Here is a 72,089-nt window from a genome sequence, read left to right as displayed (position 1 = left end):
TTTTATAACTCACCCGTTTAAATGTTATTAAGCCGTAAAGTTCTGCATAATGAAGGACATGGCTGCTTTGAGTGACAGGTCCGCCAACCGCTAGGTGGCTTGTTTCAGCCGTTCGGCCCCGCCTCTTTGCCTATTTTGGATTGGCTGGGAGTTAGGCAGCGTCACGCACTGCCAAGATGGCGACGGCCGGAGCGGCTCGCTTTGAGCTTCAAAACCGCTCTTCAGAAACCAACGGGTGACGTCACGGTAACTACGTCCATATTTTTATACAGTCTATGGACAAACTTAATTCTAAACTCTGTGATCGGCTGTTTCTTGTTGAAATGCTCCTTAAGAGTCGTATTTAACTTCTACTTTTCTAACACAGTTGTTCATGTTTTGTTCTAATGATCCTCAGGAGAGTTTCATATCGTTTAAAACTGTACATGTGCTCAAACTGAGTCACGTAACGTTGTCTAAAGGGACGATGAACAACAACAGGAGTTTTGCTTACAGAACCAGAGGGATGCCTGAAATAGCTTCTCTTACTTTGCAACTCTATTGCATCAGGATGCACCACTGTCCTATTTTCTCAGCTTAAACACCTGTCAGCTTGTGTCTTACTTGTTCAACAACAGAGGCCTCAAACTTACTCACCAGAGGAAAAAATGGTGCCTCAGTTTAGCCGACTGAGATAAGTTTATGATATTATCTTTTTGTTTTGAGTCGGGATCTCTGAGGATATTTTTGAGATATGGCCTCCTTTTTTTTTTTAATTTGTTTAGAAAATAAAAAAGTGAGAAAAGGACTCATGTTATGAGCAGAATCCTCCCAGCTGGGGAGATGAAATGAACACTTCTTGTATAATACACTGTTGGGCTCTTGAGCTGAGCATTTTGTCTGTGCTTCTTTGTATTTTGGTTAATTGCTGATTTATCCTTTTAGAGTTTGATTTGAACAAAAAATACTACTAATAATAGTCATTTTTGTCAGAATATAAGTGACTGACATCCATGTTTTAAGTCAAACTGCTGCAATAATATGTTAACATGATCTAGTTAACGAGTTTAGATGTTTACATGCAGTATTTTCTTATAAATCAGCCTCTTTGGAAACTTTAGGATGTAGCTGCCTTGAATCTTAAACTATAGTTCACAGAGTTTGCAGGGAGTGCGGACGTGCAGCATGTACAGCGATGGAGCCACCGGTGGATCCGGAGAGAGAGGACAGAGATTAACCGCTAACGGCAAGAAAACTGACCTGAACCGGGGCCCCCGAGTCTCCCAAGGACACACACGTACCTGAAACTCATATCTTCTGACTCAGTGCTCATCTCAGTGAAAGAAGTTTTCCTAAAAGCCTGATCATCCCAGCAGCAACAGCAACCAGGCAACCAGAGCTGAACCCCGACATCCCCAAAGCTGCTTGAAGTGAACCGTTAATTCTGCAGTTCGCACGTAATCATTTCACGTTAGCAGAAGAAGAAGAAGCTGTTCACAGTCTTTCCCCTTTCTCCTGGTTTTGTGTTTGCAGCTGCTGTTTGTTCACACGTGGAGCAGATGGTGGATTTATTTTTGGGTTCACTGAACTGCAGGTTTCTTTTGGCTGAAAAATGTTAAAAGTTTAATAGATGAGAGCTGCATCCCGATTCCACAGTACAGACTACTGCACTGTGTGGACGTTTTCATATTTGAACTGTTTATGCAGATAATATACAAGAAACTAATGTGCTTTACTGCCTTGAACTAACAGATGAAAACTTTCAATATCTGAAAAATAAAAAATATATCAAAAAAATAAACAAAAACAATTAATTGATTAGTCGACAGATAGAAAACTAATCAGTTGTTCCAGCTTCTCAAATGTGATGATTTGTGTCATTTCTGTGTTTAATATTGTAAATTTAACTAGTTTGGATTTTGGACAAGATATCTGAAAACCTCAAACTTGAGCTCCCAGAACCGCTGATGGTCATTTTACACTTTTACAGGTTTCTCGTATAAAACAAGCAAGGCAGTGAACGCACCACGGGGGCGCAGAAAGCATGTAGCCACAATGTCCTGATAGCTTTTATAATTGTTTTCAGTATTTAGAATTAAAACAAGTTGCTGGAAACCATTAAAAAAAAAAAATACTGATTAGAGGTGAATTTGTATGCGACACTCATCCCTGCGTTTACAAAAGCACAAACCACCTTTAACAACGTGTGACACATATTCCAGTGAGAAACAGCAGCCAGTAGCGGTATTAATGCTAACACAGTTAGCACACACGCAAATATCATCAGTATGGAAACAATAAAGTAACAGAAAGCAGAAAGATACATAATACAAGAATATAAATTGAAAAAATATTCAAAAAAAAAATACATCATTAAAACATTTTCATCATAAAAAATATATCATAAAAAAACGCTACAAAACCACATAAATAAGATTTAATTAAAAAAACATACAGAAAGTCATTAATTGTGAAATCTTCATTTATGCTCCCCGGAGATAAACTTTGGAAATAGGAAATCCAAAATGCTTCTCTCCTCTTGGGCTTAATCACTTCTATGCCTGTGAAAAATAAAGATGAGATGTTGCCCCCCCCCACTTCCCTCATCACCTGCCTTGACGACATCCAGAGCTGGATGAGCAGGAACTTCCTGAAGCTGAACGGCAATAAAACCACTGAGGCCCTGCTCATCGGCTCCAAATCCCAACTCAACCCAGCTACACCCATCATCATCATCGATGGATTTCCTGTACCCTTCGCCCCCTGAAGTCAAGATCCTCGGCGTCATTCTGGACAGCATCCTCTCATTTGCACCCCATATTCAAAACATCATCCGGGCTGCATTCTTCCACCTTCGGAATATCTCCAGACTCCGCCCATCACTGTCCCGATCCAGCACCGAAATCCTGGTTCACTCATTTGTCACATCCCGCATCGACTACAGCAACGCCCTCCTCACCGGACTCCCCACCAAACTCATCAACAGACTGCAAATGATTCAGAACTCGGCCGCCCGGATCATCAACCGTACCAAATCATCCGACCACATCATCCCTGTTCTCATCCAACTTCACCGGCTCCCTGTACAACACCGCATCTGCTACAAAAACCTCCTCCTCCTCACCCATAAAGCTCTCCACATCCTAGCCCCGACTCACCTCCAAGACCTCCTTCATGAATACACTCCCTCCCCCGCACCCTCCGCTCTTATCCATCCCCACGTCACACCTCAGTACCATGGTTGCCCGAACCTTCAGCTGCTCAGCACCCAGGCTCTGGAACTCCCCCCCCCCCCCCACATATAAGACAGTCAGACTCCATCACCTCATTTAAGTCCCACCTCAAAACTCACCTGTTCAATCTGGTATACTCTCTATAACTGGACACTGTGCACCTCACCTGTTTTTATGCTGATGTTTTGTTTTAATTGATGTTTTTTTGACTATTTTATGCTTTTATTTCTTGTAAGGTGACCTTGGGTGACTTGAAAGGTGCCTCCAAATACAATGTATTATTATTATTATCCTTTCTCTTAATAGATATGCTCTTTAAGAGAACGAGATGACTCACCTATATAAATTTTACCACATGGACACTGTATCATATAGACATATTCTGTTTTACAGGTAATAAAATCGTCAATTTTGATTGTGTTTCCATTGGTAGGATGATTCAAAGACTTAAGGTTTCTGGTATATTGGTAATTTATGCAGGATCCACACTTACAGTTGCCTTGAAGAGGTTTAGTTGTGAAACCTCTTCAAGTTACCAAGTTACTCATGTAAAAGTTACCATGAGTAGATCTTGCATCCTGGTATTAGTTCACTTCCTGCCGCTGACGGCGCCGTTAGCCGGAGAGAGATGATCACATTGGATGTTAAAGACGCTGGTACGCGTCTGTTTAAACAGGAGTTTAACCGACTTGACTGTATTTAAAACCAGAGCTGAAAACAGGAAACAGTCACTCAGCATCGTGCTGTCCTCTTGTTTCCATCACAGTTATATTTTTAGGTCATTCAGAGACAAGAATCTGTAAAAGCGTACAGTCTGTCACGCTGCATTACTCTGTGTATAATGACACGGCAGAAAAAAAGGGCAGCGATTCAACTGATAAATGCAAGTCAACTGAAGCCTTTATCGACTGATGCATGGACTCAGCAACTTTTAGGGGGGCAGGCCTAGTTTGCACCAAAGAGACAACTTGTAAAAGTATGTGAGAAAAAGCCAAAAAATCATCTTAAATCACTCGTTTGTGCCACTTAAGAACACGGTTGCTCCTTGCACGAGGCCCAAACTGTCAAACCATTTAAATAAAGACGTTTAATTACAAAGAAACTGAACTGGCAAAGACATAAACCAGAATTTCTAACCAGTTAATAAAGAACGACACCAGCATAGATCATCTGTTGTCCACCCGCCTCCCAAATACACCACGTCCAGATACACTGCATGTGCTGATTGAGATGCATTCTCCATCTCGTTACAGCTTCCCGTCAGTCCTCCAGACCGCTGTCACTGTGTGTGTGTGTGTGTGTGTCTCTCTGTGTGTGTGTGGACTCAGTAGGTGGTCTTAATGGCGGCAGCATATGTCATCGTTAATCTGATTTGGGTGATTCACTGGACAGAGAAATGGGTGGATGGAGGGAACAGAGAGAGAGAGAGAGAGAGAAAAGAACATACATAGAAAGAGAGGGGAGGGTATTATGGATGGATGGATAATAAAGGGATGAATGAAGGGATGGAGGATGGACGGTGTTATGGATGTAGTGGTGAGGGGGTTAAGACAGATTGTGTTTCTCTCTGATTTGCAGGCCGATAAAGTGTAATGTGGGTCAGCTCTCAGTCTGGTGGCTGAAAGGATCAGACACGCTGACACGCACGCACACAGACAACACGGCTCTGGAGTTGTTGGAAGGTGTATTTTTTTTTCCTCTTCGGATGGAGCTAAGCTAGCAGTTTCCCTTTTTTGCTAAGCTAGGCTAAACAAACATTGGGTTTCTCTTGACCAGTTGCAAATTAAACGACCAGACACCTGGTTTGACCACGTGACGCCAGAAGAAGATGATGGTTTGGGTTAAAATGATCACTTTAAGGTTAGAGAAACATGTGGTGTGGGTTAAAGGTACTACTTCCTTGAAGTTAGGTGACCTTTGTCGTCATGGCTACAATAATAACAACGGGGTTAAGGCTAGGGGACGATCATAGTTGGTGAGGAAATGAGTCACCTTATATAGACGTCGTCTGGTCTGCTTCACTTCTCTACAATACAGGAAGAAATGAGAAGGTCTTTTGTGGAAATAACAATAGCACAAAGTAGCATGCTGCACTACAGGAAATTAAACAAAAGAAGAAGAAAAAGAAGGTCTAATGGCATCACTTATTCATCACATTCTCTTTTTTTATATAAAAACTTTCCTTCCCCGGCTGAGACGAAAAAGATTGAAAAATATGCTGTAGATCAATTTTTCACTTATAATTTTTTTTTGCTAAAACCATTATTGAACTCGGTTGACGAGTCACTTAAGTTCAAAGTACAAAGAGAGAAAACTGAAATAAAAAAAAGCTTTAACAGTAAAACCTGACATGAAATACTTCAAGAAAGCTTTATTATCGTCTCCTACAGCACAATGTTCAATCTAAAAGTACCAAATATCAAATATAACAAGAAAGACATACAAAATACCATTTAGATATATTCAAATATAAATAAAAAAAACACTGTTGTAGATAATCATAGTGAGCTGTGAGAAATAAATATGTGGCTGAAAATAATACATAACAGTTCACTTGTATTATGTCTGTTTTTCTCTGCGGAATAAAATGTAAATAGAAACGGCTTCCTGGTGATTTCCCTGCTGTTATTTCCTGCCCCGCTAATGTTTAACCAATATTTTTCTGACCTGTCTGTCATCTCGGATATCGTTGATCCCCACCCCCGACAACCCCTGACCTCCAACAAAATAAGCATCTGGATTAATCATCCCCGTGGCAGGCAGATGAGGTGGTAATCCGCTCTAATCCGCCACATTAGATACCAACACACTCGTTTTTTTTTTTTTTTTGGCAGCGACGTGGCCATTCTGCTGTAATGGCCATCGTGAGATTAAGTGAGAGCGTTAAGCCACTTCTCGCTGACAGAGCGCCGTCAACTGCAGCGTGAACAACAGCGGTTTAAGACCTCAGTGGGAGGCGGCAGGAAAAAACAGACATTTAGATTTAATAAGGTGACACAACAGGAAAACAGACAGTGTTTACAGTTGGAGATTGGGGGGTGAGGTGGGGTGGGGGGGAGGTTAAGGTACAAGGCGTAATCCTGCCACAACAATACGGCTCACACAATTAAAACTACAACACCGTCTGTCAATATTAGTATGAAGACAGATAGCAGCCGTCATGTCTCTTTAATCCCTGATAAACCTGCCTGTGTTAATCCCTCATTAACTGCCGTCACTCCCAATACACAACACAGCCGTCCACATATGAGTTTATTTACTTTTGTTGTTAAGTCCAGAAAGTTTAGTTTTAAATTTAAATGTTTCTGTTTTTCTTTACTGGAGTGTTTTTTAAATTTAAAACAGGTTAGTTTCATTTAGCCAGGGCGCTTTGTTTTGAAATTCTGGTCAAATCTAGTGTGTCGTTCGCAAACATTTGTTCTTAAAGAACGGATCTTTTGGATGAACGGACTGAACTGAACATGTGAGTTTATTTACTTTTGTTATTAAGTCCAGAAAGTTTAGTTTTAAATTTAAATGTTTCTGTTTTTCTTTACTGGAGTGTTTTTTTTAATTTAAAAAAAACCCAAAACATCAGGTTAGTTTCATATAGCCAGGGCGCTTTGTTTTGAAATCCTGGTCAAATCTAGTGTGTTGTTCACAAACATCTTTTGGGTGAACGAATTGAACTGAGCATGTGAGTTTATTTACTTTTCTTATTAAGTCCAGAGTTTTTTTTTTTAATTTAAAACAGGTTAGTTTCATATAGCCAAGGTGCTTTGTTTTGAAATTCTGGTCAAAACTAATGTGTCGTTCACAAGCATCTCTTTGGTGAACAAACTGAACCAAATCACTTCCTGAAACAATCTGCTCATTTCTCAGTCAGCTGCGAGCGAACGTGAGTCGTTGGCGGGGATACACTCGATTAATGAGTGATTCAAGTCATTTGTTCGTAGGAGGAACGGCGTCTGTTCAAGACAGCAAATACACAGCTGATTCAGGATGCTAACATTTAGTCGCAATGATTCAACAACATTGGTCTTGGACTGCAAGAGCTTAGCTTTGTATTTTGTATGGTGTATTCTGAGTGGTTTTTTTTTTTTTTGTTTTGCTTTGTACTGTTTGTTGTTGTGCTGTTGTATGTTTTGATTATGGGGCGCCACGGATGCAAATTAGCTTCAGGCTAACTCCGGTGCAGTGCATCTTTTATGCTTAAAACTGCACACTGTCCCAGTCAATAAATCAAATCAATCAATCAATCAATCAATCCAGATATATGTCATTATCTGGATTGATATATGTGTTGCAGCCAAGGACTCAGCAGATGCAGGACTGTCTTGCAACTAGCAACATCTTTATTTTTGCTTTTAACAATGAAAACAAAGCAGTATATGCTAACTCTCCCAGTCCAGCAGCAAACTTTCTCTGCTGCTAAAAACGATTGTCTTCTTCTCTCGGCTACAAAGGACAACAACAATTTTCTTCTTTTCGTTCACAACTCGCTTTTTTCCGACTCAACAGCGTAACCTGGTGGCGGGAGCCAGACAGCGCATCCACAAACAATACTGAATGAAATACAAACTCACAAACACTGTATCCTGGGAAGACTTTTAGGATTATCTACATCGTCTGCAGTTTAGATTTAACCCATTAGATTAATTAAATTCTGCAAAATAACCTGTTAAACTCTAAATTACAAAAGAAAATAAATTGGGGGGGTCTCTGATTTAACAGTAGGGGATGCCCTCGTTAACAAATATAAAATATCTAACTGATATCCATTGACCCCTCACATATGCATAGACTAACACTTAAAGTTACTGCACGCCGTGTTGCTTGTGGGTGCACACAAACACGATGTTACTGTTTTGAAAAGAGGGCAGCTGTAAGCACTAGGTAATATGAGTTGAGATGCTATCTACCTTGTTAGCAAAACGTCTGAAATAACCCCCCCCCCTCTCCATCCCCTAGTAGCAGAGAGAGTGCAGAGGCAGAGGGGTTGTTTAGTTGAATATGTTGGTCTGCTCTGCCTGACTCATTGATCCTTTATCTGACTGAGGTTTGTGCAGGTTAGAATCTATGGCTCTGAAATATCAGTAGCCTAACTGTGCTGTGTATTGATAAATCCCGCCTGTCTGTCAAGTTCTTCTTGGATCTATAATATTCTCTAAACTATATGCTATAAATACTGATTTCTGCACTATATTGCAGCCTATACGCTCTATAGAGTGGTGTCACCTCTATGATCAAAGTGACAAGTAGCAACGTGTCGTCGCAGAAGAGCGAGAGGATCATAGAGACGCACTGCTGCTGCCTGGTTTTCACAGAGAACACAAACTTGTTGTTTATTTATGCTGCCTGCTTTATATTTGATTTTTGATCCTATGGTTGCTTGTTTGCTTATTTTTATGGATTACATGACTTTTTTTGTATTTGCTTATAATATGTGTTCGTTCTGTGAGGCCTCTAGGGTTTTTTTTTTTTTTTTTTTTCTAAATCTCACCTGCACAATTTGCTTCTTCTCTTTTGTTGTTGTTGTTTCTGCTGCTTTGTTTTACAGTGCAAATAAATAAATAAATATTCATGGATTACACTCCCTTTGCTGGTTATTTTAGGGGTGTAAATATTTCATGTTTATTTTCAGTAATGTTCAAGTTTTTTTTTTTCTGAGAAGAGTTTTTTTTTTTTCCTGACCTTAACTAACTTTAACCGGCTATATTAGGCTATCATGTTCTCTTTTCTGTTTTGCACAGTGTCATTATGTGTCCTTCAAGGAATTTAGATGGTAAAATATTCCAAGGGGGTCATGTGGGTCATGTGATTTAAAATAGCCCTGCTTGTAGTGTATTGTGAGAAACATGAGAAAACCCTGGCTGGATAAACTCAGTCTGTTGAATACAGTTTAAAGGTATATTTACTCATTATGTTAATACACAGTTATAGAAAGACAACTGTAGTAGAGAAAGAAGGAAGATAACAGGATAAAATGGAAGAATTAGAAATGTCACAGTTATGGTTAAGGCCTCCTGCAACAATGTCCTTTGGGAGACGTCTATGGGTGTGTGTGTGTGTTGGTTGGTGGTGTGGTGGCAGTTGGGCGCTCCCATTGGGTAACCCCCCCCCCCCCCCCCCCCCGTTAAAAATGAACAAATCACCGACTGGCTATAGAACAGTGATTCTCAACTGGTGGGTCACGGACAGCTGGTCAAAAATAAATAAATAATATTCAATGCATATCTGATGTTGGACTTGTCTTTTATTTTGAAAAACACACAACATTTTTTTTGACAGGCATGCGTGAGAGACGTGCAGCAGTCTCGCGCCGTAGCCATGGTAACCATCATTTGAAATAAAAATAAGAAAATAAGAAGAAAAAATAAGGCATAAATTATTTAAGATAGTATAAAATAATTTAAAAAGGTAGATTTTTTTTGTTTTGCATGTACAGGTTTAAGGCGCTTGGCTGATCATGAGTCTTACAGCTTGTGGAAAGAAACTATTGCAGATTCTGGCTGTTTTAGCTTTGATGGAGCGATATATATATAAGTATATAAGTGAAAATATCTAAGTTTGTAGCCTTATTTATTTTGTGTAGTTATGATATGTATTTTAGTGTACATGCAGTTGTCATGGTCCTCCTCAGTTTCTTAATAATGTGCTCTGAAATGCATTTTGTACATGTAAATATATATATTTATGTTAAAAAAAAGACACTTAGTTGGTTTGAATTCTATAAAAGTGGGTCGAGACCAGTTGAGAAGCCTTGCTATAGGATACACTCACTGCTAATCTGTATATAATAAACAAAAAAACTTTTTTTTCAGAATAAAAGGCAACTTGGAAGTAGACCACAAGCCGGTCTCAACACGCTCCTTGTTCAGCTTTAGGCTATGTGAACTTGTCACCCCTTTGGTGATTGTAACAAGGTAGGCAGTCAAGGTTGGTGGGTACTGTAGGTACTTTATCGATTGCTTTTCCACAGCAACAACACAATAAAACACCTCACGAGTAGCATATAGAACCAAATCATAATAGAACAAAATATGAGTATATGAATGTCAGAACACAATATGAATAGCAGAGCAAAAAAAATGGCAAAAACAGAAAAATAATACCAATCAGGTACAACATAATTGTTCTCGTCTTCAGTCAGAGCAAAAAATAAAACAATTTTAAGCTTTCACTATACTCCTGAAAATGTATTGCAGTATAAACTGTATGCACTTCTATATAACAACTTTTTGTTTTCTTGAGTTTTGTTTCTGAAACTACTTGTCACCTGGTCAGCCATTATTCAGGAGGTGTTACCACACACACACACACACACACACACACACACACACACACACATTTTCATTGACTGTTGTCAACCCCCCGTCCTCCCCAGGTAGGCTCAGGGCAGGAGGAGCACAAGCCACCCTCACTCATTCTGTGTCGAGGCTTATTGACCCGCTGAGGCAAAGGGCATCGGATGAGGTGCTTGCAAGAATAATTGCAGGGGATGTCGTTGAACACACACTCTGTCTGGCCGAGTCGGAAAACATTGTCCAACACAATTATTCCAGATTTTTACAGGAAGACACGAGAAGATCAAGAAATGAGTGGATAGAGGTGAAACAGTGTGTCTTTCTACAGACTTCTGGACATCCATAACCACAACTCCCTCATTTCATTGATGACTTTAAGATGGTCTTTGTCCTGCTGGGGTGTTTTGGGTAACAGGCACAAGGCTGACAATCTGGTGGACCGACTTTTAAAGGTTGCAAAGGAAGTGGAACATTGCAGATGAAGTCGCTGCCTGTGTTTCTGCTGTCAGTGCTGTAAAAGCCACTCAGAACACAGGTTGGCTCCGCCTATTCTGCTACCTTGAATGTAATGGTTCACAGCGGCGTTGCTGCCATTAAACCTACGGTGGACAAAGTAAAGGCATCGGATGAGGTGCTTGCAAGAATAATTGCAGGGGATGTCGTTGAACACACACTCTGTCTGGCCGAGTTGGAAAACATTGTCCAACACAATTATTCCAGATTTTTACAGGAAGACACGAGAAGATCAAGAAATGAGTGGATAGAGGTGAAGCAGTGTGTCTTTCTACAGACTTCTGGACATCAATAACCACACCTCCCTCATTTCATTGATGACTTTAAGATGGTCTCCGTCCTGCTGGGGTGTTTTGGGCACAAGGCTGACAATCTGGTGGACCGACTTTTAAAGGTTGCAAAGGAAGTGGAACATTGCAGATGAAGTCGCTGCCTGTGTTTCTGCTGTCAGTGCTGTAAAAGCCACTCAGAACACAGGTTGGCTCCGCCTATCCTGCTACCTTGAATGTAATGGTTCACAGCGGCGTTGCTGCCATTAAACCTACAGTGGACAAAGTAAAGGTCATAGCTGAGTACATGCACAAGAGCACAGTTGCCTCTGAGAAACTGCTCAAAACCAGTTGGAGTTTTGCCAGAATTATGTCTCAAGCAGGATCGTCCAACTTGGTGGAATTATTACATGCTCTGGTCACCGTATCTCCGGAGAGGAGCGGGAGGAAAAGCAACAGGCCTGCGACACGCTGAAGCCCTTCGAAGAGGTCACAGGTCAAATTAGCGGTGAAGGGAATGTGTTTAATGTTATTATTGCATTGTATTGTGATAATGCTGCGATGGTTTTTGGAGGCCTAGTAGTTTTCATTTGCACAGTCACATCAAAACAAATTCATAAACCTGTCAATCAAGCTTTAGGCCACTGCTTGTCTGGCTTGACCTAGGCTGTTACCATGGGAACTTGACTTCAGAGGAGCTTCATAGGCTTTAACTTACTGGTTCCCAGTTAAGATGTAATGTCTTTGTCACTGTAATTAAAAGGAAAATAAAACTATCTAGAACTTGTGCATTGCTATGCTTATTGTATAACATATAATAATTAGAATAACAATATGCATATCATTATTAAGAGGCCTAATCTTTCTCTTTCTCTCAGTTATGTGACTGCTTCAAAGGTGATTCTTCTTGCAAGAGGTCTGCAAAAATGTTAACTGCAAACCTCCAGAGAGCCTGTGAGAGAATCGGTGGACAACATTTGCACACAAAACCGAGTCCCATGATTTGTTCCCAGAGGCAGGAAGCAGCAACTGGACTCCCCCGGGGTTCAAGAAAACAACCTTCCGGCAGGACGAGGTCACTGCCGAGGGCCTGTCGACGCCTCTGCAACGCTGCTGCGGCGAGGATGACGACGAGGGAGAGGAAGAGGGAGCAGCAGCTCAAGAAGCGAGCTCCACACAGGAGAGTGCCATCTGGAGAAACTTCCAGACTTTGCAATAACATTGTTCAACTGGCTGACGTAAGCTGACCTGCCTGCTACAGTCAGGTTATTTTCTTTTTGATAGCTTATTTAAGTTAATAATCTTGATATTTATTAAATGTACAGTGTTGTAAATAGTTTCTATTTGTATTATATCTCGCCAGTTATGCTCTTGATTTAATATTTGTTTTTCCGCTGCAGTTGTAGTCTATATTTATTTTTATATTGTCTTGATGATAATGTTTTCATTTGTCATTTATATTTCCTGCTTCACTCAACAGGATTTTTTTTTTTTAGAATACTGAAGAAGAGTATGTCAAACAGGATGAATTATTTTTTCCAGGAGGTATAAATTCTTTCTTTTTTTTTTTTTTTTTTACATTTTACCATTTCAGGTCATTGTAGCATGTGCCATCCTCCACACGACATCTGCCTCGGAGCTGGTGACATCACAGCCCTGGAGGATGAGCCTGAGGAGGATGAGGAAGAGGATGAAGATGAGGATGAGGGGGCTAGCTGACCAGCTGTCTGCAGAGGTGTCTGCCCTGGAGGAGGTATCCTCTTATCATGACTATTTTAACAGGTAAATAAAAGAATGGTGAAGCTATGAGTCATATGAATTTAACATGTTTTTGCCTGTTGAAGTATTTTGAATGTGTCTTTTATTCTTGCTTCTTTCTTCTTTGCAGCCCTGCAAACCCAGCCGATGGACGATGTGGTGGACGGTGGAGAGATGCATCCCATAATTCACTCTGGAGACGACCTCACCACTGACAGAAGACACCAGAGTCCTTATTGTGGCAGCAGATCCTGGTCCAGCAGCACAACCAAGAGACTCTCTGCTCAGAAAATGCAGCCTGTTTTAGCATGAAAGGTTTTTATATTTATCCATTTAATGCTTAAATTGCTTTGATTTTTTCTTTTTTTTTTGCACATAAATGTACATATTTTGATAAACGATTAATCGTTCTGAGTCATTAAAGCTGCGTTCAAGAAGTTCCTGTGTATTATTGCTTAAAAGGTTCATTTGAAAAATATATTTCCCTCTTCAGAAGAAAGGTTTTACTCTTCAATAAAAAAAAAAAAAAAAAAAAAAAATCATTTATCGGTGTCCCTAGTGTGTAAATGTCTTTTTCGTCTCAAAGTGCACAAGCTTTTAGTGCAAATCTTTTGTGTTTCTGCATATTTTGTACTGAACATTTCTTTCTTTATCGGTACAAAAGACTCAGTCAGACATGAAACCAACTGTGTCTGTGGCCTCTCTGGCAATGAAATCAATGCCACATCCAAATCCTCTCTCACTGTACTTGATTTGTGTTGTAATAGTTGTAAAGATGAAATATTAGATGTTTTAAATGCATTCATATACAGTATTTATGTGTGTGTGTGTGTGTGTTTTAACTAATCTCTCAAATTGAGAGAAGAGTCTCTGCCACCTCATGTCTTCCTTCATGAGCTCAAGAAGCTCATCATCTCTTCCTCTCTTTCTCTTAATCGGTTCTGGCTTGCTTTCCTTCTCTGGCTGGCTCTCCTCCTCCTCCTCCTCCTCCTCCTCCTCCTCCTCGTGGTCATCCACTGCTGTACTTGGCCCTGGTTTATCCTCAGGGATGGAGGCAATTAGGACGGGGGATGTGGTGAAATGCCTCCGTCACGACACCTCATCCGTGAGGACGAACCGCGGCCAAGTAAGCAGCGGTGGCTCACGCCGCCTCCCGACCCCGGACCCCGGCAGTCCTACGGCAGAGGAAATCAATCATTTAACAACAGCAGCAGCAGTGGTAGCAGCAAAACAAATTTCAACAATTTAAAATCACATGTATGTTTTTTTGGGTTTTTTTTTTAAATTGTCCCATTTTTTTGGCTTTCAGATGAGTAATTTTGTCCAGCAGGTCTGTTTCCTCTTCATCACAGTGAAGAGAGAAAAGGGAAACACTTAAAAAACAAAATCCAACAGAATCCATTTACTTGATGCCTTTTTTTGGCTTAAAGAAAAACAGTGACAGTCGCAGCTCGCAGGTGACGGCGCTACAAAAAAACCATCTACTGGTTGTTTATTATTATGGGATTTGTAGAGGATGAGGGCTAATTTAATGTCAACTTAAATACAAGACGGACAAATGGAGATTTTGTTGTTTGGGCTATTGTTGCGTTAGCTCTAAGCTACGCTAGCTCTAAGCTACGCTAGCTGAACTTTTGGTCCTCGTGAAGAAATGATCTTTTCCCTTCCTCAGTTTAATAAACTGAACACTATGCTCCTTTCTCCCTAAAACAACATGAAACGTTAGAGAAAAGTTTAACTTCAGACCATCAAACAAAAGCAGCTCAAGTAGCAAAATAACCAGCTTCAGGTTGATGTTAGTTATCAATCCCAACGTTTGACTGGACTTTGAAAGTTATATTCAACTCACTGAAAACCAAGAAGAGTTCACAACCTGTTTAAACCTGCTCATCTTGTTCCATTTATGTATATAATATGAAGTATAAATTATCTATAAGATCTCCACCATCTCTGTAAGATACAAGTCAGCCTGTGAAGCTCTGGAGTTTGACAGCGAAGCCTTTAAAGGCTTTAACATCACTTGCAAAGGACGCAGCCAGTCGAGCTGCTGTAGTAGTAGACGTCAGTTAAGATCATGATTGTAACGAAAATTTGAGGTTTTAAGGCCCTTAGTTGAGTTTTTTTTTTTATATTCATATTGTTAGCTATTTGAGTGAGTTGAAACCTGATATTTAGATTTAAAAGTGTAACTGTTGTTTGCAGTTAGTGACTTTATTTTCTCTTTTTGGAAAAGAATTCAACCAGACTGAAATGCATTCTGGGAAAGGCTGAGCTGTGAAGGATCTATCTGTTGCATCCTCCAAATTGGGGAAACGAATGAGTTTTTGGACTGTTTGATGGATGAAATAAGACAGTTGATGATGTCATCTTGGACGCTAGGAAACTGTGACGGGTATCTTTCACTGCTTTTATGTTTTATAAATACAAATGATTGTTAATTGCAGCCCTAAAAAATATCCGTCACAGTGTTTTGACCCCGAAGTGTCGTCATTGAGAGTCTGGTTTTGTTCAACCGAGAGCAAAATATTGAGTTTACAGTGATATAAAAACAGAGATAAGCGGCAAGTTCTCAAAAATGTTGTCAAAATAGTTTAGCCAATTCATTCCCTGTCAGTCGATGAATCACTTTAAAGCCCTACTTGATAAAAAAAATAAACTAATCTTCTCTGGATGTGACAAGTTGCAGCTTTTCTCTGTTTTACGTCATTATAAAGTGAATACTAGAACTGCAATGATTCATCAGTTAGGTGATCGACAGAAACATCAGCTGCTTCAAGGCTCTAAAATGTGAGAATTTGTTGCTTTTCTTGATCTTATTTTAGTGTAAAATAATATTTTGGGGTTTTTGACTATTGGTTGAATAAAATAAGATATTTGATGATGTCACCTTGGATCCCATCTTCTGATGCTTTATAGACCAAATATTTAATTGATAAATCAAAAAAAAATAATTGTCAGATTATCCGATTATTGAAAATCGATCTAATGAATAATTAATTGCAGCCATAGTGAATATCACTGGGTTTGGACTGTTGGTCAGACAAAAGAGAAATTTAAAGAAATAAATTTAAATTTAAAGATGTCACCTGGACTCTACTTTATATTTATTGGTCTAAACAATGAAATCAGTGAGAGGTTAATCAATAATGAAAATAATAATCGGTTGCAGCACTAATAAAGTTTTTCAATATCGTCACCTTCCTAAAATAATGGCCCGAGTCATTTTTTGACAAAAATGGGTTTTTTTTGCCTAAATTCATCTCCTCATGATGCCACCTCTGGTAAAATCACCCACATCCTCAGTTGAACAGATCATGTGATTCTACCGCTGTAGTATAACGGCCTACATCAAGAGTGTGACTAAATCGTCACATTGAGTAGTTATTTAGTCTTTTTATTCAGCATTTTAGTTAGCAATGACGCTAGCATTTAGCAAAGAGTGGAAAAGCTCCAGAATCTGTGGCTGTTACAGGTGATAGTGACAGTGATAGTGACAGTGATAGTGATAGTGACAGTGACAGTGATAGTGATAGTGATAGTGACAGTGATAGTGACAGTGATAGTGACAGTGATAGTGATAGTGACAGTGATAGTGATAGTGACAGTGATAGTGACAGTGATAGTGACAGTGATAGTGATAGTGATAGTGACAGTGATAGTGACAGTGATAGTGACAGTGATAGTGACAGTGACAGTGATAGTGACAGTGATAGTGACAGTGATAGTGACAGTGATAGTGACAGTGATAGTGACAGTGATAGTGATAGTGACAGTGATAGTGACAGTGATAGTGACAGTGATAGTGATAGTGACAGTGATAGTGATAGTGATAGTGACAGTGACAGTGATAGTGACAGTGATAGTGACAGTGACAGTGATAGTGACAGTGATAGTGATAGTGATAGTGACAGTGACAGTGATAGTGACAGTGATAGTGACAGTGATAGTGATAGTGACAGTGATAGTGACAGTGATAGTGACAGTGATAGTGATAGTGACAGTGACAGTGACAGTGATAGTGATTGGTTAACTCTTTTCTGCCTTTTAAACAATATTTCATCACAGTTTTTGTCTTGTTTTTTCCACATTACATGATCTAATTAAGAAAGATTTGAATACCGTATTGTAACAGCTAGAAATGATGAGTATAACTAAAAAACATTACAAAGGATCCTCTTTACTGTTGTGTTTTTATTTAATGAAAATCTCACTTGAACATAATATTAGTAATCATAACATCATTTGACCGGTGTTATAGTAGCCTGTTATGCAGAGTCTAGAGGCAGCTTGTGCACAATATGATAATTTTTTTGTGTTTTCTGAGAAACCTGAAAAAATGACTTGGGCCATTATTTTGCAAAATGTTGCTAAACGTTAAGTGTTGAACTCTCCTGACAGAAGATCCCTTTTGACATTTCACAGCAGGAACGCTGCCTGTTGACAAAAATCATGTGACCTCGCGGTGAAGCTTTTTTGTCAGCTTCTCTTACCGAAGTCAAAACTGAACTTTAAATCTGAACGTAAAAACCTCCGGTCGGGGGGGGGGGGGGGAGTCATAACGAGACAGTCACATGAAAGAAGCAGCGGCGGCGTCAGATTTCCTCCGACTGACCTGATCCTGCAGGTACTGAGGTCAAAACTAATACAAGAGCCGCTCTCCTCCATTAGAGGCCGTCGAACAGGTAAATCCTTAAATTGGACAAACCTCGGACAGAAACCTGCATCCAATTGGTCTCCCAGTCGCTCCCTCGTCGATTCCCAGACTCCTCTGCTGCTCTCAGTGTGCGTTAATGTGACAGCCACTTTGAATTTAGGCAGCGGATTAAATTAGGGCTTTAAAATCCTTTTGGAGTCGCTCATTCAGACGTGAAAAGATTAAGGGGCGACGATGAAAAGGGATTCTAGTTAAGACCTACATTATCGCAGACCTCAGTGCCCAGACAAAGAAAAAAAAAAAAAGTGTGCGGTGCATTTGAAGCCATTTGAGGATCTGTGTAAATGATTTCTTTGTGGACGAGTGAATGAAATTATAGAGCAGGGACCAAGCGCCTCTCTCCCTCTTATCAACCTTGCAAATGGACAGGAGCCTGTGAATCAGACACACTTTCATTTCTGACAAAAAAAAAAAAGGCTCAGGGGCAGACGAGCCGAACAGCAGGTGAAGTTATTCACCTCAAGGTAATATTTATGGAGGCGAGGGAAGAGATGGAGAAGAAAAAAAAAAAGAAAGAGAGAGGAATTCAACCTTACCAGGAGCGAAGGATGATGGATGGAACAACAAACTGAGACTTCAATTAAAAATAAATGGAAATATCTCATTTCCCCTTTCACAGATTGGATTTATATTGCCGGAGTTTGTTGCCTGGTTACCTCTCATTGCCCTGCTCATTTCCAAATGTTGATTAGTTTGGAGACAATAAATAAATCGATGGCTGTGGGTTTCCAGGCCTGATTGTTTCCGGGGGAAAAGGCAGAGCGTGGTCCTCCTGAGTAGGAACCGCTAGTCTGCTCGGAGGAAATGGACCTGAACCGGGGGAACGTGACCGCCATCTTAAAACACTTCAGTAGGGTTGTTCAAGGGCGTAGGTTTGTGTGAGGGGATTAACAATTTAGTTAAGAGTCAAAGGGTCGTCCGACATCCAAAAAAACATTTTTAACAAAACTACAAAGTTGTCACACTAAACACGTCCTCCAAGGCTGCACAGTACTCTGACATTATCTGTTATTTTAAAGTAGAAGTGTGTGTGATGCCTGAGCATCCGAAGCTTGATACATCTCACTGCAGGGTTTCTGCAGAGTTCACAGACTTTTTAAAGCTCATACAAGGAATTTTAAAATGTTTCATCACCACAAAATGAAAGTATGATGGAAAACCAGGAGGGACGATACCTACATCACATGTTTTTCAGTGATATAAAGTGAATTCTTCATAATTGATTAAATGAATGCGGCCAGGAAGCAGATAAGCAGCAAGAAATGGATTAACCAAAGAAAAATGAGGAATTTGTTACATATAAGTTTTTGTTAAAACTGACACTTGTCCAGTAAATGGTAAATGGACTGTACTTGTATAGCACCTTTCTAGTCTTCCGACCACTCAAAGCGTCTACGAATCACATTCACATACATTCATACGCTGAATGGCTACAGGGGCTACCATGCAAGATCCCAACCTGCCCATCAAAGGAAACTAACCATTCACACACAAGATACTTAACAATTTGGGGTTGAGTATCTTGCCCAAGGACACATCGACATGTGGACTGGAGGAGCCGGGAATCGAACCGTCATTCTTCTACGTCCTGAGCCACAGTCGCCGCAGCCGCAGTGTGAGTGGTTGAGCCTCTTAGCTACTGTAGCTAGCGGTACTGACTAGGGGTGTGCCCGAATACAAATACATTACAAATAGTGGGTTTTATACAAATATTTGTTTCATACAAATATTTTAAACATTATTTGTTGGGGGTGTTCTCCAGAGATAAAGCTGAGCTACTGACACAAGCAAAGTGCTCTTAAAGACTCTCCATAACCTGTTGTTCCCCTTTCTCCTTTCCACAAAGTTAGGTTGTAAAAAAATAGGCAATTAATGAAAAGTGCAAAGCAAGAATCGCCTTTGAAGTTCCTCCCTACACGTTACACGCTGTGCTGTCTGTGTGTTATGGGTGTATAAATAGATAAGTCTGGCTGCAATGAGGCGATGAGTAAAGTTTTAGTTCGTAATAATCGTAATAATTTTCTAAAATGAAAAGTGTAATAAAAAGCAAAAACAGGATTTTTAAGCCTCTTTCCACTTTCATTTGAATACAAATACAAATACAGACACAAATAATTTTGCTGCTTCAACAAATACAGATACAAATACAAATACTGGGCCCTGTGCACATCCCTAGTACTGACAGCGTTGGAGCCGGTTTGAAGTTGCAGCTTACGGTCAGGCGCCATCTTTTCCATTTGGAGCCATGAACTTACAAATAAGGATGACGTCCGGCTACCTTGGATCCAAGCTAACTAACCTTAGCTACTTTAGCTAAATTGTGCTGACAGGGCAGGTATCGTAGTCGAGTAACATGAAACTAAGTGAAATATCGCGACAGTAGTGCAACTCAGTGTGAGCCGAGGAGAGCACAGCTGTCAATCAACGCCCACACGGCAGACATCAAAGCTACTATAAGTCTTCAAATCTTATTAACGGAGCAATAATTTCTAAAATGACCACCAGAAGACTGATTAGAGGTCCTGAATTTATAGATTGAGACCGGAATGATTAATTGAAAATTCTTTCTAGAGAGAAATTGAGGCTTTTTGAAGTCAGTGGGAGTCAGTCGGCCGTCGGTGACACTTTATAAGGTGCTTCCACATCGGCTTCAGCCTCAAGCCGTGGAAACCCCGCAATAAAGAATTAAACAGTTTCCTGCGGCACGAACCGTTCTCACACCGGTCTCTCTTGTAGTTTATAGATGTAGAACGTCTCCTGACAACCACGTGCAAAAAAAACAAATTTATAACTAACATTACTGCCTAAAGCAGGCAAGAGGAAATATTTAAGACTGAAACTTTATATGGCTTTACATTATTTTGGATGTTTTACATACTAAACTATCAATAAACTGATCAATAAGAATTGTTGTAATATCAGTTACGACCTTGGAAAACATATTGTTGATGATAAATAAAGAGATGGATAGAAAGATGCCTTTATTAGATGATAGATAGATAGAAAGACAGTGGAGTGATATGGAGATACTAAATCTGTACTGGAGGCTAAATGCACTCCGTCTGCTGAACTGTACAAAGAAACACATTTAAACTTCATATTTCCATTTCCATTAGCTGACACTCTCATCCAGAGCGAGTGCAGTGAATTCCCTCTTCACTTTTTTTTACATTTGATGGAGGAAAATGTCATTACACTGAGGAAAAAAATTATGAAAAACCCTCTCTCCATCCAAACATTTTCCGCTGTGTTGCCTTCACTCGAGTGTCAGAGAGCTGTTAACATGTTAATATCTGATCAGCGGCAGGTCTCGCGGTCCTAATCTCACTCTGACATACATCATTAAATAAAATAGGGAAAAAAAATAAAATGTAAAAGCAGCTGTTACATATTAAACAAGTCGGAGGATTAATGAAGGGAAATTGTCCCCTTAAAGTATCATCTTTGATTAAAGCTGCTGAGTTCAGAAGAGAAGAAACACTTCAGTCCTCATGAACTGCTGCGGAAAATCAAGTCCAGAAGCAACAATAAGGAAAAAGGATGTCCAAATACTACTACTACTGCTAATAATAATACTAATAGCAGTAATACTAATAGTACTACCAATAACTTTATTTGTAAAGCACCTTTTAAAAATAAGTTACAGCAAGTAAAAAGTACATAAAATCCAGAACAGAAGAGATAAAAGATAAAATAATTAATTAAAAAGGACATCGATGTCTTCATTAAAAAGGTTTCTTCACTTAGTTGTCAGACTTTCGTTGGCTGAGTTAAAAGCCTGTTTTCAGCTGCGTTAGACTGATAATCAGACTAAATTTCTAACATTTCATTCTCACTTTGTTTTTCAGTTCGTGTTATTTTTGCCCCAACGAGCCGGCGACTGATGCAGCTTTAAGGTTTTTGCTCACCGAGTCTGTTTTTTTTTCGTCCAAAATTGTCGCACGTTAAAAAAATAAATACGACGTCACGTTGTGTCGATCACGTTTACACACCGACTCGGAAAGTTTCGTCCGTGGTTAAAGTTTTCGGAGCAGGTTCGATTTTCTGCGTTTTTTTTGCATCTGTCAAAAGCGTTTACAGTTGTTTGACCGCTCAGAGCCACCGTACATGCAAACAACACAGCCTGGAAGCACTGATACTATCAGCTCCAGCAGAGAAGTTAAACACAGACTGATCACAGGACGACTGTTGATCGTGATCTTGTCTGTATGTTGCAGCGTTTTGAGGCCGTGCCCTGAATATCACAGGCCGATCACCTGTGTGTGTGTGTGTGTGTGTGTGTGTGTGTGTGTGTGCGCGCTGCCAGCCGCTGTTCAGGATCAACTGGATCATGGATATTGGTGATCTTCTTTTAACTGTGTGGTTCTTTCTTTTTCTTTCAAGACTTTAGAGGACCACAAAATCATCCTCACTGCTTGACGACACCATTTTGCCTCGTATTGCAAATTTTCACAACAAATATAGAAAAAACGCATCGTACTCGGTGTGCGAGGTTTCTGTTCGTAACGATTTTTGTCGGATGACGGATTAAAAAAACACACAAAAAAACGGACTTGGTGTGCAAAGACTGTAAATGTCATATATTTAGAACCTGCACAGCTTGTGGATCTATTATAGGAATTTGATATCATATATAAATATTGTTCAGCGAGCGCATCAATTGAAAAAAGTTTTCTAGCTTCCTGGTTTGGGGCCTACTGCACATGCTCAGTAGTGTTTCTCCCACTTGGCTCATAGACTTCACACTAGGATGACAAACTTTAAAAATTGCTTTTATAGGCTCTGGGAATATTTTACAAATATAAAACCGTCACGGTTTCAAAATTCATAACACAGAGTAATAATTGACCTTGTTTACAGTTGGAGGCGTCGGTCTGTGTGGAAAATGCACTAAATACGTTTATTTACGGTTCAAGTCTATTTTTCTCTGTTCTGAGCGCTTCCAACATACGAATGACCCACGCTCCATACTGCACCTGAACGCCTCCAGTAGTGCTCACTGCTGCTGCTGCTGCTCTGCTAACGTGCTGCTGACGCCACGCTTCCTGTCTAGAAACAGTGTAAGGATGTATTCACCACAGAATGAACTATTGTGGATAAAGCAGTGTTTTTCAACCACTGTAGTGTGCTGTGATATATTGTCAGATGTGCCGTGGGAAATTATCCAATTTCACCTAATTGTTCTAAAAAACATTGTCTGTGTGTCTGTGCTGTCTAGTGACCGGCAGAGTAATCATGTAATACTCTTCCATATCAGTAGGTGGCAGCAGGTAGCTAATTGTACTTTGACAAGACAAGAGGATTAGTGATGCATGGATGCGACAGGTGGCGGTGACAGTGGCGTTGTGGCTAGCGAGACTATACGGTGACAGTGATGGAGAAGTTTTTGAAAAGGAAAAATGCAGAAAAACTCCGAACTGGACCCTGGACAAAATCCGGACCCAGATGAAGACCCCAGTATGAGTGGAGGTCAAAAGAAAGCAAAGACGGTTTCACACTGAGTGAGTAGAAATATGAAAGATTATAAAAGACTTTTTTTCTTTGTGTTTATTTGATTCCTATTCAAGACGCTTTGACGAAAATGACTTTATATTGTTATTAACAGTTTTGGCTGGTGGCGTGCCTCGTGATACTGGGATAAAGGGTAAGAACGTGTTTGTCTACAGTACATTAGCTTAACTACAGCTCAATAACTATTTACGATATGAATCAGTAAAGGTATCCATAGTTTCAACCTTTTCCTGGTTCTGTAGTAAGTTATGATGAGAAGTAAAAGCACAATGTCTATTATAAAACTTCTCTTGATTAATTTGACGTCATTAAGTTAAAAGTTTTCTTCTTTAAAGTTTCTTTCAAACCGATAAAAACCTGTTGTTCTTTCTCGACTTTTCATTTGATGTTTTTTCTCGTTGCATTAAAACCTTCCAGCCCTCCAGCCTTCTTCTCACCGTCTGTGGTTAACGAGCTGTTTCCCCTGTTGATAGATGATGAGCTAATTAACACACAGGTGTGACAGCGGACTCAGGTGCTCTCATCAGCATGTCAATAGCATCACCACTGATCCATGAAGACAAGCTCCGGATTGTATTTTAAGAAGAAATTAAAGACTTTTCCCTTTGTATCTGACATTTAAAGTACTCTTACCTCTGTGGTTTTCAAAGTTTAGTCTTCTTTTTTACTCTTTTCCACCAGTGCTCTTTTGCTTTTTACTGTTTAATAGTTTACAAAACATTTTATTGACTGATTATTTATCTGTTGTAATGTTTTGCTGAACTTTCCTGTCATTTTTATACTAATATTCAACAGATTTTTGAGCCGCATCATTGCACAAATAAAGTATTTTCTTCTACATTATGGTTTAAAAATTACATGCAGTGTCATGCAAATCCATACAGATAAACCTGTTATCTAAGGATAACTCTTTGTCAATTCTCTAATCCATACATAATTACATGACATTTATCTGGAGACATTCAGCCAGTCATCAAACTCGCTATAGTTAGAACTTTTTTTTTCAGATAATTGATTTATTGATTAGTTTAGAGACCTGCTAGCTAACTGATAGTGAAAGCTTTTGCCTTCCTGATGTCTCTTCACAAAGTCAAACACATAAAGTTTTCACTGACAAAATAATACTGAAGCCCAGTCACACCAGTTCAAACTGATTACGGCAATTCCATTGAAATAAATAGATTCATCGCGCAGTTTTGCAGCAGATTCACTCATAGAGTGGAAGTAAATTTGCACTTTAATCCTCTTACGTCTTGTTGAAGAGGCACAGCAAAGTTCCTCCGTGTGTCCTCGTGAAATGAATGATTTTTTAGGACTTTGTGATGTAGTGACTTCTTGCAGAACTAATTGGCAAACTACAGTAACTGGCTAGCAAACACGCTAGCAAACAGGCTAGCAAGCACGCTAGCAAGCACGCTAGCCAGCCAGAAACATGCTACCGTGTCACAATAGAGAGCAGACGTGAAACCAGAACTTCCAGTTTCTGTTCCAGAAGTAAGAAAAACCTCATTCAGAATCACATTAATACTTATAGTGTCATAAATAACTAAAATTCCAGCGTTTAAACATAAATTTTCTCAACGGTATGTTGTGTTGTTCACTCCAAGGATAGTATTTCCAATATTGTTTTTATTTAATATTTCTGTTTTTTATTTTCCCCTTGACAAACAACATTTCCCACAACCCCTATCTTGGATTAATTATGGCTTTCAAACCTTTCAAAATGTTATTGTATTATGTCTCCTTTATGTATGTGCCTATGTGCTTCTAGATAACTTGGTTTAATGTTTTGTATTTCTCCTCTCAGGTCTGACTGTAACTGTAAAACTGTTTTTTTTAACCCTTCTCTGACTCCAACAAATCATCTGAGCTCGATTGTACAATGTGCAGTATTTTTATTTAAGCGAGTGACGGGACGTCTTTAATAATCAAGAGTGTCTCAGTGAGCTCTGATAAACCTTCACATTCTTGCAGTCTTAACAGATACTTGCGCACTGTGAGCAGAAATATGTCTCACAAGTAGCCACTTGACTACCTGCAAATATACAAAGTTAATGGATGAATGCTGCTGTGCTGCTCACTTCCTATGCGAGCTGCAGTTTCCGTTTAACTTCTAAAAATTCTAAAAAAAACTAAAAATCACAGTTTAACTATCAACTGATGGCTATAGTGCAGTACTGGAGCCAATTATAGAATGGAAAGTAAACCCCAGGAATAAACTTTTCAGAAAGACCAATGAGAGAAATGCTGAATGACAGATGCATTGAGTCAAAAAAGTTAGTTTTTTAATTTTTTAGTTAAAGAAGTTAGTTGCACAGAGGCTCGCCCACGTGTGATGTCATGACATTGGCTTCCTGTAGCCCTTCAAGCCGGCTTTACTCTCGAGTATTTTCTACCATCGACCACCTGTCAAGTAACTGCAAACCATGTCTTATTTGTGGGGATGTTTACTCTCCAACAGTGGAGGTTAAATAAAGTTGGATGGTAACACACTGCTAATAACTTCCTCTGGGCTTTGATTTCATGGCAAAATGTCGACATTTTAAATGAAACACAACAACAACAAAACTCTTAAAGGGGAACTCCACTAATTTCACACATTAATCGTATGTTTCCGTGTGTTGGGGAGTAAAACTGCATATGTCAAAAAAAGTTTATAAAGCGTTTTGTGTCTCCAGAGGGAGCTGTGTAAAATCTGATTGATTGACTCAAGTGATGTCACTTGAGTCAGCGTCGGTTGGGGCCATAGACTGTAAAAAATATGGACGTAGTCACCGTGACGTCACCCATTGGTTTGCGAACTGCCGTACAGAAGCCTCGAATGTGACGATTTGACCACCGCCATCTTGGATTTGGCCGTCGCCATGTTTGATCTTTGGAGCCAGAAGTGACCATTTGAGCTGACCATAGCGCTAGCTGCTAGCTTGGTTGGCACGATGCATTTATAAGCCATGGTTAACAGTGATAAACAGGCTTAAAACCGTTAAATCATCATCTGATCATCCGAGTCATTGATGGGTCTTTTATTACAACCAAACGCTGAACAAGACTGTTTTTAGGCGACCACAATGTTAAAATTAACTTTAGTAAATTGAAAACTCACTGTGAAATAGCAGCAGCTACGCCTACACGCAATGGTTACGTTACGTAAGCAACGTTGTCACCATGGTGGCGACTTGTCAACCACAATGTAGCCACGTCCTAAAGCATACGCTGCTTTATCGTCTATTTTACTCTAAATGGGACCATAATTTACAAAATGAACATCATGCTGTATTGAAGAATACTTGAAACTAGTGATTGAGACTATAAACTCATTAGGAAACAGTTTACTGAGGTAATAAATCAAAAGAGACGTAAGACCATTTTCTTATAGACTTCCAAACAATCAGACTTCTTTTTGCAGCCTGTGGAGTCGCCCCCTGATGGCCGTTAGATAGAATGCAAGTTTTTGGTACTTCCACATTGGCTTCATTATTCAGCCCCGGAGGTTGCCGCTTGGTTGGGGCTGAAACATTAACTGCTACCAGCATAACACACCCAAATCTCCAACTGACCTGTCTGCGCACCTGTTGCATTGTGGGTAATGTGCTGAATAAAAAAGATGATATCTCTGGTTCTCAGGGATGCAGATTACTTGCGAGGCAGCTGGATTTGCGAGATCACGACATTACGAGATATGGAGATTCTCGTGTGATCTCATGAATCCTGCTGCCTCACGAGGTAGCGGATAGACGGTGATGGACAGCTGGTTCATCCAATCACCTGCAGAGTATTCCAAACAGTTTCCGAGGATGACTTCTCGGATGGTTGTAAGGATGCAAAGTCATCGGGAGTGAAAAAGGTGACAAAGATGCAAACCCTCTAGGGAGATCTGAGGGCATGACCCCCCCCCCCCCAGGGAAGAAAATTTATTAAATATCTGCTTTAAACTGTGGATTTACAGTCGATTTTTCATGAAGATATAGAAAGAAATTCAGGGCACTTAAAAAATAAGAAATAAAAACAGTCAAGAGTGAAGAGACGGGTCCAAAATTGTACAATAAAGTTCATCAAACAAAACAAAAACACAATATGCACAACAACTGACAAATCAAATGGAAAACACAGCTTGTTATATTTTGGTAGAGAGAGAGGGATTAAAGCAAAAAAAAATCTTTTGACTGAACTTTATTTCATACAGCGAGGTCATATCCTCCCATCTGTGATGTGTAAAACATGTTAAAGGTTACATTACTTGACATCTGCTAAACAAATAACACGATATGTAAAATGATGAGATTTCAGCAGAAACCATCGCTGCTGTTCTCTGACGCAGCCATCAGGTTAAACACTCGAACGATATCGTTTGAAGGGAAGACGAAGCTCTTGAACAGCTTTTCTATCACCGGTTTTCTTTTTTGTCATTTCAATCCATTTTCAATCTACGATATGAAACTGATACTTTTATTTTTTGCAAAGTTTGTCTCAGTTTTTACTCAGTTTTTACATACTTTTTCATTTTACTTATTAATTAATTATTATTATTATACACATAAGATTAAAGGAAGTAAACACACCTGAAATTGTTATATTTGTTTTGACTTATTTCATGAGTTTGTCTAATTTGCATAATTTCATGATAAAAAAAAAATGAAGGTTATAATACAGAAATGTATTATTAATTATTACCACTTTATTAATAAGTCTCATTCTGATAGAAGAACAAGATTTATTTTATCCCTGTTCGACTATGTTGTCTGACCTTCAAACACACACCTTCATATAGGGTTAGCTGTGTTGCAAATTGGTCTGACGTGTGCAGAGAAAATAGATGATATAAAGTAGGGATGTCAATGATTCATTGATTATCAGTTAATCACTATGAATAATTCAACAAATTAAAAATATATTAAATATTAAAGCAGAAAAACGATGAACGTGTGATGTAACTGTGAGAAAATGTTGTGTAGATCTGCTGTAGTATGCAGTTGCATTTTAGTCTGAAATGCAACATGCAACACATTTCAACTCACTACTGTATGTAGGTAGGTGGTTATATACAGTAAATACAGCCTGATCATACATCTGCTAAGTTACGCCAACAGCCTACGGGACACATTTAAACGTCTATCTGCAAGTTATTTCCTTTTAATAAAACTTGCTAAACGTAAGGCTAACGTTAGCTGGCAAGCTAATATCTGTAGCAAACAGTTATTTATCTGTTTATTGTTTTACTTGTCTTACTGTTGTTATTCCATCATGTGGACTTCTGATGTTTGATCTGTCGCTCAGATCGATGAGCTACAGCTGAGCGATGCTCTGTGCACGCTGTAAACAATCTCATTGGTTCAAGAGTGTGACGACATGTGAAGAGCATCATCTGGTTGGATGCATCTCTCATCTTTTTTTCTCAGTGTTGTTATATTTTTTAAAACCTGTCCACCTTGAGCCAAACAATGTTAGAGGAGAGCAATGCTAAATTATTACTGTCTTTTATTATTATTTTAATTATTATTATTTTTGTAACATTGTTATTACTTATTACTTTTTCTTTCTCAATAATCTGTAAAATATAAGAAGGTTGTGAATAACTGACATTATTTACACCAGCAGGGATGTGTAAAGATGTAAATCGATGTGTCAGTCTGTCTTTACTGTGAAAGCAGCTCCTGATATTTCCTGATTAGTTACCAGAACGAGCAGTTCTCAACATGATTTATGTTGTTGGGGAATGAAATGAAACTTGTGCTTTAGTTTCCTTCCAGCAGCTTCAGGCTTCAGTTTTCTGGTTTATTATTCACGCTCTCCACAGAGAACAGCTTGGACATGTTTGTGTTAAATCTGTGGCCCCTTAAAAACTTTGGGGGTGGCCATGGCCGGCGGGTGGCTGACCTCATCCTCTGGACTGGAGAGATACCAGCAAGCCCCAAGGATTGCGGGTAAACCCCAGAGGCCTTCTGCTGGCCGCTACAAAGCCGCTCTGACAAATCAGCCGGAGGGGAGGAGGAGGAGCCGAGGCTGCATGGAGGACCACGAAGGCCAAGAGGCCCCGGGCGATGCAGAGCAGTGCTCGCTCTGCCAGTCTCTCTCTCCTCCTCTCAGTGCTGTTATTTTATTATCATGACTGCTGACGAGGAAATCCTTTTTCCAAAACAGCTTACAGAATAAAAAACCAACACTTTATCAGGACTGCAACTACGTATTCATTAAAGATGTTTGATTTGAATACCAGATGACTTTTTCAGTCAATTAAATGTCCAAAATATTGATAAATTTGCATAATGTGTCACCGGGGATCAAAGTGATGACTTCAAACTGCTTATTTAGTCTGACAGTCAGAAATTACAGTGATATGAAGCAGAGAAACTGCAAATCATCACAGTGGAGAAGCTGAAAGTGATGGATAAATGACTTCAAATTGATTGACTGATTATCACAATTATCATTAATACACTGACCACCTGACGAATCCTTCTGGCAACACAGTTTACAGTCTTTTTATTTTTGGGCTGTATTATCACCACACACATAACAGGTATTAAAAACATTCAGATTCACAGTTTTAAAGTGTTATTTTTTTATAGTTTTGCCCATTCCGATCAATAATAATTCTGTAACATTGTACTCGCTGAAGTCATTGCTGAATGTGGGAACATTTCGTTCTTCATTAGGATCCCAATTAGCATCAGCTGTTCTTCACACATACACACTTATACATAACCACTATAACCACAGAAACACAGGAAACTAACCAGCTCATCTCACAGGATTCAGAAGAGAAACAAAATTATAAATCAATCACTATTCCCCCCCCCCATCTGAATAAAGAGTTGACTTCTTTAAATTATATATTTATCAGTCCTGCACTTTCGCACATGAAATTGCAAGAAAGGTATAAAAAATACATTGATGACATACATGATTTCTACTTTCACCCAGGTTTACTTTTTATTTTTTACACCAGTTTTCACCAGTTTACACACACACACAATTCAATTATGGTTCCTGCAACATGAAAACATCGCTACAAAAAAGTTTGCAGGGTCAAAAAAACAGCCGGAAGATTAGAAAGGTTGTTAATAAAGTCCCACGTCAGTTAAACTTGTTTGGAAGAAGAAAAAAAACAAGCCGAAGTGTAAAATTATCACCCAGACTGTCTGTTTGGGTGATAATTAGGATGTAGATGTTCGTTATTAGCATCCATCACAGGGGTACAGACCGATCTCTCAACTTTGATTTACCGTAGAGAGTGTAGGCGTTGAACTTCAGTTTGACCTGCAGATAATATTTTAGATAATGTGGATAACTATCGACTTGTTGACAGGCTTTGTTACAGCAGTGTTCTGAGTAACATGGGAATGAAATAGAAATGAAGTTTTAATGAACTAAAATAATCCTTTCCGGGCTGCACACACCTTTAGTACACATCGGATGCAACACACAGACAAGACGTGGGTGAAGATGCGTAAATGTGTCTGTTTGCCGTTTGTTGGCTTTTTAGAGCTTTTACTCTGAAAACAGCTGCCTTGCTGCGGCCGAAAACGACGCTATGAGAGACGCTGAGAGTGAACCAGAACAGTAAAGTTGCAGCCGGACAGATAAACAACAAACTGAAACTCACTATAAAGCTCCGTAAAGCCGAGAGGAGCTGCAGAGTCACTGCGAGCCACAACCAACACGTTACACTGTTAGCTAACACATCGTTATTGTGGAAAATATCAATTATAAGCCACTTTATGAAAATAACCCAAGCAAACAGATGCATCACATACAAGTGAGAAACAAAACATTTTAACTATTTTGACAAACACGATTTGAAAATGTGGAAAAAAAAACAGTAAAAGGACACTAAAAACTGACAAATATGTCATCAATTTGTTATAAAATGCGCTAACAATGTTATTTAGTTTTATCATCATCAGCTTTTACTGTTCCTGCAAATATCTGTTGTGTTGTAAAATAGTTTATTTGCATTTTGTGTATTTGCTTGTGCTTTTATGCATTTGCAGAGCGTGTCTTTATGCTGCATATGTGTTGTCAAATACGTTTATTATTGGATCACATGACACAAACAAACAGTCAATAGAAAGATGCAGCGGGAACTCTCCATCTGTTTGATCACATGACAAACCACCGCTGGGTGACTTCTGCACCTTATTTTAGCAGCTAAATCTGTCAACCGCGTTACGTTAACGCTCCTCACAGGACCAACAGGTGAAAATGTGTTTCTCCCCCGGAGTCGACACATGAACGTTTCATGGTGGAGAAACCTAATCTGAACATTACTCCTCTCTCTCTCTCTCTCTCTCTCTCTCTCTCTCTCTCTCTCTCTGTGTTTCTCAGGTCAGCCGGTAGCAGATCAATAAATCAGCAGATCGATACATCCTTATCATTTTCCTCGTGTCAGACGCAGCACGGAAACATCGGAAGAGAAATGCCGAGTTGACATTTCACAGAGGAAAAGCATTTTTCCCCCTGACAGCAGTGATATTATACTTAAGTATGTAAACATGTAGAGAGACACAGACTCCTTTATCGACGTATGAACAGTCTCGTTCCCCCGGTGATTTGAAAACACTGACTGGATTATGACGGCTATTTGAGTGAAGTGCATTATGGGTAACTAGACTATTTAAGATCATTACTGACAGGAAGATTCTCCAGAGACGAGTATGACGAGTGACACTAATGAGGGTGAGCGAGATTTTTTTTTTTTATAAAGAAACGTTTATATGTTTATTATTGAGTCGTCTTTTTTTAAATTCAGATTTCAGTTTCTAGTAGAACTAAAAGCAGCTCATCCATCAAACACATCTTACACGCGGCTGATTAAGTAAATTAGTGTTTTCACCTGAAAACCACATACTCCTTAATGCGACCCTCACGCTTACTTTAATTTCTCCTTAATTAACACCATTTATCTTAAAATAAGGTAAGAGGTTTATTAATGGCCGAGGACACCAAACTTACACAACCAATTAATTTTTTTACCGCTTTTTCAACATCTTTGCTCCCTCCATCTTTTAAACATGATGGAACTAAAGGATAATAAATATATGTATTATGGTTGTTAAGTTGAAAGGTATTTATTATTATATCACAGATTAAAAAAAAAAGACACTTTTTTTTGTAGTTTTCATCATTTTATTTATTTTTACACATCTAGAAAATGTATATTCAGACACATTTATGTTCAAAATTCAAATAAAAATATATTTCCATCTGTTTTTTCTCCCTCTTTGCACTATGATTTCACTTTTTTAATCATGTCTATCGTCCAGCACATTGTGCATAAACTACAAGTAAAATCCATCATTTATCCGTGTGTTTAGTTGTGATGGTTACCGTGGTTTCACGAGACATTTGTTAGACTTGCTGCTTCTTCTCATTGAAGGTAAAAGTGTGTTTCTACAATACAGTATATAGATGCCCTTGTGTACAACACACAAAAAAAGAAATTCATCTATAAACCAACCATCTCAGCTGATGAAAAACACTGTATAAGACCTGCATCTCTTTTCCTGAGGTCACAGTCTGGTCCTTGACTATTTGCCACCAGGTGGACCAGTTCCAGATACTCACTGTTCCAGTACATGATATACCTGTGAGAGGTCTTGGATCACAGCAGCAGCTCTGGCTGTTAAGTAGTCCTGCTGTAAAGCTGCAGCATCCTTGTCTGCTGTAATGTCTCTCTTCACCTCTGCAACTCTCCCGTCCTCTGTGTACACACTTACCTCTGCAGCGTGATTGTTGTTTACAGACTGTGAGCATCGGATAAGTCCTTTCAAAATACGCTGTGGAACGTGTAATATTTGCAAATGCATCCTGAGCTCAGGAGGTTTTGACCCTGTGACTGACCTGTAATATCTGCATTTGGTTTCTCATAAAATGCCACATTGGATATTTACAAAATTAGAGGCGATCCGCAATGAAAAACTGTGGTATTATTTAGGAATAATGCTTTCAGGGGTTGCTGTTTCATCACATGGAGGTCAGTCAAAAATATAGCTGACACTATTAAAAAAAAACAATTTCTAAAAAGTGTTTTAAAACTGCTGAGACGTTCATATAGATAAGCTACAATATGAGCATCCGTTACAAGGTCTTACAGCTTCCTTTACTCAGACTGTGTGCAGTTAGATCGGTCCAAAGCATAAATATGGCATTAGTAGTAAATAAATAATAAATCGACAGATGGATTAGTGCTGTTTTGGTGGGAGTTAGCACCATATTTATACACCTAAATACCTTTAGCACCCAAAAAAACTTGACACAGCTTACCTTCTTCAAGAATAATGTGTTAGATCTGAACGTTTTGCACAGCTCAAGACGCAGTTGTGATGTCTGGTCACTTTAGTGCAGAATGAAATATCTTGAAAACATATTGATGGATTGCCATGTAAATTGGAAGAGACATTCACAGGCTGCACAGCTTGACTTTGGTGATCGTCTGACTTCTCCCAGTGCCACCAGCAGGTTTACTTTGATGGTTCAGGATGTAATATTTCAGTAGTTAGACATTCATCACAGAATGAATTGTAATAACTTTTAATGATGCAGTGATGCGTTATGGCTAAATAGCAAACATTACTAACTTAGTACACTAAACTAAGATGGTGACCATGGCAACCATTATAAGTGCTCATCATCAGCATGTTAACACTGTCCTTATGGGAATGTTAGCAGCTGGAAACCAATCCAAAACAATAGAACCACTGGGGCTGCTTTCAACCTGAAATTCACTCTGTACTTACCAGGAAGTTTGTGTGCAACTGCAATCATGTGTGTGTGTTAGCATGTTGATTAGCATTTAACTCAAGGATAGCTTTTAACATTCAGAAATACATTTTAAAAACCGGTGACATTATGGGCTGTTTTTGTTTGTCACCTGAAGTTAATTTCACATTTCCTTGGAATTTCTCCCCTTTACCTTCCACAAATAAACTGAAGCTATTTTCTGTGTGTGCAACTGCAATATTGTGTTTAATCACACCATCCTCTATCCCAATTTCTTCCCGTGAACAGGGATCATCATTAACTCTTTGTGTAAGTTTCTATCTCATCACTCTCGCAGTTCTCTTTTCATTTCTCTCCACGGAGATGAGAAATGAAGAATGTGTAATTACCTGGAGGAGCGAGGCGACCAAACTGTCCGTTAGCGGCACAGAAATCCTGCAGTAATGAGAAAAGATAAGCCACTTACAGACAAAAGCTCTGCTATTTTCCTCACCTCACTTCAACAGCTAATGACAGACGCTAACACGTCGGCTCTCCACCGCTGCTCTGCAACACCTTCACCCTCTCCACAAGATGTAAAAAAAAAACCCAACAGAAAATCACACAGAACACAAACAATTAAAAACATGAGTGAGTGAAAAGTACAGTACTGCTGAAGCTTTACGTGCTCATAAATAGTTTTAACTCAAACCATATTGTGATAAATGTTATTCCAGAGGCTGATGAGAAGATGGAGTTTTAGCTTAGCACAACTAGCCTACATGCCAGTGTCCTATAGTTGTTGCTAAAAAAAAAAATCCCCCAATGCTAACTGCTAATAAAGACATAACGTCTCGTTCTTTACATTTCTGTTTCTATAAAACAAGATACATGTTACATCTTCAGAGATTTTGGGAGGTGTTATTTTTCTCTTTGGGTGGAGCTACGCGAGCAGTTTTCCCTTCCTTGCTTCCACGCTTTGTGCTAACAGCTAACAAGATCATTTCTGCAGTAGTTTAAAAAATTGCACTCAGTTGCTAGTTTATTAGGTAAACCTAGCTAAAGTAAATGCAGTGTAGCAATAGTTTTTTTTTATCAGGTATGGATTTTATTGTAGGTAGAGCTATTGACAGACGAACGTATTGACAGAGGAATGTAACAAAATGTGTAATAACATATAGATAAATTGGGGTAAATGAACATGAAGATTAATAAAACTATTTACTGTAGCTCTTTAAAACACAAGTAGGCATCATAACTCTTAGAAAGCTTCATGTAAAAATCATTCGAAGGTAGGAAAAACTTAAAAACTTACTCCACAATACTACAGGAAAAATCTTCTGCTCATAAACATATTTTAAGATTATACAACTGTAACCACATTGGTCAAAAGTAAAATAGCGAGCATGTGGTGCCCTCCATGCTGATCAGGTAAACTTTATACAAGCCTGCACCCAAAAATACTGAATGACAACTTACATTATGTTCATTCACACACAAACAGTAAAGTTAAAGCAAGTGTGCAGACTTTCCTCCTCTGCTCTACATGCAAGTCTATTTATTCGTATAACCCAATATCATAAATCATAAATCAGCCTCATGGGGGCAGCAGATAAAGACGTCGACTGTCTCTGCTTGTTAACAAGGCCGATCATAATATATGTACAGTATGTGTGTGTGCAACATTTGCTCATACTTATTCCAGTATATCTTACAATATATTGATAATTTACAGTAACATATTCTGTGAAAACTTGCAGATATTTTTTTAGTTACATTACTGCAAATTATTGTTTTGAATTTGTGTCCATACCAGTTTAATCTAGATTTGGTTAAAGTTTTATGGTTTAAATTCAGGTAAAAAATTAAAGTTGTATTAATAGTTAATTAATAGAGAACACAACACTGACAAATCACCTTATAATGTTGTTACGGTGAACGTATTAGCAAACAAGCTGCTATGTACACATCCAGGAGACATTGAGCAACAATTTAGATCGACATTTGTCAATCAAAGTCGAATATTCACTCTCCTTTTAGCTCTGGTTTGGTCTCCATCAACTACTAATACAAAATATCTCACTCTTTAGCCTCTAGATGTTTCACTATGTTCACCAGCTATTCACTAACTGTGTACAGTGGGGTTTTAGTGCTTGTTTGCTGAAAACAGCTACCTGCTACTTCTGGAAATGACTTCAGAGATGAGAGTGCAGTTACAACGGTAAACGTGCTGTAAAGGCAAAAATATGAGATGAAAGAGGCTAAAACTCAAAATTATATATTATATATAGCAAGTTTCAGCTCTTTGTTTATCTGTCCGGCTGCAACTTTACTGTTCTGGTTCACTCTCAGCGCTCTCATAGCGTCATTTTCAGCCGCAGCAGGCAGCTGTTTTCACACTACCTGCTCAGCACCAAACAGCAAACAGACACAGTTAGCTGTAGACTAGCTGGTGAACATAGTGGAGCATTTAGCAGCTAAAGAGCCAGATATTTCACTCAGGAGTTGGTAGAGAGTAAAAACAGAAGCTAAAAGAGAGTGAATATTGGACTTACATTCACCAGGTGGACAGAAACACGACTCTAAATGAATGATAATGTTGCTCCTTAACTGCTGGATGTGGAAATAAGCAACTGTTTGCTAACAAGTTCAATGTATCAACTAGTTTGGGAAACTGTTGGGTCTTTTTTTTAGTGTTTACTATTGAACAGCCAGCCAAGCTGAAGCCCCACCCATGCTTCTTAGCGAGGATGTTCACTAATCAGACACTTGAAACAGACTAAAAGTCAAAAATGAGGCAATTAAAGCTTCATCTCCACCTGTAGCGATTTAAACTCACGTTTTTTCCATCATGGAAATTAAAAGCATTTCCATCACTGCTACTGCACAACTTTCAGCTGCACACACACACACACACACACACACTGCTGTGTCCGTTTGGCTGTAAAGGATTACAGCAGTCTAGCAGTAATTAGTTGTGGCATAATGAACATTTGGCCCTGTGGCGAGGAATAATTAAGCAGCACTTTGCGGTGATCGGTAACGAGGTGACGAGGCCAGAAAACCTCCGGAGTTCACCAACACTCACACTTAATGGGATTCATTACACTGCTGAACTTCTTTCCTACACACACATAACATGAATAATACATACGTACATGTATTATATGTAAATAATTCATCCCTCCTCTGTGTCGTCTTCAACATGCATGTGTCTTTACTGCTGGAAACTCTCAGTCATTAGTGCTGAATATTAGTTTCTGGTTTTGTGTTTTATTAAATATTGTTTGTTGAACAGGCAGCAACATCATCCAACCTCCTTCATTTGTAAGTTTCTGTCATTGTTTCTCTTGTCGGATCAATACCAGATCTGGTGTTTTTTTTACTGTGGTTGGTCTGACTCAGTGGTTCTGCTGAGATGTGTCTTTCCCACCAAATATCCAAAAAAATGTACATTTTAAAGGGCGGATATGTGGTAGTCGTAGCAATATCTTCATGTCATGATTTGCTTCAGTTTAAAACTGATTCTCGGATGAATAAATAAAATGGGGGGTAAACTGTTCACTCGCGTCTTTATTCCTTGGAAATGCAATATGAAACATAACTGACAGTGAAGCCAACTGGTCCTGATGAAGGTCGTTGTCTGACGACCAGAAAACAGCAGAGGAAAGTGTGTGAGAGTGCTCAGCTTTTTGGTTTAGACAAGTAAATTGTATCCATGTGGAAGCGTCTTCCAGCCTTCTACCTGTATGAGAAGAATGAAATCAAAGTATCGTTTACTGACCGACATCACCGGTGTAAGACGGGAAAACAAACAGTGGAGAGCAGCATCTCTCTGCCGAGGAAAACCATCCTAATCTAAAATGAAACAGCCCCAGTGTTGGTTGACGTTTTCTAAAGTATTGCTGTATGTGTCGGTTGTTACTCCGGGATTCCACCGGGCGCGTGTGCGTCGCGTTCCGACTCCGACACGGTTTTGCACCGTCCTCTGCACAGCGTCCTATTCCACCGGGAGCGTGTCAGAAGCGGAGCGTCTTCTCTATGGGGAAGCCTTCCGCCGTTTAAAGTCAGTTGCACTCCTACTACAGTAATTACAGCAGCCTAGTCAAAGCTGATAAAGTCCCTTAAAGCTACCGTAATTACTGGAGTAGCAGGGCAACTAAACTGCCCAATTTTGTTAACTTGCTCAGCTTTCGTTGATTTGGTCATTTTCCTTGATTTTTGTGCTTCTGCTGTGGTTAAGTAGGCTGCGTAGTTATATGGTTTCTTTATTCATCTGTTTTAATTGCGTTTATTGTTGATATACGACCAGGAGTCTGCATGGGGTGTTTTATTTTGAAAATTGACCGGATGCTCAATACTGTTTCTGTGTCTGACTTCCTGCCCAGCTCGATCTTCTCTGTGCTGCTTGATGCGGCATACGTAAAAAAATAGATGAGGCACCTATCTTTAGCGCAGCAGAGCGGAGAGCCGCTTCTGAGACTCTTCTGAAACGCGCCGCGGCACGCCCAGTAGAATCGGATACATTGACTAGAGTGGCCGCGATCAGCTCCGGCAGCTGCGTCGGAGCCGGAATGAGGCGCACACGCGCCCGGTGGAATTTAGGGGTTAGACTCGTTCGTTAGTGCTAACCATCCCTGGGTGATTACATATTATGCTTTTTGTGATATTCTGTTATTTAAATACTATTAGGATGTTAAACATGGTTAAAGTTCCAAAAGTTGAGGTGAATGTATATAAAGATGCTCCCTGCAAGTCAAAAGCCAGGGCTTCAACCTGCTCTGAACGCTTTGTTTGCAAAGTTATGTCTACTTCCTCCTCGTGATGACATCAGATTGTTCGTGTGTGCCCACTAACAGTCGTTCCTTCTGTAGCCTTTGTGTTTAAGGTTTTTCTACATGTTCTTCACATTGTCTACTCATATTTTGCATTGGATTTGGCCTCAAACATGTACGAATATATTTGAGAAGTTTCCAGTTCGAGTAAAGAATGAGAAAAATAAATGAAATCCTACTTCCTGAAGCTGACCAATCAGAACAGAGTGAACTCATCGGGAGGCGGGGCCTTAAAGAGACAGGAGCTAAAACTGCCTGTTTCAGACAGAGGCTGAACTGAGGGGCTGCATAAAGGACCAGTAGAAGATAAATAAGGAGTTTTTAACTGGAAATCATGTAAAGATAATCCAGTAGAGCCCCAGAATATAAATATACACCTGGAAATGTGCAGAATAATAATGATGATCCACAAGAATCACCTCCGCCCAAACAAATGCATCAGTGGATAACACGTTTACCACGCAGCGGGACAATGATCCTCAGCATCTTTAAGGTCAAACAGTGGAATGTTTTTGACTTTCCAAATCAGTCTCATGACCTCAGCGCAACCAATGATGTGTTCACTTTTAAAGACCAGACTGGAGGCAAAAAATTCCCCCCCGAAACAAGCAGGAAGTGAAGATGGCTGCTGTCCAGGACTGGCAGAACATCATCAGGGAAAATAAAGACAGAAGTGTCGGCTGATTTCAGACTCAATGACTGCAAAAAGTGTCTGACGCCAAACGTTAAATATGATGACTTTATTTGTGTTTATCTCCACTCATCCAATTACTTTCTGCTCCTTTACACTGTGGCAGTGGATGTTTAATAAAATCTTAATGTGATCTAGACATAAAACCCTCAAATTGAGAACCACTTTAAGTCATTGTGTAGTGATTGTGCTGGAGGCAACACAATGAAAAACTCTTGTCACCGTCCAAATACTTTCAGAATGTACATATCCGCCTGGCAAACTGCATTTAGTTTTAAGATTGAGAAAACGGTCCAACCAAGCAGCAATTTGCAGCCAGAAGAATGTGACACCCGTTTATTTTATTCAGCGCTGCCAGATAGGGCTTTTTTTTTTTTTTTTTGGCAGGGTTGTGATTGTTTGGGGCAATTTTTTTGTACAATTTTAGTGGTTTCCACTGACGAAAAGCTCGACTATATTCCAATAAATCTGCCCTTTTCCCATCTGAGCTGATTGAGACTGAAAACTGATGACTATCAAATCCATAAGTCATTTCAGTTTATTACAACTATGTTGAAAGTTGACTTTCTCTTATTCTAATAATTATTCAGTCATCAGTTATGTGATAAAACAGTTGTAACATCTGTTGATATCAGTGAAAACATTCAACTTTTAATGTTATATCATCTGAAAGGCTTTTATTGTTTTTGTTGTTGCTGGGCAGATAAATAAGAAATAAACTTTAATCTCCTAAAAGAAAATTAAAAATTGTTGGGTAATAAGTCGGCGTTCCAGTTCATCCCAAAATGTGTTGAGTTGAGGTCAGCGGTCTGTACAGACCATAATAATATGATGACTGTGTATAAAGCTGGATGCAGCGAGATGTGACGTCACCTGTTGATTTGCATTGAGTTGCAGCTTACGGTCGGTGGCGCCGCTGCCGCTTGGTGCGGACCAGTCAAGTTCTTCCACATCAAACTGGGGAAAGCATTTCTTTGTGGAGATGACTTTGTGCTGTTGACACAAACTTGGAAGCACATCTCAATCCTAATACATAAGTTTAACTTTCTTTGCTCAGTGATTATCAGCACCCATGAGAGACAGGAGACAGGTCTTGAAGTCATTGTGGTTTGCACATTTCATGACTGATAGGTGACAGTTGGTTTATTGATTTGCAGGGAAAAACAAGGAAGACAATATGGGTGAGAGAAAGGATTGGGATACGTGGTCAGCAAGGATTGTCTGTTCTGCAGAAAGAGTTGAAGGTAAATAAATATTTTTGCAACGGAAACATAAGTAGCTGATTGTGATAGAAACTATATTATTAACAGCAGAGGAGTTGCGCTGTAGCTCATTGCATGGTTCCCCCCGACACAACCGGATATTTAGCCTGCTTGATATTTTTTGGGCATCGGCGAGCTCTCAGATTGCATCTTTGAACAGTTCACACATAAAGCAATAAAGCAGTGATTTGCGAGTGGAATATCAGAGCTAAAATCACGTACTGTGAACTCAGCTTTAGGTGACGGTCATCGATCTCCCCCCCCCCCCCCCCGTCGCCGCTGTAATTAGCATCCTTTTAGTACAGCGTGTGTTTAAACTCCGCCGCGCTCACTTTCATTACAGCGGGCCATTATCAAAACAATGCAAATGAGTGAGGAGGAGACGGGGAAGACAGGGAAGGAAGAGGAGAAGAAGATGAGGCGAGTTAAAGCGATAAAAGCAATCTTGCAGGTTCATTGCATGTCACACTGTGCAAAATGTATCTTAACAACATCTTGGTCTGTGTCACACTGTAACATATCAATTTTGAGGCATGTCAGATTATGCGACGAACGCCTTGTGAATCGTAGCGCTGAATACAAAGAACCGGTTGATCTGTAGACGTTTTATGTAAGAGGAGAGAAGAGGGATGAGGAGATGGAAGAGAAGAAGAAACCCACTGAAAATAACATGATTATGAATAAAAATGTGAATATTTAATGTAATTTTTTTTTAAAAAAACATTTGCCCAAAGTGCTCCTGTTGCATTAATATGTATTTTTCATACTAAATCTGTTCTTTAGCACCTGGTTCGTGAGGTGTTCATGCTCCCATGTGTCGGTTTGTTCAAAGATTTTCAATAAAAGATTCACTGTTGTACTTTCATGTTTATGTCAATTAAATAAAATCCTTGAATCCCAATTAATCAGCGTTGGAAATGCCAGAACAAGCGCTGTTTCTGTTTCTGTTTTTTGTTTTTTTTTTTCTCTCTCAGCGTCTTTTCACTTGTTTTCTTCCGGATAAAGAAGCTTTTATGACTCAGTGCAGGATTAAACGACTCCCTCATGATGGATATTTTTTGTAGTAAATGTCGACTTTTCTCTGCCTCTAATGTGCTTTACCTTCCTTGACATTGCACCATGCAACCAGTCAGATTGACTTGTGAATTATGTCAAAAAAAAATCCCGCAGATGAAAGAGTCCTTTGAAAGCAGCAGTAAAAGAAATCAAGTCTTTCAGCCTGGCGTTTGAATGCAGACGAGGCGCTGCCAGATCAAAATCCGATCAAACAATAACATTTTTCTCTTTTTTGATTGTGATTAGGCCTTATTTTCTGACAGCCACTAAAATAATTGTGAAAGTAATGAGATAGTGGCAGTTTTTTTTTTTTTTTTTTTTCTTCTCCTCACTTTCTCTCTCCTTTCAAATAATGAAAAGATGATGAAAACAGCCGTGACTCCAGGAAGGAGCGTTGCTGGGTGGGAAAAACGACTTCAAAGAGAATGATAAGCAAATGTAGCCGAAGCTTTCATTCTGAATTAAGTCAACCAGCCACTTTAATCAAACTGTTTCAGAGGAATCAAACTACAGAGAAACACAGAGAGAGAGAGAGAGAGAGAGAGAGTAACAGAGAGAGAGAGAGATTGATTTCCAGCCTCTGAACTTCCTCTCACGCCACAGTTCTCCAAACGCACTGACAACCACTTCCTTCCATTTATAGTGATTTTTTTATGTTTTGACTCTTTGTGTTGACCTCAGGGCCTGTCAATCGCATCTGAACACAAACAACAACCGTGTGAATTAGACCCAAAAAAAAAAAAAAAAGCTGACATCATACTGAATTATGCTCTTTCTTCCCGTCGGCTTGGCATGTTGACGTGATGTAACGCGGCGTGATGCGGGATGAATCTAAATCTCTACCCTTCAGACGAGGCTCTTCTCTGATTCTCTCATCTTGACCAATGAGAGGAGAGAACGTTCTCACCTGGCTGTGATGCATTTTGTTCAGTTCGCTCGAATTATTTCTGTGTGCAAAGAAACTGAACCGCAACGCGACAGGATTACCAACCGACTCGCCCGCTGATTCAGACCAGAGCAAACACACCAGAGGTTTGAAAAACACTCTTATATGCATTCATGAATACATCGACCAAATTAGGTTCACTTTCCTCCGCTTGATTAATTTCTTCACTAACGTAGAGTCTGACCTGGAGAGATCTGAAGAGTTTCATTTTACAAGGATATATGTATTCTAAAGGTGTTCAAATGTGGGTGTGATGAGGTGGTGGGAGAAACACAACTCACTGAACAGAATTAATTCAATGATGAAGCTTTAGATCCTGATCCAAAGCCACAAACATTATAATAATAATAACTTTATTTGTATAGCACTTTCTTAAAATGATGTTTGAAGTGCTTTACATCCAATACAACACCAGTGATGTAAAACTACCACAATTAAATACATAATAGAGATAAATAAAAGAAAGATATAAAACAATAACTGCATAGAAATAAAATGTCATACAAGAGATAAGCAGATCCAAATACAAACAAACAATTAAAAACATGATGAAACAGATTCTGTCATGTTTGTATTAGAGGCAGTCACTTCATAAGGATGTATAATATAGAAAACAATATTGTAATATTGTTGTGACACTAAAAAAAAAAGCTTTCAGATGAACAAGATGCAAATATTAGAGGTGATGCAATTTCATGAAAAGTCCAATCCGGATCCAAACATCCATACAAATGTACATCTTCTCTGTGATTAAAGTATGAAAACAATGTCATACATAAAACATGTTTTAGATGGTAAACAAAAGCCAAACTCATGTATGAAAATCCTCTGTTCAGAGACACACACACGGTGTGTGTGCAGTCTGAATAGATCGTTTTCTTTCGAACACACCTGGATTTGATGCAGCTGCTGCTCCTCGCTTCCCGTTCAGCCTTTAAACAAAGAGAAAGCAGAGCAGAAGAGCTGCAAAACACAAGCCAAATATCTGTCTGTGAGAAAGGCAAACTGATGGCCGAGCATTAGTCTGCTTCCATCCGAGCCGGTTAACCGGAGAGCTGCCATTACTCATGTCCTAACAGCCTATAATGGAATTTTCCTCGGATGAGCAAAAGGTTGTCAAGCTGCTCGCTGCAGATCAGAAAAGCGGCTCAGCGGACTGGAAGTCGGAACAGGAAGCATGGAGAACAAAGAAAAAACCAGCACACACACACACACACACACACACACACACACACACACACACACACACACTGAAAACCACCTGATATTTCCATTAATTACACGAGAGCTTTAAGGACACAAAGGCTGCTTAGAACATTGTTAACAATTGTCTTTACAAACAAAAGTGAATCTGTTTGTGTTCTTAACATCAAATTTAATTTGTTTCTCCTGAATCAAAACCAATTAACATGAAAATCAGTTAAAGATTCTCTTCAGACATGTTTTAAGAGAAGACTGATTAATAATATTGTGTGTTTTATATGTTTTTTTTACCACAAAAAACTTAAGTTACCTTTTTGAAACTTGTTAAATGACATATTCTCCTTCTGTCGGACACAAGATTCACTGTAAAGTTCATTCTCAGTGTTTGTGCTCTGCAGGCTTCAAGTTTCCACATCACACTTGTGTAAGTTGCAGACTGGACCACGAGTGGCTCCAAACTACTTGTGATGTCACAAATCATGCTCATAGGTAGACACTTTAAACAATGAGCCTCATGCAAGAACGACTCACGTGAATAGATTCGTTGTTTGTGATTTAAGAAAACTTGTGGAATTCATCAATTTTCTTGTACTTAGTACTTATGAACCTAGAACTTACGAGGTCCTGACTTGTTGTACGAGTCATGGACAGTCTGACTTTCTTCACATGGGGAGAAACACTTGTTTGACTTAGAATTATGTCTTAACCTGAATGAATTTGCAGTTTAATTAAGCATAATATTCTGTTCATCATATCGCCGTCATGGCTGACAGTTTACCTGGAGGTTTTTTTTCAGTGTGATGATTTTTATTTCAGTAGCTGCTGTAAACTAACCGGACGCACCAGATGGTTTTTTACACAGAATCATCCGAGAAGTCGTCCTTGGAAACTGAAAAGGGCAGAAACTTTCCAAAAAATACTTGCAGGTGATTGGATGAACCACCTGTCTATCACCGTCTTAACTTGTGAGGCAGCTCACGACATCACAAGATCACACAAGAATCTTCATAGGACGCCGATTGGTCCGAACCAACAACTTGAATCCTGACAAGACGGGTTCTCACTTTATCTTGTGATCTTGTAAGGTAAGTGGTAACAGCAGCCTCAGGGTGTTTATGCAGGTCTCTGTCCAGTATCGTCACCTACTGTAGGCTATAATATTCTCTCCTCTAAGATCTCTGTGACTGTCACATGACCACCTTTTCTTTAGAAAGACATTTCTCAGCATCTAACTTCATGTCAAAGCATTCCCTCTTTATTTCTGTCACAGTACAGTGCTGCTCTGATGACTCATCATTGGTAGTTGGACTATATAATAATAATTGTTTCCCTGCTAGTGACACTGACACTAAATCTTTTATGATTTTGTCTTTTGATTTCTGAAGGCAGGACTTCTTTTTACTCTTTGAGAACAAATTTGAGAATGAAACTTGCCAACAAACAGAGCTGAACAGGTCGCCTTATATGGACGTTTTAGGGGCGTTGACGATGCTAATGATGAAACGTCAGGGACGTTCAGTTATTCATGAACAGGTGACATCGATCAGGCTGAAACCACAGATTTATGACATTAAGAGAGTTTGTTGAATCCAGGAGTTTTAGGAGAAGAATATGAAAATAGTGTCGACAGTCATATGACTACAAATCCTGTCACCGTCTGTCACTGTCTGATGCAAAGCTAAGACCAAAGACGGAAACTTCAGCAGCTTTAAAGAGTATTTCATCTCACTGAGCAAGTTGAGAAAGAACTGGAGGTGTGAGGTTGTTATAAACCAGCACCGACTTCACCTTTATGAGCCTTTCATGTTTTCCTCTCTGCATTATTTCTAACTGATCTTTTGAACACAATTCGTTGCTCCAAATATCTCCATATCTTGTTATGTTAACTGGTTTTTAGCATCACTTACAAAGTTCCGCTAATTCAATGAGGAAAGCGTTTCATTTCCTGTACATTCATCATAATAAAAGTCTCCCATTATTTAGTCATTTAAAAGCTTTTCATATGAAGCAGTGAAGCAGGAAATGTTGGGTTCGCATCAGCGGTAACTTAATACGACTCCGATATGGCTGCTCCTCAGTTTGTTGAATCCAACTTGACTGAGCAAACCTCATAGAAAAAAGCAAGAGTTTTAGGAGAAGAATATGAAATATGAATATGTTCTTGCATGAGGCCTGCTGTGTTTTGGTTCAGAGTATCGACAATCACACGACTACAAACCCTGTCACCATGGTTAAGACCAAAGACAAATTTCAGGAGCTTTAAAAAGTATCTCATCTCACTGAGCAAGTTGAGAAAGAACTGGAGGTGTGAGGTTGTTATAAACCAGCACCGACTTCACCTTTATGAGCCTTTCATGTTTTTTTGCGTCTTTAAGATTTTAAAACTTATTGTTCTCTTTAAAACATTGTAAGCTCCAACATAATAGTGTGTACAAATTTGAATTAAGAGGCTAAAAAATGCTGGTTTGGTCCTTGAAATAAAAGATAATTCAGTGCATCATACGTAGCATTCTTCACTCTGCTCACAGTGGATTTACTCAGCAGCAGGAGGAGGGGTCAAAGGTCAGAGGGAGAACACCAGCAGCAGTTCATTGGTTCAGCATGGTGGTGGACATGTTGGCCTTTCCTTTGATCAAACGCTGTGACCTTCTGATCTCTGGGAGAAGCATCATGCTGACATTCAGGCTAATTCACTTCCATTATAACCCACACACTTTATCACTGAAGCACCTCGTGTTGGTGAATAATTACTGATGTCATCCTGACTCATGTCTGGATGAGTCAGCGCTGGTACCTGCTGTCAGGTTGCCTCCGTCATTAAAACACTGCATGAACTTATGTTCAAGAGGACCTATTATGCTTTTCCTTATTTTCAGTCACTCACAGGCCACTTTATTAGGTACACCTGTGCAATCTGATGCAATCCGACACGACAGCTCTGCTATAAATTCTACATTTACCAAGCTGAGACATTTACAGTTTTTTGTTGACGTTGTCAGAAAGGTGATAATTCTACTTTATGTTTATTATTGAGGTCGTTACGGGCGATGGTGGTGTACTGGAGTGCATGTATTCATTTGAGGAACTTTATTCTCTTCATTGCTCCACACAGATCTGATCATTTCCGCTCCAGTGAAGAATGTACATCACGATTTAAACACTTCATCTGTTTCTGTACTTTGTCTCATTTTTCACCAACTTTTCTCACCTCAGCCAAGCATGAAATTTATTTTGCAACATCTCAAGATTTTTTTTTTCAAAATTTTAGGTGATTTCACTCAGGTTTTTTTTTCATGCATAAATTGAAAACATACTTCACAGCACCTTCTCTTCCACTCTCCAATTCGCCTTCCATCTACACCCTTTGTTTACTTGTGTTCCCTGAAATATGGTTGTGTCTGTAATGTCACACAGAATGCATTATAATCAAATCAAATCAAATTTATTAATAAAGCACATTTAAAAAACAACCACAGTTGACCAAAGTGCTGCACAATAAGATATCAAGAATAAATTAAAACAACACAACAAGGTAACATCAAACAAGAAACAAGAACAAATAGAAAACAAATAATAGTTCACTGGGTTTTAACGACAGTCAAAGGCCCGAGAGAACAAGTGAGTCTTTAGTTTGGCCTTAAAAGTGTCTAGGGAAGGGGAACACTTAATTCCAAAAGGTCACCCTAACCCCTCAGCCGCGATGGAGGGACAGCGAGCAACAGTTGGCCAGAGGATCTAAGAGATCTGGTGTTGTGAAGGCGGCAGATGAGCTCTGAGATGTACTGAGGCACCAGGCCATGTAGAGCCTTAAAAACAAATAAAAATACCTTAAACTCAGTCCTATACTTGACTGGTAACCAATGCAGGGAGGCCAGTATATGTGTGATGCTGTCTCTCTTCCTTGTGCCAGTTATTAGCTGAGCAGCAGCGTTCTGCACTAGTCGCAAGCGAGACAGTGATGACTGGTTAACACCCAGATAAATCGCAGTAGTCCAGACAGGAGCCAAACGCATTATTACAACTTGAACATGTCCCTCAAATATTTTAGCTTCCACTATTATTTGAAATACTCTAAAAAAAAAAAAAAAAGATATGAGACCTTATAAAAATATTCTACCTGTTGCAGTTGAGATCTTCTTCATTATGCTGCTGACATTCAGCAAGAGGTCACAGTTGTGTTTATGTGAGTCACAGGATCTTCATCTTTATGACCTGCTGATGATACGAAGCTGAGATTGTGAAATATTTGTTGTTTGTTCTCCGTCACAATAAAGTGTAACGTTGTGAGGACGTCGGCTTCTCCTCTGCGTCACACATGAGATCAGTCTCAAAACTTCTTTTTTTTTCTGTCAAAACAGTCTTGCAGTGATCTTATTGTCCTCAAGTCTTTCTAAAACATCTCTCCTCCTGAGGAACATCACGTCTCCCGGCGGCTCCTAACAGGTTCAAACTCCTCTGGAGCTCCTAAATATCAGCACAGAGACGAGTGAAGTGCTATATTAAGAAATTCTTTGTCATTTGAAGGTTTTTTTTGTCCAGTTAGGAGTGATTTCCTTCTCTTAAAGGTTTGATAAATACAACCCCAGGAGATTTTCTATGTTGAAGAATATTTTGGATAATTCTCACAAAGAAAACTCTAAACTGTGAAAACACTCAGCATTTTCTCCCACTCTGCCTCTCCCAACGTGTAATAATATAGAATATGACTATTGCTGTGATCTGAGGATGATAATTATGATGACGATGATAGAGAGGAACTCCCTGTTGCCTCCTCAAATTGTTTTCGGTATTAAAAACCTGAGACCCTGGAGAAAAGGAAAAAAAAACAAAAAGAATCAAATCCTCTCATCCGAGAAGAAAGAAATGTTGAGCCTCACTGCCGCGGTGAAAGCAGAGACAATGAACGTACGGTGAGGTGAAATGCACCTTTAAACCTCTCCCTTTTATTCGGAGCCATTTCCTATTGACGGCCTGCTGGGACTCTGAATTGAAAGGGCATGATCTTTTCTGAAGGCAGACAGGGGATTGTACTGATACTATTTTCGGAATCACATCAAGCCAATTAGCGCAGCAGCAACTAAGCTGGTGCATGCTGGGAGCCTGTGAATGTATGAGAATGTATGTGTGTGTGTATATGTGTGTGTGTGTGTGCATCTGTTTTATGTAAGCTGAGCCATATGTTCATATTCAGACTGTATGCGGTCGTGCTGCACGTCTCTTCGCAGCCACAGTGGAGGGTTAAAATTATCCCGGGCTCGTTAGCTAAAGCGTCCCAAGCGTCTGCTAATTAGCACATAATAGGACAGGCGCGTCCGCCACAGAGGGGCCTGTAATTTAAGAATAAAGTTCATTTTCCTTCTAGAGACATTCCTCACAGCCGTGACCAGGCGACTACAATTAGCCTCCTCTCCATTAGCATCGCTCGTCAGCCGTGAACCATCAGTTATTATTAGCAAACAGTGATGTTATTACACTACATGCAGCACAGGAGGGACAAATCTCAGGGCTCCAGTGCCTTTATTAGACAAAAGTCTTTTTTTTTTTTTTTTCAAGCTCATTTTGGTCTAATTTGTCATGTTCTGGGAGTTTTCTGTGAAAGGAAAGTTGGGGAAGCTGCTGTTTAGTTTAGTGGAGGGGAACATCAGCCGGAGGAGCAAACAGGAAACTGGAAATGTGGCCGTGTTGAAGGTGTGAGGAGTGTGAGAGAGAGAGAGAGAGAGAGAGCAGCAGCAGCTGGAAATAGAAAGTAGATGAATCACATTCGGTTTGTTCTGTAATTGCAGCCTGAGAGAGAGAGAGAGAGAGAGAGAGAGAGAGAGAGAGAGAGAGAGAAGACACATTCAGCCATCTGGAGCTCCAACCAGGAGGACTGAGAAATTATCACAGTATCAACATATGCAAGCAAGAGTTACAGAATTAGTCACCGCCAGCTGAAACGTACAACACCTCTAATGAAGGAACACATTGATGACGCTTAGTTATTTATTTTCTTTTAATCAATATTTATTTTTTTTATTTTTTAAGCAACAACAACAAAAGAAAGAGAAGAAGAAACAAGACTGATGGTTTACAACAAGCATCATTTCCAAATCTTTAACACAGTTTATAAAGGGATCCCCAAATATTTGCTCTTATCTTTTAGTGTATAAATTATTATTTCTAGCAGGAGGTTTGACATTATTTGTCTTATCCGATGATTAATATTTGGGAGTTATCTGTGAGTTTTTCTCCAAAACAATGCTGTTAGCTTTTTGGCATTGAGGAGGCTAAAGTCCAACAATATTCGTTCATTTTTATTATAATTATGTCCTTCTAGATATAAACCAAGTAAAAATAATTTAAGGTCCAACTGAATTCCTTTAGAAATAATTTTCTCTCTGACCTCGTCCCCAGAATGTTTTAATCTTTCTACTCTGCCAGACGTGAAACTGTCACATCCTGCCGGGACTTTGTGTGTTTTTTGGTCTTTTTATGTTCTCGTGTTCTTTGGGGTCTCCTGGTTTGATTTCTGTTTAGTCCGTCTGGTCATACGGGTTTTCTTGTTATATTTGGGTGGTGGGTTTAGACTGCCTTTTGTTGTTTAGCCTGTTGTGTTGTGTACTTTAGTTTAGGTTCATGGTGGTTCTTGGACAGGTTGGGTTGTATTTAGTTGTATTGTGTTTTCTGGGTTTTGGTTTTGTTACTGTGTGTTCATGTACTCCTCCTCACCTGCCCTCCTTCACCCTCGTTAGCTCTGCTCTGTGTCTTCCCTACACCTGCCCTGCTTCCTGTGTTTCCCTCAGCCAATCACTCCCAGCCTGTCCTCGTGTCTCGTCACCTGTTCTCCATTCCCTCATTATCTTAGCCTGTATTTAAGGTCTGGTTTTGAGTTGAGTCTTTGTTGGATCATTCATTTTGTTTCGTCTCTGTTCATGAACATCCACCATTAAAGGAGATTTTTTTCATCATATCTGCATTGCGGCCTCTGCGTTTGGGTCCCAACCTGACAGAAACAGTGCTTTTCCTTTAACCTCTGTGCACATACATCTGGTATATTTTTATCATAACGACTTAATTTACCTAATTTAACACAAAGCATGTCACTTAAATGTCACTCAGAGCAGCTCAGAGTATTTCGTCTTGTATCAGAAACACTTCCTGTCAGTGTTTCACATCGACAGAAAAAAAGCTCATTTCTTGTGAATGCAGTGTGAACAGATACTGAACATTTTCTTTCATATCTGACTACATTATTACTTTGATTTTTTCAAACACAGACATAAATATATATATTGAAGGTAAAGTTTCCAGCTACATTTTCATTCACATAAATACTTTGTTTGATTCTTCTTTGTTGTATTATATACCACATAAAGCAGCCGAATACAAGAAGAATTTCAGCTATTTAAAAAAAAACAACTTTTGAAACAGGTGGCAGTAAAAGTGTTGATTGCAGAAAAATTAAATCTACGTTTTAGATATTAAATTTATATGTTTGAATTTCAGCCCACTGGTGAAAAATGAAATGAAAACATCTCTCAGGTTGAAGCAAGGCACCGACCCCCCCCCCCCTCCGTGTGCAGGTTGGCGGTTCGCTTCCCTCCCGTATCGACGTCTGGATAAAACAGCCTCCCATTTGTTTCCGCTAAGCGACAGCTGATATTTAAAAATCCGCAGAAACTGTAAACTTAACGGCAGAAGACGGAGGGAGCCGCTGATGTCGGCAGACAGCCTTATCGATCAGCGAGCCGGGGAGAGTCTCACGTTCCTCCGGGCCCCGCCCACCCTAACCTTTACCGCCACTGGTCGACAGGTCCATCAATCAAAGTGACTGACGGCTGCGGCGGCCCCCTCATCCCGCTGATCAATGGCGATGGATTTTCTCCTCTCAGACGCAGATATTATGACATCTGATGGTGAGGTGGTTAATATTCCTCCATCTGACACACACACACACACACACACACACACACACACACACACACACGCAGAGTGAGGAGAGCGTAGGCGGATATCAATCTCAGTGTCTGTTGTCTTATCAATAACACTTTGAATGGAAGATGAGAACAGGAGGGAGAAGGCCACCGGGGCCACACATTCGTCTTTCTTGTCAAAACCTGCTGCATACGTTACCCACAATGCAATTCAGTTGGAGATTTAGCCTCCAAACTCACTTTCTTTCTAAATCCAGATTCATTTCATTGTCTTCAGCATCAACCGACGCTGACTCGAGTGACATCACTTGAGCTCCATCTGTGACGGAGAAAGATTTTACCCCAAAAAATTTAGATTAAAAAGGAAGATTTTAAATTTATGGAGCCTGAGAGAGGCTTTTCTAACAGCTGTCATTGAACACAACACACAAATCTGAGATGTGGGAAGGCTACCCGGGCTCTGTCGGATAGTTCGTCCTCAGGAGCACAAACTTTTTTTTTTTTTTTTTTTTTGGGCCTTGAGTCACAGAGAGGCTGTCAGAGCAGGAGTAGAAGTTAGTTTGTTGTCAGTGGAGTTGGTGGAGTGTCTACACTGTAAACTGCGAGGCAAACAGAGCTGTGTGCAGCGACAACTCGTCTCGACACTCTCCATACCGCAGCGTCTGACTGTAGGGAATCATTATGAGCCATCTGAGGATGTTTATTAATGACCTTGGCATGGTCGGAGGTTGGCTGCCATGCTGTTAATGCTATTCACTGGCACACAGCGAACCATGGCAGCGCACAAAGAGAGGCAGGGAGAGCAGAGGACAAGGCGCCTGGTGGACATCCATATTAATGCCAAGCTCAGCCTGTGTTCTGCTGCCATGAGCCCCAGCTGAAGCCCAGACAGAGCAGCCTGATCCCTCAGGACGCGCTCCTTTATCTTCATACCGGCACATCCGCCGCGGCCCGAACTGTCACGAGACGTCTCAAAAGATGTCTGGAGATGTCCTCAAAACGTCTTCAGACGCCTTCTGATGTTTCAAGAAGTTCCTGTGACGGCAAAGTTTGCGGACGTCTGGAGAGAAGATTCGACTTTACTTTCAAAGTCGGGAACGCGGAGCTGAAGGTTTTACGCACAAAGAGGAACGAAAACAATCATGTTAGGTGAGTATATACTCTCTTATTTATAGTTATTTATAGGTGACAGTGACCTTTGGCACTAAAAAGACTGTAACGTTGAAAGATATCTACTTGATTTGACTCATTTGGACGCTGAAGCTTCATATTAGCTTCAGATAAACTTTTAAACACGTTTTTGTCCCCCATCACTTCCATTATAAGGTCATTATGAAGGGATCTTCTAATGGTCAGTATGAACAGGAGGAATGATTACAGCAAGAAAAAAAAACAGGTTTCAACGATCATTTGGGCTCCTGACTGTTGAAATATTGTGAACTCGTCCTTTAAAAATACATAGTAGAGCTAAAATCAAAGTAAGAGGAGTAAAAACTGTAGAAAATGTATCAGAACTCTTTGTCCCAACAAACAAACACAGTCAGAAAGCTTTAAAACACTTTATATATTCTCCAGAACAAATTCAGTAAAAAGGCAAAAAACAGTAAAAGGAATCACTTCATGTATTATTATTTTTTAGATTAATTTAGCTGATTGGTATAAAACACTATAAATAAGTCAATCAATTAAGAGATTCAACATAATTAATAACATTTTAAATTTAATTGGGAAAATTCACACAATAAAGCAGCACAAATAGAAGGAGCAAATATATTTACAATGAAATGAAATAAGAAGTTCTAGTCATAATATCTCACTGTACCTCCTACACCTCAACTCCGCATGTCAAACAAGCTGCAAACTGAACAAACATGAAAGAAAAGAGTCGTGTAAACATCTCGGAACAACACCTGTGCACGTTCGCTTACATGCACAGATGAGGAAGAAGCATGTTTTCCACCTTCCTCTTCGTTCAATGTGAACATCACAGACGTAAAAATCACTTCTACAAACGCTCCTCCTCCTCATCATCAATCATGAATCAAAGCTGAGCTGCAGCCATCAGTTGATTAACTGAATAAAGAAAAGAGAATTAATTGGCAGCTTAGTTTCAGTTAATCGTTTCAGTCGTTATTCAAGTAAAACGCATAAATGTTCAAGTGTCTCAGATGTGATGATTTGCTGTTTTTTCTGTCACACGTGACAATAAATTGAAGAGATTTTGGATTTTTACTCTGACGAAAACAAACAAATTGCAGACACTTTTTAAACATTTCATTATCTACATAATCTGCATATTTAACGATAATGAAAACAATTAACTACGGCTCTAAATTAAAGTGAAATTTACTGTCGAACTTCCTGCTATGAAGCCGCTTTAAAGAATACCAACAAAGATCCAGCTGTTTTTATTTTCATAACATTTTCATTCGTTTTCGTAACATCGGCGGTCAGACGGAATCGGTTTCACGTCGACGGTGATGTGTGAAATACCTTTTTTTTTTTTTTTTTTTTTTTTTTTTTTTTTTTAAAGCAGTTCTAATCCTAATCCTAATCTGGTTTCACAGGTGGATCCTTTTTTTTTTTTTTTGTGCTGCTTTTTGACCTTCTGGCTCATTTTCAAATCCACTTTTCTGATGCAAACTGGATGAAACGCCTCAACAAACCTTCCGGCTGAATATTTTAAAGCCCTACATTCACACACACACACACCCCGGTGTGTGTTTTATTCACTGTTTGCTCATCGACAGCAGCTGTATTTTGTTGCTTTTTGCGAGCATCGATTTCACCGACAGCAGTGTGTTTTTTTTTTTTTGTCTGACAGGTTCAGGAGAGCTGCTGGTCAGCCAGAGAGGCAGAAATAATGAATCCATGCAGCTCTTCACGTCACATATTAAGAAACAAAAAGGAACGTCGGGGAGGAGAACACGTCTCGACCGCTGCGGCGACAAGCCGTTGTGTTTTATCCTCCGCCTCGGTCCTTTAACTTCTGCTGCGTAATTGCTTGTTCTCAGCCTTCCTCCACAGTGAGGAGGAGGAGGACTGTGTGTGTGTGTGTGAGTGTGTGTGTGAGAGAGAGAAAGAGGGGGTAAATATTTCTGGATGTGCAGTTGTTTATGTCTGAGAGGTAGAACTGTCTCACCGGGAGAGTCACAAAAATACAGAAACAACACAGTGAGTCACGGCTGCTGTCTGTGCTGCTGATAATAGAACACAAGATTTCTATCTGTCTCTTTATTAACAGAATATTTAAGATGGTGTTTTATACAAGAAAAATGTGTTTCTACTTGTCAACAAACGCTGTGAAAAGTCTGATTAGTCTCATTAATAAAAAAAATTTAAAAAAGGCTCAATGATTTCTTAAAACAGCTGGAAGCTGTTGAGCATCGCTTCAAACACTTCACACTTTATTCTAACCTAGAAAACTCTAGAAAACTGTCCCGTCTCACTATGACGAGAAGCACCTTGCTTTTCCATCCTCGACTGTGCAGGGAAACACTCGCGTCAGGCTGACCGAGAGAAAACGCCGTACCGCCGGGGAGCGAGCGAGTGAGCTGGGCTGATGAGACTCATGGACTCAGTCGATGGAGGCGGCGGCGTTTCTTCTTCTTCTTCTACAACTTCAACAACAACAAGAAAATAACACATTAAAAAAACTTTGTTCAGCCGTTGTTTTAGCATTAACGTCACATTACCTGGAAAAACTAGCTAGCTAGTCGGCTGCACATGTCAGAACCAGACAAATAATCACATTCAGGAGACTTTCTATGACTTGTTTCAACAGTTTTAATCAGAAGACGAATTCAACACACGTCAATAATAAATCAATAGTATTTATTTCCTTATATATATTTTTTGATATTTATTGTTACAAAATGTGTATATGTGTATGAATGATATGAGGGAAACGTTAGCATTTGGCTACTTTTCCTCAACATCTGTTGTTTGGTTTCTTTTCCCTGATATTCATCCATTGTGTTTTTTTTTCCACTTTCACATTGTTTACAGTGTCAATAAATCACGTGTGGAACAAATATTATGAAGCCACTTGGCAAAAAAACCCCTCTGACGTCCTCTAGTTTCTCTCTGGTTTGTAATCCCAGATGATCTTTTACCATCTTAAACTGTCGTAGAAAAACACAAAATAACAAATTTATCACATAAAAATGTAAAGATCTGTTATAACCATAACATTCACACTGAACTGGACGTTTTTGGTTAAAAGGCTTGTGATGAGAAATGTCTGTATGAGTCTGATTTGATATGTTGGGGTGTAATATTAAATACTATATGATTCAACTCAATGCAGAAGATTCCTTGCTCTCTTTTTTTAAATTTTGGTCATGTGTGAAATATTCAAACCATCCATGTTTTTATTTGGCTGCATTATTTTATTATGTCTTGTGCATCATTTTAAAATTCCTCCTGACGGCTGAAATCTTTGCAAACTTTACGATCTTCTCTAGAGTTTAAAATAAACCTTTGTAGGTTTTAACAATGTTTTGTACATTCAGCAGGAATGAAGTGATTAAATGAATTTTCAGCTTCTTGCTCTCTTGGAAAAAACACATTTGCAGAGTCACAAGCACATTTTGGCTGAAAATATACAATATTCTGACAATCTCACAGCCGCACATTGGCTCTCCTGCCGAAAAAAACACTGAATATTCCAAATCTCTGTCCTGTGGTGTGTCTGCAGGCTGCTGCCCACAAAACTCCAACACTACAATTAGAAGAAGAGGAGAAACAACAGGCAGCGGGAGTCTTTATCGACATGGCGCAGGAAAACAGCAAGGTCAAAGGTCAGGGGCACAATAACTCCCATCAAACACTGCTGATTAAAGTCAGGCAGAAAGCAGGGCGCTGCTCCATGACCAGGCAGACAGACGACTCATCAGCCACCACCACAGAAAAAGAAGAAGAAAAAATATAACCTGGAGGACTTTGTGTTGGAAACTAGCACACACACACACACACACACACACACACACACACCTTCCTTTATGTCCATCTGAATGTGCTCATTGATATGCGAGGATGAAGGTTAAAAGTGTTGAGTGGTGACGTGTGATTGGTCCTTTTCATCAATAAGCGATCTGAGACGGAGAGAAAGACCGGCGAGAGAAAAGCTTCAAGGCCTCGCATATGTGTATGTGTGTGTGTGTGTGTGTGTGTGTGTGTGTGTGTGTGTGTGTAATGGCGAGGAGGAGCAATAGCGGCTCTTCATCATCACCTTGGTGGTGGTGGGAGTTGAGCGGAGGATCATGAAAGAAATTGAGCATTCAGAGCGAGATCCTGTCCATGACTGAAGAAACAGAAGGATGCTGACACACACACACACACACACACACACACACACACACGCACACACACACACACACACACACACACACACACACGCACACACACACACACACACACACACACACACACACACACACACACACACGCACACACACACACACACACGTAACCGACTTTAATTTTTATTTTATTTTTAAATTCTGGTTTTCTGTCAAAGACTTTTTGATTTTTATTCTCAAAATGTTGATGCTGATTGATTCCTTTGTGATACAGTTGTAGTGTGATGTTAATGTGGTATTTGGTTTTAGATGTGTTTTGATGTGGTTTTTTAGGTTTAGGTCCAGTATAAATGTGGTCTCAACATGATTTAGATGCAGGATAAATACAGATTTAAAGCTGAATAATGTGTATATATAAGAATAATGGAAGAAGATACTGTGACATCACCAATTGGTTTGTGGACTCCTGTTTTGAACCAGGATGTATAAAGAGAACTGGATACAGCGTCGGAGCTCTGTTCATTCCAATGAATGCTGCTCAGTAGCACATGAAGCCAAAAAAGCCACTTCCCACTGTAAAGAAATACCTGGATGAAAACATACTGCACACACTCTTTGAGCTGATGGCGTTCATGGAGCAGGTTCACTAGAGACTAACTTCAGGTTTAGCCTAAACGATTCAATGGTGCGGCTCTTCTAGACTTTCAAAATGTGATTTGACAGTATGGATCAAATTCTGATAGTGAAACGAGTCGTTTCGTGGGGGTTGTGATGCTCAAAAAAAAAAAAAAAAAATGTATCCGCTGATTTACAGATGAATCTTTCACAATGTAAGTCTATGGGAAAAAGTCTTTTTGGGCCCAGTAGTACCACGTGACATTACGGCTCCATTTCCACCAAGCAGCAACCTCTGGGGCTGTAAAATGAAGCCAACAGGAAGTGCCAAAAACTGCAGTTCCTTGAATGACCACTTGAGGCTCCAAAAGCGAGTCAATCCCCATAGACCTCCATGTTAAAATGTCCAACTTTACAGCAGAAATAAACATGTTTACAGCCTGGTACAAACAACGGTTTTGGTCTCTGTAGCTAATTTCCTCTTTCATGACAACTGTACGGGGGTGAATTTTTTTATAACTCACCCGTTTCAAATTTATTAAGCCGTAAAGTTATACATAATGAAGAACATGGCTGCTTTGAGTGACAGGTCCGCCAGCCGCTAGGTGGCTTGTTTCAGCCATTCGGCCCCGCCTCTTTGCCCATTTTTGATTGGCTGGGAGTTAGGCAGCGTCACGCACTGCCAAGATGGCGACGGCCGGAGCGGCTCGCTTTGAGCTTCAAAACCGCTCTTCAGAAACCAACGAGTGACGTCACGGTAACTACGTCCATATTTTTATACAGTCTATGATTGAAACGCGTTCTTGTTCTCTCAGTTGTGCCTCCATTGTGATTGGATCTCAATATGCACATCAGCTGGGCGGAGCTGTCAGACTTGTCCAGACATGTTGAATCCAAGGTTAAAGAAACTGCTGCAACTAACAGACGTCATTCATTTCAAAAGACTTCTAGCTACTGCTACTACTTATAGTTTTTGCGTGGCTTGCTTTAGCTGGCAGGAAGAGGCGGAGCTAGATTACCTTTTATCTTACGAACATGGTCTCACTGTACAGATTGCATTTCAGATCCGACCACCTCCAGATGTGGTCTGGCTGATTCAGATCATAACGCATGCTGTCCAGACATCGGTGTGAACGGTCTTTTCGTGGTGCTGTTGGGTTTATCGGGATGTTTGAGTGTCTGTGGTGAGAAACAAGCAGCAGTCTGGCAACTCCAGACTGAGACTGAGAGGTTTCATTAACGATGAGGGGGAGTGAAGTTGTGGTCTTATTAAAACAGTTTGAGACTCAGAGAACCGCCTGACTGATGAAACACTGCAGGAAGAAGGAAGCAGAGAGGTCACAACACCTCCTCCGAAATATTTAATTGGTATTTTCTCTGCTCCTTTTTCTCCTGCCTCTGTAGCTCCTACCTGCAATTTAAGACAGAAAACACTCTACATTACTGACTGCTGCACAAAACGCTGCAGGCCTGTCGTTTTGTGTGAGACACTTATTACAGGTTTTCAAAAAAACATTTCAGTTGTGTTTGTGAAACTATTGCAAAGGACAAAAAACACAAAACAGCCCGTCCTGCAAAATGAAAACGACACCTTCTGTACCTGTTCTTAAATATAGAATTAACCATCAAAATAATGTTTTATGTTTTACACTTGAATGCAGATCATTTGTTTGTTTGATTATTGTCTTAGTTATGCTGCTCTGATGACAATAAATTGACATTTCAGTAGTAGAAACAAGTAGAAAAAGGAGACTCTGCTGATGTTAAATGCTTCAGGTTAACTTCCGTCCTTTTAACAACTAAGTGTCTACAGCCACGCTAGCGGCTTAGCGTCACAGCGGCACTTTGAGCTAAATGCTAACGTGAAAAGGTAACGTTTAGCATCCTAGTATGATAACACTTGATAATATAACGCACAGCTGAGGATGATGGGAAAGACATTTATTTTAGCTGAAAATGTTAGTTAATCAAGTAATTGTACAATCAACAGAAAATGTATCGTCAGCTATTTTGATTATTGCTAATTTTTTTCAAGTAAATTTTCAAACGATACTGAATATTTGCAGGTTTTAGCTTCTTCAGTGTGACTGTTTGCTGCTTCTCTCTGTTTTTTATCGGTGTGAAACAAACCCAGGATAGTATGTATCTGCAAGTTACAGATTAATGCTGGACCTATGGCTAAAACAATGAACAAGCATGGTTAAATTCATAAGCTATGTGGCATTGATGGCGATAAATGATGTATTCTCACCCACCTTGTCACAGAGATGTTTAGTAGGATACATGAAAAATTTGACCTGCTGAAAGTCATCAGGATTCTTCTTCTGGGTACCATGAATATGTAATATTCCTGAAATATTTCAGTCTGGGCCAAAGTGGTTGACTGACTGTTATTGCCTTTTTCACTGCAGACCTCTTTACTTGTCTAAAGGAGACCTACTGGTCATACTGGGATTAAAACGGCAAATTCTACTGCGGTGAATCTTGATTCATACCATTAGAATCGCCATGATGCGCATTTTTCACATTGAGTTGAGAGAAGTTCCAGTAGCGTTTGTGACGGAGTAGCGCTAGCCCAGTCGAGTTAGCAGTTAGCTCACCAGCTGCCACAGTTCATCAACATCAAGCTTCCAGACGCCATCTATCGACCACGACTTTAGTAGGAGAATCACAGGTGTTACTAATAACTAATACTATTACTAATAATTCTTTTTTTCTCCCAACTTTATTGAAAATAGACAAATTGAAAACACACTTCACACAAGTATAAGAACAAAAAGAGGAAACAAAGTGCCATTTAATGAAATTATGACATAATAGAAATAAACATTTGGTAAAAGGACTGTGCTAAAAGCTTTTTACATTCAATAAAAATATAGAATGTAATTTAATAATTTAAGGGGACATATTATGCTTTTTTTTTTTTTTTAGGTTTTCTGTTATTTAAATACTGTTCTAATGTGGGATGTTAATGTATGCACGGTTCAATGCAACATTTTTTTCCCCATTGGCCCACTTGGCCAGTAGACCAGTAGTTTTACTGGCCCCCCAGCAGCCAAAAAATGAAAATAACTCTTTTTTTTTCCACATATTATAGTGAAGTTCCCTTTAGATTTGGCTGTTTTCCTTTAGTTATGGATATGTCATGTTGGTATATCACACAAATATCCAAAATATATAAAATTAAGCACATATCGGATCAGTATGGAGTACATAAGGAGAAGAAAACAGAGTTTATGATAATAAAGCGGGTGTTTTACCTTTCGACTACATGAGGATCTGCGCGGCATAAATTCCATCGTCGGAGGGTGAACATGTAGACTCTATGCGGACGTCCACACGCCTCCCATTTGTTGTGATGGCGCCGTCACAACATACGCCGATCTACTGCACGTGTCTAGAGGGAGTCCTCCCATATGGACTCCAGAGAGAAGTATAAACAGAACTACTACACGTCCTTGGTGTCTGCAGCTGTCTGTATATGTGTCCACTTGGGAGAATATTCGTGGTTTAACATTTCAGCGGGTATGGACGACCTTGATAATAAAACCCTCGTGCCATGAACTGAGACGACGCTGAGAGATCTACAGAAACGTCCTCATTAAGATAGAACAGTGAGAGAAAGAACATAAAGGCATTTGTTCATGTGTGCGTGTTCACTTCAAGCTCCTTCTGTTTGTTTCCACTACAGACATGGAGTTGAACTGTACTGAATGAATGAAAATAAAAACAGAAATAAAACAGAAACTAAGAGCGTCTGTTTCCACAGTAAATCATCTGCTGAGTGTTTAACGGTTGTGTATTTGTGCTTTAGAACAAAACTGCTGTGAAACAATTTTATTTCTCTCATTCACCGGCTGCTAGCTCCCCTCGCTCAACCGCCGCCGCTGCTGCTATCTCTCTCTCTTTCTCTCTCATCTTTTTTTTAAAAAAAATGAGTCAGGAAGTCGACAGCAATGCTTAACTTTACTTTTAATGTTATGAAGCGAAGAGAAATGTCCTCCCCTCCCCACATCAACTTGCCCTGCATAAACGTTTCATCCTGGTGTGTAGAACAGCTGCCTGCAAGTCAAAATCCAGGGCTTTAACCTGCTGAATGCTTCGTTTGCAGTGTTTTTTTTCTACCTTGGTGACAGGCTGACGTCGGCTCTGTTGAAAAAATTTCTTCTTAATGACCGTTAAACAATAGAGACCGGAGCCGAAATATCAAATTTAACAGTATTTATTTTCTTGTAGAAGGAGCGTATCACACTGCAACATGCAGGATGAGGTCCCAGAGGAGCGACTACAACAGGGTTTTATACACCTTAAGTGGGCGTTACAGTTCTTTTCTTAATCAATTACATTACATTACATTTCATTCAGCAGACGCTTTTATCCAAAGCAACGTACATATGAGACTGATACAACACAAGCAGGGATCTAGTCAGGAGACAACAACACCAGTAAAGAGCCATAAAGCTGAAGTTTGGGCCTGAAAGGACGTAGACGCCAACAGGCAGCGCAACAAGGCAATGATTAATGATTAGAGTGCAGAGGTGTTCGTGAAAGAGCTTGGTCTTTAGTCTTTTCTTAAAGATTGAGAGGGACTCTGCAGATCGAACAGAGTTTGGTAACTGGTTCCACCACTGGGCAACTTAGGGCCCTGTTGTGGTACAAGGCGCCTTTCGTTGGCAGAGTGTAGTGAGCGGGAGGGAGTGTAGACCTGAATGAGGGAGTTCAGGTAGGCAGGAGCCGTTTTAGTTGCTATTTTGTAAGCAAGTGTCAGTGCCAGTGGAGGGATATGAACTGAGCTGTTTTGGACTGATTGAAGACCAGATGTGCTGCCGCGTTCTGGATCATCTGCAGAGGTTCAAGTGTACATGCAGGGAGGCCTGCCAGTAAGGAGTTGCAGGAGTTGTGCTTCATGCCCAGACAGGAAGGGTCTGATCTTCCTGATGTTGTTCAGGGCGAATCGACACGATCGAGCGACTGAGGCCACGTGAACCTTAAAGGTTAGTTGGTCATCAATCATGACACCCAAATTTCGGGCAGACCTTGTGGGCATGAGTTGGGTATTAATTAAAATACAGACTTATAGATAACGTCATGTCTGTTTTCAGTTCTCACCCTTTCTCCTACATCTTCACTTCACTCTTTACAAATATAACACTGAACTTCCTTTAACCTCAGCTGATGAGTCTGCTGATGTTGCAGAGTTGTAGTACAAAGGCTGAACTGAGGGGCTGCATAAAGGGCCGGTATACGATAAATAAGTAGTTTTTTAAAAGTGTAAATCATGCAGAGATATTCCAGTAGAGCCACAGAATATAAATATAGACTTGAAAATGTGCAGAATACATCCCTTTCTATGTACATTCAAGTGTCAGTGTAAAGCAGCATGTGCAAAACCCTGAAACTGAATCATTTATTTTATTATCTACACTTGTTCTTTAACTGATATGACATGACAGTGTTTTCTGTTTTTTTTCCACCTCATATATGTTCTCATATGCATGTGTGTGTGTGTCTGGAGGATTAATGTGTGTCTGCTTTGTTCTCGTGTTCATTACCGATGTGAAGGTGTTTTCTGAAGGCGCCGACCAAGCCGGCTGTCAGTCAGAGGGAAGAGTGGGCGGGAACAGGAAGTCGGGCTCTCTGAGGTCAGGTTTGCTTTCGTCCAAACGGAGCGAGTCGCTTTGACATAATGAGGACACGAAAACATCTTGTTAGGAACTGCCAGCTCTGATTAAACTTCATTAGCTCTGTGTTTCTCTCTCTGTTGCAATTTCTTTATCTCTTTTACTCGGCTTGTTTCTCTCCGTCTCTCTTGTTCGTTTTTGTTAATCTCTCCAAGTTTCTCCTTTTATTGTTTCTTCTGGTTTTGTGTTTTGTGGTTTTCTAAGTGTGGTTTTTTTTAAAGTTTGTGATTCTTTGTTGTTTCTTTTTTTTTTTTTTTTTTTAAACTTTCAATGTAATATAAAACTATTAACAAAATGTGTAAATGTGCCAATTTCTCTCCCTTTATCTTTTCATAACTTCTTCAAACTTATTTCTTAAATTAATTCATCAAACACCAGACAGGTTGATTGTCTTTACCTTTACTTTGCACAGATATAATATGCAATAATTTATATTACATTTAATTCATGATTGATGCTGCATTGCTGTTTTTTTTTGTGGCACAAATATTTCTTTTTTGTTTGAATTTTGATGTATTTAACCAATCTAAACTTTCTACTAAACTACTGCTTCTTGACTTTTTCTGCCACATCCTGTTTGCTGATCTGTTTTTAAGTTGTTAAAGTGCAAAAATTAAATTACTAATCCATCTCTTTTTTTCCCTCCTTCCTCTTTTATGGGATTTTGTGTTATTTTCTTTTATTTTTTTCTACATTCTTGTTTCTGTTTTGTCGTTTTTTTTTTCTGCATCAGCAGAGCAGATTCTTCAAGTGAACTAAAAACTTGCTGGAACAAAAGTCAAAAAGAGCTCAGGATGTACAGTTGGTCATCTACTAATCACAGGGTTGGTGGTTCAATCATCTGTCCAGATGTTGAAGAGTTGTTGAAGACAAATGGCGTCCAGTGGTTTGGCCAACATCTTGCATGGTAGCTAGCTCACTGCCATCAGTGTCTGTGTCCATCAGGCACAATGTAAAAAGAGTTAAAAGCAAGACCAAACATGTTTTTAAAAAAGCGTCTGCTATCAGTGTTTCTCCTGAAGTATAATATAAATAATATTCTCAAGTATAAAGTTTAATCAGTATGTTACCAAAACGAAAACTTTCTAGAAACTCTTGTTCCTCCTGAAGGCAGGAAGTCAACCAAGAGGACATCGTTTCACACGGAGAAAACGCTCTAATTGGGCATATTTTTATAAGTTAAGGTCACATTATGGAGGATCATGTGACCTCTGCGTGGGAGTCACCTGACCCTGCCTCTCTCCACCAATCAGAGCAGATGGGTAGCTTTATGCGTCACGGCGGGTCCGTGTGAGTGACCTCCTAGTCGGCGTGGGCCCGACGGGTTCACAGTGGAGAGGCTGGCTAGAGCTTCTGTCGGCCAAACGCAGGGAGTAGGAGGAGTGTTACGTGATCCAATCGGTGGGAGGTTGTTCTGCAACGGCGCCAAATAGAGCAGCAGAACGACATGCAGAAGACTGTTAGTTAGCAGGAAAATTAAGCTTCATCAGACTAAGTAGAGAAGAGATGATGGTGTTTACAATGGACTGCATGTCTCCCTCTTAAGGGAATTCTCCGACAACTACATTAGAAATATCTGATGTTTGGTATCAAGTTGAAGACAAGACTGTGGACATAAAAACTTAAGGCAAGAAGTTAAGTACGACTCAAGGTACATTTCGAGAAGAAACATCCAATCACTCAGCTTCTTTGCATCTTGATTGCATATGGAAGCTTAAGTTTTTGGTATTTGGTATATTTGGTAAAAAAAAAACATCTGCTTAAACCAATTTTCATTCAAATTCTGGGCCAATTTTGGATACATACAGTAATTATGGCTTCTGGATCAATAATTATGATGACAAAGGACTTGGATTAACTATTACTGTCCTGGTCTTGAAGGATTTGGCAGGTGATTGTATGTGTATCCAAAGCCTGATATTTCTTATTCCTCTGTACCATAGACCTCCGTTGTTGTCCAGAAACTATTAAATACATGTCAGCGAGCATGTTCCTTCATTATGAAAAGTTTGGTCATGTTAGAAACGGCTCCAAAGACTAATAACGGCATCATGTTTTCGGTCTCTGGAGAGTAGTTCTGTGTAAAGCAGACGCCACTGAGCATGTGCAGGGAATGTGGCTCCATTCGTGATGCTTTGGTAGCTTGTTGTGCTACATTTCACAACTTGAATATCACTAAAGTTCGTAGTAAACTTGCAGCTTAGAGGAAGTTTAATCAGGAAAAGTAATTTATGCTTTAACTTCCCACAAATGTCTGGATTCCCTGTCTTGTTAGCTAACAGGCTCGTCACCGATCCATCCAAGTCTTTCTGCTGCAAAACCACGATATCTTCTTTACAGATTTCTCTGTTATAAACCTGTTCAAAACAACAAGATGCATGTAAATCTGACAGTTTTGGAGTTGTTGGAAGGAGAGAAGTGTTCTCTAGACGAGCAGTTTCACCTGTTTTCAGTCTTTGTGCTGAGCTAGTCTACAGACATACACAAGAGGGATTCCCAAAATAGCTTTGAGCTAACTGCTCACAGACTTAACAGAGCGAACACAAGTGTTATCTTTCACTTTACCGGTGCTTTACTTTATTAACATGCTGAATGAAAGGTTATCAAAATACAAATTCTCTTTTCTTCTTCTTCTTCTTCTGTCCTCTTACAAACTCTCCTTCACCCTCTGTGAATATTTCACAGCAAAACGAACGTTAAGACTCCTCCGTGACTTAATGTGAATTCATAACTCGATGTCACAAAGTGTCTGTCGCCTTTATCATCAAGCTGTTGTCAGAACAACAAACCGCTGCTCTCTCCCGACGCCACTCTAGCTTCATCTTATCCAGGCGTCCCTCTCGACTTCACTTTTAAAACCTCTTGTTGATTTCCTTTTTAGACCAAACATCTCTTTTTTTTTTTTGATGAAAAGGAAAATGTCACATTTAGCTTTTATTGTTTTTAGAGTTTCCGTTCCCTCTAGCGGTGCCTTGTTGTCTCTCTCTCCCAGTGGTCTCCTGACAGGAGTCATCGCTCTGTGTTGCGTTATTCAAAGCCTCCGGGATCGTCAGTCTTCAACAGCCTCGGGCTTCTGCAAACCTGGTTCTCCACATTCACATTAGTACACAAACACACACACACAAACACTCCCAGCGCCCCCCCAACTGCAAAAAAACTGAGACCATTATGTGGTCTCCTCCATGTTTGATAAAGCTCATAACATGATGAGTTGAAGGCAACATGCACACCGCTTTCTTTATCTCTTTTGTGGTGCAGAGAATCAATTTCCCTGAAATATCCAATTCCAAAGAAAAAAAATGAACGGAGTCGGATGTTTCAGTCACAAGAACCTTTCACGAGACGTATCAATCATAAAGTGACACAATGGTTAAACAGCCTGTAACTGCATGATAGTCCACAGCTGTGTTGGAGGTGTGTCCATGATCACATACAACAGCTTATTTATTCAAGATTCAACTGTCAAAACATACAATATCTATAGTGGTACACATTCAAACATTTTTATCAGGTTAGTGGTATATATATATATATATATATATATATATATATATAAGACAGTCCAAGTCTATTGTATACATATGTCCCATGGGGTCCTATAACTTTTGATAAGTGTGTGCAGGAATTGACTTTTTTCTTTGGAAAAACTCATAAGAGTATAAAAATCTGAAGTCATGATGTCACGTCCTGTCTAGCTGCTGTTCCACCAGCACCTGTAACTCAATATAATCTCTCACTGAGTCTTTATGAAAAAAAATGAGCATGTTCATGTGATGCACGTTTCATATTCTAGGATGCACTACAGCAGCTGCTGATTAGAAACCTTTGTGATTTTGACAACAATTACTTTGTGAGTACAGTAAAACTACAACTCCCATGAAAAGTTTGTCCATATTCATAAAATTCACCACTATCTATCTATCTGTGATAGATGGTGTTTGTGCAGTTGTTCAGCCATAATGTGTAATCCATGATGGGCTGTGGGTTTATGGGAAATGCTGTTTGTTAAAGGCTTTGAAAAAAACAGAAATATTGAATAAACAATATTAAACTTTTTTTAAAAATGCACCGTTCTTATCTAAACATTTTGAGTGAGCAACACAACATACTGTTGAGAAAAACAGTTTTAAATTAGGTTCACTGACAGCAGAAGCTTTAATACAAGTATTGAATTTGAATTTGAATTGGATTTTTAGGTATTCAACAATTAGCTAACAAAATGTGTTGGTTCTGAATGAAAATTAAGTTATTTAAGCTTTATCCTTCCAACATATTAAATTATAGCCATCAGCTACACAAAGCTGATGACATGAAAGTATTTTACTTGATTTTGTTGTGATAATTATGTGTTTTTTCTTTTTTTCTTTCTTTTATAACAGAAAATGAAAAAAAAAATCTACCAACAGGTATGTTTGTTGTATCATGATGGTAGCAGAAATGATAATGCAATTACAACAAAGTTTAAATGAATATGCATAACAGTTATTAACACTAACATGCATGAAAGTTGTCTTAACTATCAGCTGAACCGCAGCAGCAAATCTCATCAAACTCTGCAAACGGGATTTCAGGGACGGTTTCGACGCAGCAGCCCGTTAGCTTCCGTTAGCTGCTGACAATTATCTCCTCAGTCAGATCAGTTCATACTGGTGCAGTCGTCATGACAACAGATACAACAAAGATTTATATCATTGTTCTTCTATGTGATTGTTCTCCGTGACGGACTGAAGATCATCAGGATGTCAGTGACCAACAGTAAGTTCTAAATGTGAGTGAATAACAGTTTAATAGTAATATGCAAAGTTTAATATGTGATTATTTCATCTATTAGAGTCTATTATTTATGTTCATGAAGGATTGTGTGAACATAAAGTAGTAAAATGTGAGTGTGTGTAAGTGTGCTGCAGCCGAGGCCTCAGGAAGAATTCCTGGTTTCTATTGAACATACTGTACATTATTGATCGTCTTTATCAATAATTCATCTGCTGCTGAGTCTGCAGGCTGAGTTAGAGTTAGTGAGAGTGAACATTTTTTTACATTTTAACATTTTCAGCCACAGTTAGCGAACACTTTAATAGATACGTAACAATATAATGGAAATGTGAAAACAGTCAATTTCATTTTGATGGGTAAAAATTAGTTCTGACTGCAAACTGCAAGAAAAATGTTCGTCCTTGTTGGAAACTTTGTGGCTAAAATACTTAAATCAGCATTTATTTATAGAAGATATTGATTCATGCTGTGTTTCTGAAAGTATATTCTGAAACTCTACATGCAAAATGTTTAAAAAAACTAAACAAAAGTAACATTCACCTGCTTTTCATTTTAGCGTTCCCACTAACGTTAACTAAAACATGCTAATGTCAGCAAACTAAGACCTGAACCAGGTCCAAAAGACCCAAACCAGCTGAATCCGACTTGTACTATCAAATTTGACACAAAAACCTGACCTGAAACTGAAGGTTATCTTTTAATTTTCTTTTTTTTAAATTTGATTTCTTACTGACTGTTAGCTTGTCGGGCTAATTCAACACACTGACTAAACACTGCTCGTCTCCGTACTGCATATCTACTTTTCACACATGATCATGTGGGTGCAGATGAGATAAATAATTATTAATTAACTACATTTTAAAATATCCAAACCTGGCCGAAGTCAGAAGCTTTACGCATCAACACTCAACAAGTAAGGTTGCTTGTAACGCTGCAACAATGCTAGTATTTGATAATCAATTAATTGTTTTAGTCATTAGCTTGTCTCAGCTTCTCAAATGTGATGATGTAATGCTTTTGTTTGTCATACATGATAGTAAGCAGATGAAACAAGACATATGAATATGTAACCTTTTACCCTGGGCATATAATGGGCATTTTTCTCTATTTTTTTCAGATTTTAAAGACAACATCGAGAAAATAATCAGCAGATTAATAATGAAAATAATTGTTATATTTGCGGGCCTAGTTGCTTAATTTCACCGTGCTTTCAAACTGACTTCCATCTCCAAACACCACATCAGGTCATCATAAACCTTCCGTATGGTGATGTAGTTATTGACAGGAGACGTTTCTTAGTGTGGAGTTACTGGACATTATCCATTAAAGGAGACATTCTGCACATTTCCAGCTCTATATTTATATTCTGGGGCTCTACTGGAATATCTTTGCATGATTTCCAGTTAAAAACTCCTTATTGATCTTCTACTGGTCCTTTATGCAGCCCCTCAGTTCAGCCTCTGTCTGAAACAGGCCGTTTTAGCTCCTGTCTCTTTAAGGCCCTGCCTCCTGATGAGCCCACTCTGTTCTGATTGGTCAGCGTCCAGAAGCTGTGTCATGATTGGGAGGCTACGTAAAAATTTTTTAAAAAAATATGAAACAAACTATAGTAGCAGGGTTTCACTACTTTTTCTCCTTTACTCAAAATGTCAGCTTCTCAAATACGTCCATCCTTGTTGGAGCCAAATCAGATCTGAAATGTGAGAGCGGGCAACACAAACAACACATGGAGAAACCTTAGCAACAACCTTAGCAACCAAGGCTACAGATCAGACCACCGCTCACTGGCATATACAATGATCTGACATCAGCTTGTTGACCGGGTAAAAAAACAAGCATTCAGGGCAGGTCGAAGCCCTGGCTTTTGACTTGCAGGCAGCATTTCTACACACGTTAACCTCAAGTTTTGGAACTTTGACCGTGTTTAGCATCAATATCCGAAATCATAACAGTGTATAAATAACAGAAAATCCCAAAATACATAATATTGACCCTTTAAATTAATTTAATAGATCATGTATTATGTAAGTCTTCAGTCAAAACCTGCTCCTTTGCTTTTCATAAAAAACATATTATATTAATGAATAACAAATAAATAAATGTATCACCTCGCTGTGTTTGCAAGAGAGATGTTTTATTTTCCATCTGGCAGGTTTTTAAATAATTTCAGCACCAGAGACTCCCCACAGAGTGACTCGATAAAAATGATGATTGATGGAATTATCCATCAATAATAACACAAAACGTCCACTTACTAGCTTTTTAATAAACTTTCAAACCGCATTTCAAAACTAACGAGTAAACCTTGAGTTGAGATTTATTCTTCGACTGATCCTCAGGTCAAGAATGAACTTAGATGCTAATAATGTTCTCCAGTGGGTATTGATTGTCAGATGGAAATTTGTGTCATTTTCTGTGGGATTTAAATAAAATTATATTGTTTTAATACATTTCTAAAAAATGCCTGAAAGGTATTATGTACCACAAAACCATCTAAAATATTCGTATTTCACTGAGAGGCAAAGAATATTACCAGAGGATAAGATTTGGCACAGGGTCTTGGACTTTTATTATTATTATTATTATTATTGTTTTTTATTTTATTACAGTATTTGCAGGTTTTCTATCGGCTCAATCTCTGTTCCCCAAACATTCAGAGTCCAGAGTGATGCCGGCTGATGATCGAAGCGCTCTGTGAAAATTAAACGGCATCCAGATGATAACTGGCTGTTGTGGTGGGATTGATGATGGAGGGAAGAGTGATGAGTGGGAGGACGGAAGGAGAGATGCTGTAGGAGTAAAAACACTAAGAGGGGAGGGGGGGGGTCAAAGGTCAACACATCACACTACTCACATGTTACCCTGAGAGAAACAAAACGCAGGAGGCTCCGAGGCGATGTTGTGTTTCAATGTGAACTGTGAGGCTGGGAGGAATATTAGAGGAAACTACTCCAATAAAAATGTCCTGATTCACAGATTTATCAGTTTTTTTTCTTTCCACTCACTTGTCAGTTTCAGCTTCTGTTCTGGGAACAGCCGCGGTTTCATGTGAGAACTCAAGAGGAAGAAAACAAAAGAGGGGGAAAAAACGCCAACATTTTCAGCTCGATACGTCTCGCCTGGACATTTTGTACTTATACAGTAATAATGAAAATCTTGTGTGAAGCTCTTCTCAAGACACAGTGAGCAGTTAGGAGTGAAGAAAAGAAAAGGAAAAAAAAAAAGGGCCTCAAATCAATACGAGAAAGGAAAGAATTTATAAAGCAACACATGGTATTTTTTTTATTTTATTCTGCTTTAACTATTGTCAAAAGTTTTCAACTCAATACAAAATGACTTCATTCATCCCTCAAGGTATATTTCAAGGTGAAACCACTCAGCGAGCAGACCACGAAATAAAACAATAAAACATTAAAACACATCAGGAGTTAGAGTGCAAAAACTAAGTGGGGGAAAAAAGGCTCTAAAGCAGCAGCAGGAGATGAAATATCTCTATTCCAGACGCCGACTTCGCAGCAAGAATATTGGTATATATTACTGGCATAGCACGTGGATTTCAACAGGGTAGTGTCATCTCAAATCAAACACGGCCGTTGTGCACTTACCGGAAATGACGATCGCAAATTAGCATTAGCTAGCGTTAGCATTCACGTTATCGTTTGTGCCACCAAATCATTACAGACTGCTAAATTAACCCAAAAAACATACTGATGGCTTATATCTGACAACAGTATAGTGGTGCTTAGTGCTAAAAAACACATGTATAACTTACATTAGTATAATGTGGAGATGTTCACCGTAGTTACAACGTACCCCGCCGCCATTTCCAGTTTGAAAAGTGGTCCCTCAC

General features: G+C 39.4%; 2 long non-coding RNA genes across 3 annotated transcripts; both read left to right on the top strand.

The window, feature by feature from the left end:
• Window positions 1-21,427: 21,427 nt before the first annotated feature.
• LOC122989859 lies at window positions 21,428-25,963 on the top strand. 2 transcript variants are annotated; one of them, XR_006405182.1, is made up of 4 exons: window positions 21,428-22,812; window positions 23,010-23,253; window positions 23,358-23,396; window positions 23,681-25,963. It is a non-coding gene; the product is annotated as an uncharacterized LOC122989859 (long non-coding RNA). The 2 variants fall into 2 exon arrangements; XR_006405181.1 differs by having other exon boundaries at window positions 21,434-23,253.
• A 26,307-nt stretch (window positions 25,964-52,270) lies between these two features.
• LOC122989869 lies at window positions 52,271-56,171 on the top strand. The gene is made up of 2 exons (XR_006405193.1): window positions 52,271-53,016; window positions 54,692-56,171. It is a non-coding gene; the product is annotated as an uncharacterized LOC122989869 (long non-coding RNA).
• Window positions 56,172-72,089: the final 15,918 nt, after the last annotated feature.

This window comes from Thunnus albacares, chromosome 10, assembly GCF_914725855.1.
Source record: "Thunnus albacares chromosome 10, fThuAlb1.1, whole genome shotgun sequence".
Classification (NCBI taxonomy): Eukaryota; Metazoa; Chordata; class Actinopteri; order Scombriformes; family Scombridae; genus Thunnus; species Thunnus albacares.
This window is presented reverse-complemented; position numbering and strand designations above follow the sequence as displayed.